Source organism: Phocoena sinus, chromosome 9, assembly GCF_008692025.1.
Source record: "Phocoena sinus isolate mPhoSin1 chromosome 9, mPhoSin1.pri, whole genome shotgun sequence".
NCBI classification, from domain to species: domain Eukaryota; kingdom Metazoa; phylum Chordata; class Mammalia; order Artiodactyla; family Phocoenidae; genus Phocoena; species Phocoena sinus.
Window position 1 is genome coordinate 57,916,394 of NC_045771.1, and position 72,089 is coordinate 57,988,482.

Genomic DNA, 72,089 nt, shown 5'->3' on the forward strand with positions numbered 1-72,089 from the left:
CCTCTTGTCTGTACAGCTATGAAACTGGTACAGGATCTGATGTTAAAAGTGAGTGAAACAAGTCTTCTTAAACTACCATAATCCTATGTGTTTTTCCTAGATTTGACTTTCCAACGGTGTTTATTACTGTTTTTAATGATCTTATTCCTTGTAGTAGTGGGTACAAGGCTTTGAAAAGGAGCAGCACACTTGAGGCCATACTATCTCCTTGTACAAGAACAGGTGTGACATAATTACCTGAATTCGAGGTATAAATTTAAGCTTAGTTCCTCTCTGATCTCTGTTCCCATTAATCCTCACCTATGTGTCTGAAGTGGTGCTACTTTAGTCTCCATTATGGAATTCCATAGATTGGAGTGGTTTTATTTCACAAGCCATTTTCTCCCATTTTTCTTAGTCTATAAGGTATGAGAATAGGGCAAAGAACGGTTCACATTTGCAAGAATATGGCCTGAAAAATTAGGTACTTTTTTTTTTTTTTTTTTTTGCATTACGCGGGCCTCTCACTGTTGTGGCCTCTCCCGTTGTGGAGCACAGGCTCTGGACGCGCAGGTTCTGCGGCCATGGCTCACGGGCCCAGCCGCTCCACGGCATGTGGGATCTTCCCGGACCAGGGCACGAACCCGTGTCCCCTGCGTTGGCAGGCGGACTCTCAACCACTGCGCCACCAGGGAAGCCCTCAAGGTACTGTTTTTCTTTAAAATGTTCTCCTCATGTTCATCTTCTTCATTCTATGTACAATTGTCCTCTTACTAAAGAAATACATTTAAGACTTCTTCATCTTTAATGTTTGCACTGTTAATATGTTGTGCCTAGCTGTGGGGCTTTGCTTCTTTTCTTTCCTTTATAACCTGTTTGCATCGTAGTGTGGCATATCGATCTGAGAACTCAGTAATTTTTTTCAATTTCTGGAGAATTTTCATTCATTATCTCTTTCAAAACTTGCCTCATTTCCATTTTCTCAGTTTTCACTTTGGGAATATTAGATATATGTTGGAATTCTCATTTTACAAATCACTATAAATTCTATAATCCTGTGAACAGACCAGAAATTTTTAGCTCTGAAAATTCAAGGTAGACTTAAAGAGAAGAGTTACTAAGTTGTTAATATTTATCACTTGCCTTTCATGGATGAAAATGGACTGCCTGTTCTGAAAGATAAAAAATGAAGCTTCCATTTCCTCTGATTTACTTTTTCAGCAGATATCAAGATAACAGATGTGAAGAAAGTAATGACTATATTGTCAGTGGTAGCAAAGTGTGGGCCACCCAAGAATGCTGTGCTCACTGGATGTGCATGTCTCCACTAGTATGGAACATCCCATTCTCTGACCTTGATCTGGGTGCCAGTGAAGTTCTCTGGTAAATGAGAAGCCACCACTTACATTAATGACTAGGTGGGTTGCACATCTTGTTGTAGCGCTTTGAGTTACATGCAAACATCTTGGCTAAGGACAGTAGTCAAGTCTAGTTAGTCAGAAACAAAAAAAAAAATTCTTAAAACAACCTAGGTTTTCTGGAGTAGAATGCTCTACCCATCTGATCACCTTGGGTCAGAGATGTTGATAAACCTCTTCTGTTTTGAAATGTGATTGGTGGTGGAAGATGAGGAATATTAAATGGCTTTCCTCAACTCCTCTGACACTTGTACCTGATTAAGTGGTGTCCGTCCTTGACCTCTTAGGCAGAGCGTTCAATTTAGCCCATCTTCCTTCAGCTTTAAAAAGTCAAAAACATAAGAATTTTAAATTAGCAATAATTTTTGGTCCCTAATTAGCCTAACGGCTACCGTACTGTGCCTCGGATATTCAGAGAAACTCAGCTCACAACTGAACTTGGAATGTTATTTATCATGCCACACATTTTTATTAAGGGCTTTCTATGGTCTCAGCACTGGAATTTTAATGAGAGGTAGTAAAAACGACATGTTCTCTAGTAGGAAACATCAACTTATTCACCAGACACTTCTGGAGACCTACTACAGTCTAATATTGGTAGACACCCTGTCCTCGGCATTCAGTTTTTCACCAAGCCTTCGGAAGAGGTCATTTCGTGGGAATTTTGAGGGTGAAACAGTATGTAATCAGTAAAAAGAACGTATACTCACTGCTCTCCTTTAAAAAGCTCTCTGTGTGAATAGAACTATTTTAGTACTAACTTTAAATTGTTCAGTCACGAGAAGTAAATGCAAAGTAAAGATAGTTTAAGGGAGCAGAATAGCATACCCCATTCAGAAATTTGCTTGTCTTTCAAGCAATAACATAGAAGAGAATCCATTAATATTGAAGGAATTTTAATCTAATAGTATGGAATTGGTGTGTGTGTGTGTGTGCACATACAAACAAAACAAATTCAACTTAACCTTTAAAGATGTTTAAATAATGTTCAAATAATTTAAACATAAATATACATTAATGTGAGATTAAAATATTTTAAAAGACCTTTTGAAGACACTAAGCATTAAATCTGTACGTAAGCAGACTAAAGCATTCCAGTCCAATAAATTTTCTGAAATACAGGTTATCTCACATAACAATTACACTCCAGTTTTCTTGAAAGTAAGAGAGCTTAGCTTATATGCTTTAAAGCCAATGGATTATTCAATAATGCAGAAAGCTTCATAAATTATCAACTTACAGGATGATTTATTCATTAATGAGATAAAGTTGAGGAGGAATAATTATAAATACTTATAAATTAATGACAGCAAAGTTTTTCATTATACAATATCTGTTTTATCTGGACTTTTACTTCAGCTATGCTATGATTTTTCTGCTCATTTCCAAATTCATTGTAGGCATGAAAGAAGTCATAAATACTGATACAAGCAGATTCAGCTGTCTGCTTTCATGTGACTCACACCACGATTATGGATCTTTGAAAAAGCACAGTAAGAACAATTTTTATACAATTTTGTATATAAAATTGATCCTTGTTAAAGTTGCAAAGTTGACCTATTAGTAAAAAGAAACCATTAAACATTAATTTTTCTTTTGAAGCGTTGTAAACACTTTGTAGAATACTAACATTTACAATGGATAATGTGGTTATATTTTGCATTATCCTTTACTATTAAAGTTACAGATGATTAATTAAGCTTTTGTGAATTTTCAAGTCTCACACCTAATATATGGATGATTTTTTTGGTCAAAAACATTTTATGTGTATTTCAATCATTCTGTTCATTTTGAAGATTAGGAAAGATTATTTTAAGACCTGGACTTGGCCCTTTGCAGAGCTCTTCAGTGCATATGGTAGTCCTTTAAAGGCTCATGAAAAACTCTTCTCAAAGGGCGAGCAGGCGAGACCTGAACACCTCAGCTAAGATAACATTTGTCTATAAAGAGGAAAGCTTTATAAAATATCCAGAACAATTCCTGCACTGTTTGAACATTTAACTGGAGGGAAAAGCATAGAGAACAACAATAATCAGCTACCTTTTAAAATATATAATTTGTACACAGTATTTGAACTACCAGAAAATGGGAGATCAATAAATGTAGCATGAGTTTACCCGTAAATATTGAGAAAAGAAGTTGACATATGACATTGAAAAAAAATATTATTCTGGTTAATTTATCAATTTAAGTTCATGTTGCCTGAGTTTTTTCCTATTAAAATATAAGTGTGAGATTCTCATTTAGGAAACAAATAACTTCTACATTTTTAAAAAGAATATTTATCATCAGTGTAACCAGTGGTGTACTAGAGCCAGCTTGTACCACATTATTAGATCCAGTTGTCCGTCTGTTTTCATAACTCTGTGTTCAGTGCTGTTACATTTGGTAGCTTGAAATCAAGTGTGGTGGAAATATTTATACCACAGAAATTAAAAATTACTATGAATCAATCCCCCCACCCCCAAGAGAGCTGGTTTACCACTATATATCATTGAATATAAATGAAAAAAATGTGAAATTTGCTTGGAGTCAAAATCTAACATTCCAGTAGGGGAATGTTTTCGTTTTTTGTTTTCAGTGAAGGTTATAAAAGATTAATGTGATTCTTATCAAAATTCACTATGCTTTATTAAAATACTATCAAAGTACGTTGAAGTTCATCAGAAAGAATAAATTGAATAGATATGTGCTGGCTATTAATATGCTATGAAACTACAATAATTAAAATAGTGTGGTATTGGTGCAAGGATAAAGAAAGTGAATGGAACAAAATACATATACAAGAAAATGACCCTGTCATGTACCGTAACAACATATAAGGAGAAAAAAAAGGTGTTAATATTTACTATGGGAATAACTGGTTGGCACTTTGTAAATTAAAAATAAAATCATTTGTGTCCCTCACCTCATACCATTAATCAATATTTCAAAATAGAAGAAAGTTAAGAATTTAACTATAGAAAAAGTAAAAAGGAAATGGAGTGTTTATAGCTTTTTAGCAAGTAGAAAACTAAGCTCTCTCCCTCCAAAATTCTGCTTCCAGAAAGTTGAAAAATCTGTTGTTCTCACTCCAATAATTCAAGCCAGATACACTCAAAAGTCATAGGTTTAAAAAAAAAAAAACCATCAGATTGCCAAGGATACAAAGAAACATAAATGAACTAAATTCCAGAAAATGATGACTCTTCCCAGAAAAGACCAACAGCTGCTTTTATCCTTGGCAGGATTTTGAGAGCGGGAGAAAGCAGCCAAAATTCTGTCTGGCTGGTGTGATTAAAATTCCCAAGTGCCCATCCACAGACCCACAAAAGCAACAGCCACCATTGAGTGCCAGGAACCCATTTGAAGTTCTTTATAAGGAATATCATTTTTTTAATCATAATAACCCTATGAGTGTATCACTGCTACCTATATACAATTTTTAATTCCTGTTTTACAAATAAAGTAACTGAGGTGGAGAGATCATCAGCCCAAAGTTATGATGTGAATGGTGGAGCCAGGATTTATGCTCAGGCAGTGTGACTGCACAGCTTTCAGTCTTAGCTACGATGCTATTCCACTTCCCAGTAAATATTGAGTCAAAGTTTATCCATCAATATGGCCTGATAAACATATTTGCTAACTGAATAAACCCAAATTATCAAGCACTTTTCCCGCTTTTTCTACAAGGAAGCAAATTCAATACATATAATTAGAAATTTAAGAGCACTGAAAAATTAGGAAAACTAGTTTGGTAGAAACAGAAGCTTTTTATGGGTGCAGGTGCTAGGGTTTTCTGCTCCAGAATTCTGGTGCTTCAAATGTTGCCCATTTGTTTTAGATTTGACAACGATTCTCTGGTCAAGAATTTACATGCTGATTTAAATTCTATCACTATTATGTATAATCCTCCCTTTCCTCATTATGGAAACCTATGCCTGGCATCTGTAAGGGATGGAGCAGGTAAGTCAAACTTTCTATTATTTGCAAATGTGTCAGCACACTTCCAAAGACCAACTCCTAGTGAAATGAAGTGACCAGGTATTTTGCGGAAAAAACTTTGGACACTTGAGATTTTTCTAAAGCTGCTTTCCCATTTAAAATATAGGATTTATAGTGTGTTACCCACCACCCAACCACCTGCAAATCTTACGCTGACTAAAAATTCAAAATAATGTGAATATTTTGTTCAGTTATTACAATCAACCTCCCCAACACCAATAGCAATAAAGTCCTTTTCAGATTTAGCAATGAGTTTGTAAAGGATTATGAAGAATTAGAACTTGTCCATATTTGATGTTTTCCCAAAATTTTATTTCTCGAAGTACTTTTTCCTAGGGGTCCCTAAGCAGAAGGAAGAAAGAGGTGCTGGCAGAAGGATCCCTGATAGGGCAGAGACAGACCTTTCTAGAGTTCCCTGCCTGCCAGGAATCTCAGCAAAGGCAGTAATGGGGAGGGGTGATATAAAATGCTGGTTAGGGACCTATTTTAGGCAGCTCTTAAAAAAGAATTGTAAAATATGAAATGCTGGATAATGCAGTGATAAGAATCACTTTTACATCACCCCAAACCCCTTTTCCTGAAATCCTCCCGTCCTTGATAACAGCCAACATTGAAATAGTGTTTTAATAGTTTACAAAGTACTTTCTTATAATAGCCAAACCTTAATCTTGAAATCCATCCTTCTCTTGCCATCACTGCTTTTCCTGAGGCTTTGATCTCACCTATTTCCATTGTTGATTCTCTTGTTTCCATCTTCCGGTCATTTTTTTTAGCCTTCTGTTCTTCCCTTTTCTGCAATTTTAATTATTGACAATGATTTTCGAGTTTTCTCTGAGCTCTGATGTTACATAGTTGGCAGAGGACACAGTTAAATAATTCTTGAAAAACAATCTCTAATTGTCTGATACAAATTTCCACTTGAAGGTCATATCCTCACCTCAAACTTACTGTCTTGCCCTTAAATTTACTCACTTTTCTGACATGTCTGTTCATGATATGGAGAACTAACATTTATTGAGTCATTATCATGTGTCAAGCACTTTCCAATATATTATCTTCCTCTCACAATAATCCTATGAAATAGATGATTAAATGAAGAAACAGGCCCCCAAACACTGAGCAAGTGAAGGAATAGAGATTTGAACCCAGGTCATCTAACCCAAACCAGTGTCCCTCACCTCACACCTCAGGCCTGTCTCTTACATGCTGTCACTTAACCCCTCTCAGCTCTAGAGTTTTAACCTGTCAGGTGGAGGCCCAAATGACAAGTGGAGCAAGAAAAGATAGGCCTAAATTGATAGGTAAGTAGGGATGAGCAAAAAAGGATTGCAAACTCAGCAAAATCAAAGATAATAGATTTTTAAATAAAAATTTAAAGAATTAAAGAGAATTTTGAAATCAGTCATGATTTATCTCATTTGTTTGCAGCAAGTTCTGAAATAATACAAATATGTTGAGCTTTCCTGAGTTTGTTCTGTTTTCAGACCACTTCTCAGTCTATGGAGGAAAAAAAAAGAGAGACTTGAACAAAGAAGCAACAAAGTCAATTAATATAGTTCATTAAAAATTTTATTTTTGGAGCCCATAAATGGGCAAATTCCCAAATAGTAGCAATACGGAGTATTTCACATTTTAATATCTCTTTCTATTCAACAGTCCACTTTTGTATTTTGTTTTCTATAGACAGATACACTGGATTAAAGTAACAGTGCCCTTAGTTGCAAGGTCAATGCCTGAGTATTTCCAATATTTATTTTGAGCACATAATAAAGCAGAGGCAATTACTCTTCTTGAACATTTTATTTCCATTCAGAACTTAGCAATTACTTTAGCTTCACATTATTCTGTCATAAATGATAACCAAATGGCCTAAGTAGCTGAAATCATAAAACTATTATAAGCCAAGTCAATGGTATATATATAAAGTTAATAGAAAATGACAACTATACGGGTACACATTTGTTTTGAACCTTACTAGAAATAGGCCAAAATAACAAGTTTTATTAAAGAATGAGGTCCTTGGGCAGAAGCAGAAGAACAGTCATATCATCAAAAATTATTAGGAAACCTGTAGGTAAAAAATCAGCCTATAATTTTAACCAAATGAAGGAGGAAAGGAGAGTACATCATCAGGGGTGATGACAGTTCAGGAAAATATATTTACCATCCATCACAAACTTTCTCACCACCTCAAGAGCTCAGCACAAGGCTCTCCAGGCACTGTTATTTTCCCACTAAGTAATAAGTTTCTTTATGTGGAACATAAACCTACATTTATGGTAACAACAGGATATTATACTGCTATTTAACCTGACAGCAAAAAAAAAACAGGAAAAAAACTTATTAGGGCCAGGCTGACCCCGGACCATCTCAATACCCCTGAAAATAGGGGCAAAAAATGAATCATTAAGAAACAGTATTCAAAGAGCACTGTATTATCTAATGTGATTTATAAAACAAGTAAAATTCAGTAACGTTCGATGGAAAATGCCATAGTGTCATTTGAAATTTAGGAATGTTTTGATGCTGATTTTTTACTGAAGTGGTACTCCAAGCCGTTAAGTTGGAACAAATTCCAAACTCAGTGACTTGCATCACCTCAGTTTAATAATCCAATAAATGACAAAAAAGACAAACAATGAAAACAGCATCATATAGCACAGCAGCTTTGTTTGGCTCCCTCTGGATAAAATCTTCAGTTTCCCCATGGTTTTACCTAGAAATCCAGTTGTAGAATCAAACTGTGAATCCTGTGAGGAGAAAAGGAAAACAAAATATACTAGTTGAATTCTAATATTCTACACATGCATATTTAAGTAATTTAATATACTGTTATTAGAATACATTTTTAATGATATTTTCTATGTTTAATCAATTCAGGACTCTGTTTATAACTTAATCAGCTTGATTACTCCATGCAAAATAATTTTCTCAATAAATAAAAAGCTCTTTCATTATCCAATAAACATTCAGCTCCAGAGCAATTCAAAACCCCAAAGTATTTAGGTCTTATTCCAATTATGTGGATTAAAAAATATTAACAATAAAGTAAGTAGTTTATCTACTATCACAAGGGTTTTTTCCCACTTTTTGTTGGGGCATTGCTCTCCAAGGTCAAATGGTGGGTTGCTTCCCAGTACAGAATTCATCCAAAATTTAATATGGTTAGCAGTTAAATGTACCTTTACTTTTAAGATCCTTTTATTTACGTAGTTGACTTAGAAGGTCAGCAGAGTCGAGTAAAAGTTAAGAGAATATCATGTAGAGGTGGTAAAATGTGGTACAGACTACAAATATGGATGGGGAAAAACGACCACATTAAAACACAGGTGGAGAGGGTGTGGAAGACACGGAACCCTCTTGCACTGTTGTCGGGAATGTAAATTGATACAGCCCTATGGAGAACAGTATGGAGGTTCCTTAAACTAAAAGTTGAAACTACCCTATGAATCAGCAATCACACTACTGGGCATACAGCCTGAGAAAACCATAATTCAAAAAGAGTCATGTACCACAATGTTCATTGCAGCTCTATTTACAATAGCCCGGAGACAGAAACAACCTAAGCATCCATCGACAGATGAATGGATAAAGAAGATGTGGCACATATATACAATGGAATATTACTCAGCCATAAAAAGAAACAAAATTGAACTATTTGTAATGAGATGGATGGACCTAGAGTCTGTCATACAGAGTGAAGTAAGTCAGAAAGAGAAAGGCAAATACTGTATGCTAACACATATATACGGGATTTAAGGGGAAAAAATATCATGAAGAACCTAGGGGTAAGACAGGAATAAAGACACACACCTACTAGGGAATGGACTTGAGGATATGCGGAGGGGGAAGGGTAAGCTGTGACAAAGTGAGAGAGTGGCATGGACATATATACACTACCAAACATAAAATAGATAGCTAGTGGGAAGCAGCCACATAGCACAGGGAGATCAGCTTGGTGCTTTGTGACCACCTAGAGGGGTGGGATAGGGAGGGTGGGAGGGAGGGAGACGCAAGAGGGAAGAGATATGGGAACATATGTATAACTGATTCACTTTGTTATAAAGCAGAAACTAACACACCATTGTAAAGCAATTATACTCGAATAAAGGTGTAAACACAAAATATGCGGCACATATATACAATGGAATACTACTCAGCCAGAAAAAGAAACAAAACTGAGTTATTTGTAGTGAGATGGATGCACCTAGGGTCTGTCATACAGAGTGAAGTAAGTCAGAAAAACAAATACCCTATGCTAACACATATATATGGAATCTAAAAAAAGAAACGGTTCTGAGGAACCTAGGGGCAGGACAGGAATAAAGACATAGACATAGAGAATGGACTTGAGGACACAGGCAGGGGGAAGGGTAAGCTGGGACGAAGTGAGAGAGTGGCCTGGACATATATACACTACCAAATGTAAAATAGATAGCTAATGGGAAGCAGCCACATAGCACAGGGAGGTCAGATCGATGCTTTGTGACCACCTAGAGGTGTTGGATAGGGAGGGTGGAAGGGAGATGCAAGAGTGAGGGGATACGGGGATATATATATACGTATAGCTGATTCACTTTTTTATACAGCAAAAACTAACACACCACTGTAAAGCAATTATACTCCGATAAAGATGTTAAAAAAAAAAAGCTAGAAAAGAAGTCCTTAAGATGAGAGAACTAGGATTGACGGGAAGATAGCGGAAGAGTAACACGCAGAGATCACCTTCCACCCCACAGATACACCAGAAATACATCTACACGTGGAACAACTCCTACAGAACACCTACTGAACGCTGGCAGAAGACCTCAGACCTCCCAAAAGGAAACAAACCCCCCACGTACCTTGGTAGGGAAAAAGAAAAAAGAATAAACAGAGACAAAAGGATAGGGACAGGACCTGCACCAGTGGGAGGGAGATGTGAAGGAGGAAAGGTTTCCACACACTAGGAAGCCCCTTCGCGGGTGGAGACTGTGGGGGGCAGAGGAGGAAAGCTTTGGAGCAGCGGAGGAGAGCACAGCAACAGGGGTGCGGGGGGCAAAGCAGAGAAATTCCCACACAGAGGATTGGTGCCGACCAGCAATCACCAGCCCGAGAGGCTTGTCTGCTTCCCCTGCCAGAGTGGGCGGGGGTGGGAGCAGAGGCTCGCACTTCAGTCAGAGTGCAGTGAGAGGACTAGGGTTAGCGGCGTGAACACAGCCTGCAGGGGGTTAGTGCACCACGGCTGGCCAGTAGGGAGTCAAGGGAAAAGTCTGGACCTGCCAAAGAGGCAAGAGACTTTTTCTTCCCTCTTTGTTTCCTGGTGCACGAGGAGAGGGGATTAAGAACGCTGCTTAAAGGAGTTCTAGAGACGGGCGCGAGATGCGGCTAAAAGCGCGAACCCCAGAGACGGGCATGAGACGCTAAGGCTGCTGCTGCCACCACCAAGAAGCCTGTGTGCGAGCACAGGTCACTATCCACACCCCTCTTCTGGGGAGCCTGTGCAGCCAGCCACCGCCAGGTTCCCGAGATCCAGGGACAACTTCCCCGGGAGAACGCACGGCGCGCCTCAGGCTGCTGCAACGTCACACCGGCCTCTGCAGCCGCAGGCTCACCCCACACTCCGTGCCCCTCCCTACCCCTGGCCTGAGTGAGCCGGAGACCCCTAATCAGCGGCTCCTTGAACCCCGTCCTGTCTGGGCGAAGAACAGACGCCATCCAGCGACCTACACACAGAGGCGGGGCCAAATCCAAAGCTGATCCCTGGGAGCTGTGAGAACAAAGAAGAGAAAGGGAAATCTCTCCCAACAGCCTCAGAAGCAGAGGATTAAAGCTCCACAATCAACTTGATGTACCCTGCATCTGTGGAATACATGAATAGACAACAAATTATCCCAAATTAACCATGTGGATGAAAGGCTCTTGGTGCTGCAGCCAGGAGTTAGTGCTGTGCCTCTGAGGTGGGAGAGCCAACTTCAGGACACTGGTCCACAAGAGACCTCCCAGCTCCACATAATATCAAATGGCGAAAATCTCCGAGAGATCTCCATCTCAACACCAGCACCCAGCTTCACACATTGACCAGCAAGCTACAGTGCTGGACATCCTATGCCAAACAACTAGCAAGGCAGGAACACAAACCCACCCATTAGCAGAGAGGCTGCCCAAATTCATAGTAAGTGCACAGACACCCCAAAACACACCACCAGATGTGGACCTGCCCACCAGAAACACAAGATCCAGCCTCATCCACCAGAACACAGGCACTAGTCCCCTCCACCAGGAAGCCGACACAACCCACTGAACCAACCTTAGCCACTGGGGACAGACACCAAAAACAACGGGAACTACAAACCTGCAGCCTGCAAAAAGGAGACCCCAAACACAGTAAGATAAGCAAAATGAGAAGACAGAGAAACACAGCAGATGAAGGAGTAAGATAAAAACCCACCAGACCTAACAAATGAAGAAATAGGCAGTCTACCTGAAAAAGAATTCAGAATAATGATAGTAAAGATGATCCAAAATCTTGGAAATAAAATAGACAAAATGCAACAAACATTTAACAAGGACCTAGAAGAACTAAAGATGAAACAAACAATGATGAACAACACAATAAATGAAATGAAAAATACTCTAGATGGGATCAATAACAGAATAACTGAGGCTGAAGAACGGATAAGTGACCTGGAAGATAAAAGAGTGGAAATAACTACTGCAGAGCAGAATAAAGAAAAAAGATGAAAAGAACTGCGGACAGTCTCAGAGACCTCTGGGACAACATTAAACACACCAACATTCGAATTGTAGGAGTTGCAGAAGAAGAAGAGAAAAAGAAAGGGACTGAGAAAATATTTGAAGAGATTATAGTTGAAAACTTCCCTAATATGGGAAAGGAAATAGTTAATCAAGTCCAGGAAGCACAGAGAGTCCCATACAGGATAAATCTAAGGAGAAATACGCCAAGACACATATTAATCAAACTGTCAAAAATTAAATACAAAGAAAACATATTAAAAGCAGCAAGGGAAAAACAACAAATAACACACAAGGGAATCCCCATAAGGTTAACAGGTGATCTTTCAGCAGGAACTCTGCAAGCCAGAAGGGACTGGCAGGACATATTTAAAGTGATGAAGGAGAAAAACCTGCAACCAATATTACTCTACGCAGCAAGGATCTCATTGAGATTTGATGGAGAAATTAAAACCTTTACAAACAAGCAAAAGCTGAGAGAGTTCAGCACCACCAAACCAGCTCTACAACAACTGCTAAAGGAACTTCTCTAAGCAAGAAACACAAGAGAAGGAGAAGACCTACAATAACAAACCCAAAACAATGTAGAATATGGGAATAGGAATATAAATATCGATAATTACCTTAAATGTAAATCAACTAAATACGCCCAACAACAGACACAAATTGGCTGAATGGATACAAAAACAAGACCCATACATTTGCTGTCTACAAGAGACCCGCTTCAGACCTAGAGACAGATACAGACAGAAAGTAAGGGGATGGAAAAAGATATTCCATGCAAATGGAAACCAAAAGAAAGCTGGAGCAGCAATTCTCATATCAGACAAAATAGACTTTAAAATAAAGACTATTAGAAGAGACAAAGAAGGACACTACATAACGATCAAGGGATCGATCCAAGAAGAAGATACAACAATTGTAAATACTTATGCACCCAACATAGCAGCACATCAATACATAAGGCAAATAAATACTAACAGCCATAAAAGGGGAAATCGACAGTAACACATACATAGTAGGGGACTTTAACACCCCACTTTCACCAATGGACAGATCATCCAAACTGAAAATAAATAAGGAAACACAAGTTTTAAATGATACATTAAACAAGATGGACTTAATTGATATTTATAGGACATTGCATCCAAAAACAACAGAATACACATTTTTCTCTAGTGCTCATGGAACATTCTCCAGGATAGATCATATCTTGGGTCACAAATCAAGCCTTGGTAAATTTAAGAAAATTGAAATTGTATCAAGTATCTTTTCCGACCACAAAGCCATGAGACCAGATATCAATTACAGGAAAAGATCTGTAAAAAATACAAACACATGAAGGCTAAACAATACACAACTTAATAACGAAGTGATCACTGAAGAAATCAAAGAGGAAATAAAAAAATACCTAGAAACAAATGACAATGGAGACACGATGACCCAAAATCTATGGGATGCAGCAAAAGCAGTTCTAAGAGGGAAGTTTATAGCTATACAATCCTACCTTAGGAAACAGGAAACATCTCGAATAAACAACCTAACCTTGCACGTAAAGCAATCAGATAAAGAAGAACAAGAACACCCCCAAAATTAGCAGAAGGAAAGAAATCATAAAAACCAGATCAGAAATAAATGAAAAAGAAATGAAGGAAACCATAGCAAAGATCAATAAAACTAAAAGGTGGTTCTTTGAGAAGATAAACAAAATTGGTAAGCCATTAGCCAGACTCATCAAGAAAAAAAGGGAGAAGACTCAAATCAATAGAATTAGAAATGACAAAGGAGAAGTAGCAACTGACACTGCAGAAATACAAAAGATCATGTAGAGATTACTACAAGCAACTCTATGCCAATAAAATGGACAACCTGGAAGAAATGGACAAATTCTTAGAAAGGCACAACCTGCCAAGACTGAATCAGGAAGAAATAGAAAATGTGAACAGACCAATCACAAGCACTGAAATTGAAACTGTGATTAAAAATCTTCCAACAAGGGGGGCACAGTTTCTGAGGCACTAGCCTGCTGTGTTTCCTCTTTGCCTGGCAAAGAAATAAAGCTACCCTTTCTCTTTCCTCCAGAACTCTGCCTCTGTATTTCTATTTGGCAATGGTGCACAGAGGGCCAATATTTTGGCAACATTAATATTCCCAGAAGGGAGGATCTTGAAGATGGTGGAAGAGTAAGACGCAGAGATCGCCTTCCTCCCCACGGACACACCAGAAATACATCTACACGTGGAACAATTCCTAAGGAACACCTACTGAAGGCTGGCAGAAGACCTCAGACCTCCCAAAAGGCAAGAAACTCCACACGTACCTGGGTAGGGCAAAAGAAAAAAACAAAAACAGAGACAAAAGAATAGGGACGGCACCTGCACCAGTGGGAGGGAGCTGTGAAGGAGGAAAAGTTTCCACACACTAGGAAGCCACTCCGCGGGCGGAGACTGCGGGAGGCGGAGGGGGGAGCTTCGGGACCGCGGAGTAGTGCATAGCGACGGGCGCGGAGGGCAAAGCGGGGAGATTCCCGCACAGAGGATCGGTGCTGACCGGCACTCACCAGCCCAAGAGGCTTGTCTGCTCACACGCCGGGGCGGGCGGAGCTGCGAGCTGAGGCTCGGGTTTCGGTTTTGGACGGAGCTCAGGGAGAGGACTGGGGTTGGCGGCTTGAACATAGCCTGAAGGGGTTAGTGCACCACGACTAGCCGGGAGGGAGTTCGGGGAAAAGCCTGCACCGGCCGAACAGGCAAGAGACTTTTTCTTCCCTCTTTGTTTCCTGGTACGCGAGGAGAGGGGTTTAAGAGCGCTGCTTAAAGGAGCTCCAGAGACGGGCGCGAGCCACGGCTAAAAGCGCGAACCCCAGAGACGGGCGCAAGCCGCGGCTAGAAGCGCGGACCCCAGAGACGGGCGGGAGACACTAAGGCTGCTGCTGCCGCCACCAAGGGGCCTGTGTGCGAGCACAGGTCACTCTCCACACCCCTCTTCCGCGGAGCCTGTGCAGCCCGCCACTGCCAGGTTCCCGGGATCCACGGACAACTTCTCCGGGAGTATGCACGGCAGGCCTCAGGCTGGTGCACCGTCACGCCGGCCTCTGCCGCAACGTCATGCTACCTCTGCCGCCGCAGGCCCGCCCAGCACGCAGTGCCCCTCCTTCCCCCATGCCCCAACCCCCGGCCTCAGTGAGCCGGAGCCCCCGAATCAGTGGTTCCTTTAACCCCGTCCTGTCTGAGCAAAAAACAGATGCCCTCCAGCGACCTACACTCAGAGGCAGGGCCAAATCCAAAGCTGAGCTCCTGTGAGCTGTGAGAACAAAGAAGAGAAAGGGAAATATCTCCCAGCAGCCACAGAAGCAGCAGATTAAAGCTCCACAATCAACTTGATATACCCTGCATCTGTGGACTACCTGAATAGACAAGGAATGATCCCAAATTGAAGAGGTGGAATTTAGGAGCGAGATCTATGATTTTTTTCCCTTTTCCTCTTTTTGTGAATGTGTACGTGTATGCTTCTGTGTGAGATCTTGTCTGTATGCTCTTGCTTCCACCATTTGCCCTAGGGCTCTATCCGTCCATGGTTTTTTTAAAAAATTTTTTTTCTTAATAATTAATTTTAATTGTAGTAACTTTATTATACTTTACCTTCGTTCTCTTTCTTTCTTTCCTTCCTTCCTTCCCTCCTTTAGACAACGAATCACCCCAAATTGAGGATGTGGTCTCTGAGAGCAAGACTTATGATTTTCCCCCCTTTACCTCTTTTTGTGAACGTGTGTGTGTATGCTTCTGTGTAAGATTTTCTCTGTATAGCTTTGCTTCCAACATTTGTCCTAAGGTTCTATCCGTCACTTTTTTTTTTTTCTAAATATTTTTTTAATTCAATAACTATATTATACTTCATTTTATTTTTACTGTATCTTCTTTCTTTCTGTCTTTTTTCCTTCTTTCCCTCCTTCCTTCCTTCCTCCCTCCTTCCTTTCTTTCCTTCTTTGCTTCTTTCTTCCTTCCTTCCTTTCCTTCTTTCTTTCCTCATACTTCTACTAATTTTCTCTACTTTTTCTCCCTTTTATTCTGAGCCGTGTGGATGAAAGACTCTTGGTGCTCCAGCCCAGGAGTCAGGGCTCTGCCTCTGAGGTTGGAGAGCCAACTTCAGGACACTGGTCAACAAGAGACCTCCCAGCTCCACATAATATTAAACGGTGGAAATATCCCAGAGACCTCCATCTTAACACCAGCACCCAGCTTCACTCAACGACCAGCAAGCCACAGTGCTGGACAACCTATGCCAAACAACTAGCAAAACAGGAACACAACCCCACCCATTAGCAGAGAGCCTGCCTAAAATCATAAGGCCACAGACACCCCAAAACACACCACCAGACGTGAACCTGCCCACTAGAGAGACAAGATCCAGCCTCATGCAGCACAACACAGGCACTAGTCCCCTCCACCAGGAAGCCTACATAACCCACTGAAACAACCTTAGCCACTGGAGACAGACATCAAAAACAACGGGAACTACAAACCTGCAGCCTGCAAAAAGGAGACCCCAAACACAGTAAGATAAGCAAAATGAGAAGACAGAAAAACACACAGCAGATGAAGGAGCAAGATAAAAACCCACCAGACCTAACAAATGAAGAGGAAATAGGCAATCTACCTGAAAAAGAATTCAGAATAATGATAGTAAGGATGATCCGAAATCTTGGAAGCAGAATGGACAAAATGCAAGAAACAGTTAACAAGGACCTAGAAGAAATAAAGATGAACAACGGAATAAATGAAATTAAAATTACTCTAGATAGGATCAATAGCAGAATAACTGAGACAGAAGAACGGATAAGTGACCTGGAAGATAAAGTAGTGGAAATAACTACTGCAGAGCAGAATAAAGAAAAAAGAATGAAAAGAACTGAGGACAGTCTCAGAGACCTGTGGGACAACATTAAATGCACCAACATTCGAATTATAGGGGTTCCAGAAGAAGAAGAAAAAAAGAAAGGGACTGAGAAAATATTTGAAGAGATTATAGTTGAAAACTTCCCTAATATGGGAAAGGAAATAGTTAATCAAGTCCAGGAAGCACAGAGAGTCCCATACAGGATAAATACAAGGAGAAATACGCCAAGACACATATTAATCAAACTGTCAAAAATTAAATACAAAGAAAGCATATTAAAAGCAGCAAGGGAAAACCAACAAATAACACACAAGGGAATCCCCATAAGGTTAACAGCTGATCTCTCAGCAGAAACCCTACAAGCCAGAAGGGAGTGGCAGGACATACTGAAAGTGATGAAGGAGAAAAACCTGCAACCAAGACTACTCTACCCAGCAAGGATCACATTCAGATTTGATGGAGAAATTAAAACCTTTACAGACAAGCAAAAGCTGAGAGAGTTCAGCACCACCAAACCAGCTTTACAACAAATGCTAAAGGAACTTCTCTAGATAAGAAATGCAAGAGAAGGAAACGACCTATAATAACGAACCCAAAACAATATAGAAAATGGGAATAGGAACATACATATCGATAATTACCTTAAATGTAAATGGACTAAATGCTCCCACCAAAAGACACAGATTGGCTGAATGGATACAAAAACAAGACCCTTATATATGCTGTCTACAAGAGACCCACCTCAGACCTAGAGACACATACAGACTGAAAGTAAGGGGATGGAAAAAGATATTCCATGCAAATGGAAACCAAAAGAAAGCTGGAGTAGCAATTCTCGTATCAGACAAAATAGACTTTAAAATAAGGACTATTAAAAGGGACAAAGAAGGACACTACATAATGATCAAGGGATCGATCCAAGAAGAAGATATAACAATTGTAAATATTTATGCACCCAACATAGGAGCACCTCAATACATAAGGCAAATACTAACAGCCATAAAAGGGGAGATCAACAGTAACACATTCATAGTAGGGGACTTTAACACCCCACTTTCACCCATGGACAGATCATCCAAAATGAAAATAAATAAGGAAACACAAGCTTTAATTGATACATTACACAAGATGGACTTAATTGATATTTATAGGACACTCCATCCAAAAACAACAGAATACACATTTTTCTCAAGTACTCATGGAACATTCTCCAGGATAGATCATATCTTGGGTCACAAAGCAAGCCTTGGTAAATTTAAGAAAACTGAAATTGTATCAAGTATCTTTTCTAACCACAACGCCATGAGACTAGATATCAATTACAGGAAAATATCTGTAAAAAATACAAACACATGGAGGCTAAACAATACACTACTTAATAATGAAGTGATCACTGAAGATATCAAAGAGGAAATAAAAAAATACCTAGAAACAAATGACAATGGAGACACAACGACCCAAAACCTATGGGATGCAGCAAAAGCAGTTCTAAGGGGGAAGTTTATAGCAATACAAGCCCACCTTAAGAAGCAGGAAACATCTCGAATAATCAACCTAACCTTGCACCTCAAGCAATTAGAGAAAGAAGAACAAAAAAACCCCAAAGCTAGCAGAAGGAAAGAAATCATAAAAATCAGATCAGAAATAAATGAAAAAGAAATGAAGGAAACCATAGCAAAGATCAATAAAACTATAAGGTGGTTCTTTGAGAAGATAAACAAAATAGATAAACCGCTAGCCAGACTCATCAAGAAAAAAAGGGAGAAGACTCAAATCAGAATTAGAAATGAAAAAGGAGAAGTAACAACTGACACTGCAGAAATAAAAAAAATCATGAGAGATTACTACAAGCAACTCTATGCCAATAAAATGGACAATCTGGAAGAAATGGACAAATTCTTAGAAATGCACAACCTGCCAAGACTGAATCAGGAAGAAATAGAAAATATGAACAGACCAATCACAAGCACTGAAATTGAAACTGTGATTAAAAATCTTCCAACAAACAAAAGCCCAGGACCAGATGGCTTCACAGGTGAATTCTATCAAATGTTTAGAGAAGAGCTAACACCTATCCTTCTTGAACTCTTCCAAAATATAGCAGAGGGAGGAACACTCCCAAATTCCTTCTACGAGGCCACCATCACCTTGATACCAAAACCAGACAAGGATGTCACAAAGAAAGAAAACTACAGGCCAATATCACTGATGAACATAGATGCAAAAATCCTCAACAAAATACTAGCAAACAGAATCCAACAGCACATTAAAAGGATCATACACCATGATCAAGTGGGGCTTATTCCAGGAATGCAAGGATTCTTCAATATACGCAAATCTATCAATGTGATAAACCATATTAACAAATTGAAGGAGAAAAACCATATGATCATCTCAATAGATGCAGAGAAAGCTTTAGACAAAATTCAACACCCATTTATGATAAAAACCCTCCAGAAAGTAGGCATAGAGGGAACTTTCCTCCACATAATAAAGGCCATATATGACAAGCCCACAGCAAACATCATCCTCAATGGTGAATAACTGAAAGCATTTCCACTAAGATCAGGAACAAGACAAGGTTGCCCACTCTCACCACTCTTATTCAACATAGTTTTGGAAGTTTTAGCCACAGCAATCAGAGAAGAAAAGGAAATAAAAGGAATCCAAATCGGAAAAGAAGAAGTAAAGCTGTCACTGTTTGCAGAAGACATAATACTATACATAGAGAATCCTAAAGATGCTACCAGAAAACTACTAGAGCTAATCAATGAATTTGGTAAAGTAGCAGGATACAAAATTAATGCACAGAAATCTCTGGCATTCCTATATACTAATGATGAAAAATCTGAAAGTGAAATCAAGAAAACACTCCCATTTACCATTGCAACAAAAAGAATAAAATATCTAGGAATAAACCTACCTAAGGAGACGAAAGACCTGTATGCAGAAAATTATAAGACACTGATGAAAGAAATTAAAGATGATACAAATAGATGGAGAGATATACCATGTTCTTGGATTGGAAGAATCAACGTTGTGAAAATGACTCTACTACCCAAAGCAATCTACAGATTCAATGCAATCCCTATCAAACTACCACTGGCATTTTTCACAGAACTAGAACAAAAAATTTCGCAATTTGTATGGAAACACAAAAGACCCCGAATAGCCAAAGCAATCTTGAGAACGAAAAATGGAGCTGGAGGAATCAGGCTCCCTGACTTCAGACTATACTACAAAGCAACAGTAATCAAGACAGTATGGTACTGGCACAAAAACAGAAAGATAGATCAGTGGAACAGGATAGAAAGCCCAGAGATAAACCCACGCACATATGGACACCTTATCTTTGATAAAGGAGGCAGGAATGTACAGTGGAGAAAGGACAGCCTCTTCAATAAATGGTGCTGGGAAAACTGGACAGGTACATGTAAAAGTATGAGATAAGATCACTCCCTAACACCATAAACAAAAATAAGCTCAAAATGGATTAAAGACCTAAATGTAAGGCCAGAAACTATCAAACTCTTAGAGGAAAACATAGGAAGAACACCCTATAACATAAATCACAGCAAGATCCTTTCTGACCCACCTCCTAGAGTAATGGAAATAAAAACAAAAATAAACAAATGGGACCTAATGAAACTTCAAAGCTTTTGCACAGCAAAGGAAACCATAACCAAGACCAAAAGACAACCCTCAGAATGGGAGAAAACATTTGCAAATGAAGCAACTGACAAAGGATTAATCTCCAAAATTTACAAGCAGCTCATGCAGCTCAATAACAAAAAAACAAACAACCCCATCCAAAAATGGGCAGAAGACCTAAATAGACATTTCTCCAAAGAAGATATACAGAATGCCAACAAACACATGAAAGAATGCTCAACATCATTAATCATTAGAGAAATGCAAATCAAAACTACAATGAGATATCATCTCACACCCGTCAGAATGGCCATCATCAAAATATCTAGAAACAATAAATGCTGGAGAGGGTGTGGAGAAAAGGGAACACTCTTGCACTGCTGGTGGGAATGTGAATTGGTTCAGCCAGTATGGAGGTTCCTTAAAAACTACAAATAGAATTACCATATGACCCAAGAATCCCACTACTGGGCATATACCCTGAGAAAACCGAAATTCAAAAAGAGTCATGTACCAAAATGTTCATTGCAGCTCTATTTACAATAGCCCAGAGATGGAAACAACCTAAGCGCCCATCATCGGATGAATGGATAAAGAAGATGTGGCACATATACACAATGGAATATTACTCAGCCTTAAAAAGAAATGAAATTGAGCTATTTGTAATGAGATGGATAGACCTAGAGTCTGTCATACAGAGTGAAGTAAGTAAGAAAGAAAAAGACAAATACTGTATGCTAACACATATATATGGAATTTAAGGGAAAAAAAATGTCATGAAGAACCTAGGGGTAAGACAGGAATAAAGACACAGACCTGGAGAACGTACTTGAGGATATGGGGAGGGGGAAGGGTGAGTTTTGACAAGGCGAGAGAGAGTCATGGACATATACACACTAACAAACGTAGTAAGGTAGATAGCTAGGGGGAAGCAGCCGCAAGGCACAGGGATATTAGCTCGGTGCTTTGTGACAGCCTGGAGGGGTGTGATGGGGAGAGTGGGAGGGAGGGAGATGCAAGAGGGAAGACATACAGGAACATATGTATATGTATAGCTGATTCACTTTGTTATAAAGCAGAAACTAACAAACCATTGTAAAGCAATTATACCCCAATAAAGATGTTTAAAGGAAAAAAAAATATTCCCAGAAGGAAGGCGGGGAATTAAAAAAAAAAAAATCTTCCAACAAACAAAAGCCCAGGACCAGATGGCTTCACAGGCGAATTCTATCAAACATTTAGTGAAGAGCTAACACCTATCCTTCTCAAACTGTTCCAAAATATAACAGAGGGAGGAACACTCCCAAATTCCTTCTACAAGGCCACCATCACCTTGATACCAAAACCAGACAAGGACGTCACAAAGAAAGAAAACTACAGGCCGATATCACTGATGAACACAGATGCAAAAATCCTCAACAAAATACTAGCAAACAGAATCCAACAGCACATTAAAAGGATCACACACCATGATCAAGTGGGGTTTATTCCGGGAATGCAAGGATTCTTCCATATACGTAAATCTATCAATGAGATACACCACATTAACAAACTGAAGGAGAAAAACCATATGATCATCTCAATAGATGCAGAGAAAGCTTCTGACAAAATTCAACACCCATTTATGATAAAAACCCTCCAGAAAGTAGGCATAGAGGGAACTTTCCTCCACATAATAAAGGCATTATATGACAAACCCACAGCCAACATCACCCTCAATGGTGAAAAACTGAAAGCATTTCCACTAAGATCAGGAACAAGACAAGGTTGCCCACTCTCACCACTCTTATTCAACATAGTTTTGGAAGTTTTAGCCACAGCAATCAGAGAAGAAAAGGAAATAAAAGGAATCCAAATCGGAAAAGAAGAAGTAAAGCTGTCACTGTTTGCAGATGACATGATACTATACATAGAGAATCCTAAAGATGCTACCAGAAAACTACCAGAGATAATCAACGAATTTGGTAAAGTTGCAGGATAGAAAATTAATGCACAGAAATCTCTTGCATTCCTATACACTAATGATGAAAAATCTGAAAGTGAAATCAAGAAAACACTCCCATTTACCATTGCAACAAAAAGAATAAAATATCTAGGAATAAACCTACCTAAGGAGACAAAAGACGTGTATGCAGAAAATTGTAAGACACTGATGAAAGAAATTAAAGATGATACAAATAGATGGAGAGATATACCAAGTTCTTGGATTGGAAGAATCAACATTGTGAAAATGACTCTACTACCCAAAGCAATCTATAGAGTCAATGCAATCCCTATCAAACTACCACTGGCATTTTTCACAGAACTAGAACAAAAAATTTCACAATTTGTATGCAAACACAAAAGACCCCGAATAGCCAAAGCAATCTTGAGAACGAAAAACGGAGCTGCAGGAAGCTGGCGCCCTGACTTCAGACTATACTACAAAGCTACAGTAATCAAGACAGTGTGGTACTGGCACAAAAACAGAAAGATAGATCAATGGAACAGGATAGAAAGCCCAGAGATAAACCCACGCACATATGGTCACCTTATCTTTGATAAAGGAGGCAGGAATGTACAGTGGAGAAAGGACAGCCTCTTCAATAAGTGGTGCTGGGAAAACTGGATAGGTACATGGAAAAGTATCAGATTAGATCACTCCCTAACACCATACACAAAAATAAGCTCAAAATGGATTAAAGACCTAAATGTAAGGCCAGAAACTATCAAACTCTTAGAGGAAAACATAGGCAGAACACTCTATGACATAAATCACAGCAAGATCCTTTTTGACCCACCTCCTAGAGAAATGGAAATAAAAATAAACAAATGGGACCTAATGAAACTTCAAAGCTTTTGCACAGCAAAGGAAACCATAAACAAGACCAAAAGACAACCCTCAGAATGGGAGAAAATATTTCCAAATGAAGCACCTGACAAAGGATTAATCTCCAAAATTTACAAGCAGCTCATGCAGCTCAATAACAAAAAAACAAAAAACCCAATCCAAAAATGGGCAGAAGCCCTAAACAGACATTTCTCCAAAGAAGATATACGGACTGCCAACACACACATGAAAGAATGCTCAACATCACTAATCATTAGGGAAATGCAAATCAAAACTACAATGAGATATCATCTCACACCAGTCAGAATGGCCATCATCAAAAAAATCTAGAAACAATAAATGCTGGAGAGGGTGTGGAGAAAAGGGAACACTCTTGCACTGCTGGTGGGAATGAGAATTGGTTCAGCCACTATGGAGAACAGTATGGAGGTTCCTCAAAAAACTACAGATAGGACTACCATATGACCCAGCAATCCCACTACTGGGCATATACCCTGAGAAAACCAAAATTCAAAAAGAGTCATGTACCAAAATGTTCATTGCAGCTCTATTTGCAATAGCCCGGAGATGGAAACAACCTAAGTGCCCATCATCGAATGAATGGATAAAGAAGATGTGGTACATATATACAATGGAATATTACTCAGCCATAAAAAGAAATGAAATTGAGCTATTTGTAATGAGGTGGATAGACCTAGAGTCTGTCATACAGAGTGAAGTAAGTCAGAAAGAGAGAGACAAATACCGTATGCTAACACATATATATGGAATTTAAGAAAAAAAAAATGTCATCAAGAACCTAGGGGTAAGACAGGAATAAAGACACAGACCTACTAGAGAATGAACTTGAGGATATGGGGAGGCGGAAGTGTAAGGTGTCACAAAGCGACAGAGGCATGGACATATATACACTACCAATGGTAAGGTAGATAGCTAGTGGGAAGCAGCCGCATAGCACAGGGATATCAGCTGGGTGCTCTGTGACCGCCAGGAGGGGTGGGATAGGGAGGGTGGGAGGGAGGGAGATGCAAGTGGGAAGAGATATGGGAACATATGTATATGTATAACTGATTCATTTTGTTGGGAAGCAAAACTAACACACCATTGGAAAGCAATTATATTCCAATAAAGATGTTAAAAAAAAGAAAAAAAAAAAAGATGAGAGAACTAGGTATGGATTAGAAACACCGCATTTCCATAGAAATCTAAATATCCTGAGATGTAAGGCCCTGGCACAATGACAGCCTTTGCACATTTCAGGCTCTATGCAGTTCATGAACTTTACATCTATAGTATTCAGTGGGGTTATGCATCAGAATCACCTGGGATCCTTTTTTCAAAATACATATACCTAGGCCCCTCCCCCTAAAATTCTGAATCAGTATATTTAGAGTGAGGACCAGGCATAAATATTTTCAAAGTTCCGCAAGTGATTCTAACGTACAACTTTCACAAGGCGATTGCTTTCAGTGCAATATTCATTTTTGAACAGTATAATTTTAAAAGCATTTGAAGAAACTAGGGAAGGCCCAGAGGAATTTGACATACAAAATAAACATTGTAGAATGAAAAAAGCCTCTAACAAGAACAGGCATATATTACTGAGTTTGTTTAGACCAGAGATAAAAGGCTTGGGGATGTTACTATGTTCAAATCTTATTGAGTTGTTCACAGTGATCTTTAGAAGATCAAGCAAAAGAAATAGGTTTACCTTAAGTAAAAGACATTTGGTCGGTTGGACATAAAGTGCTTTTGATTACTTGGCAGTCTATAGCCAGAGATCTTTAAGAAGACTCAAAATAGTCATTTGTCCTGTGTTTTTAATGGTGTTTCTAAGCACCGGATTAAAGATAAATTGGCTTCCACCTCCTCCTCCTACTTGTATGTGTTAGGCAAGATAAAAAATGTAAAACGATGGCAAAAACGAATCTTAGAGGTATTCCAAACCAGATTTGAGAATATCAGATCAAGTTTCTTAAAGTTAAAATCATATTCACTTACCATTTCAGCTAATAATTTATTTTGATGTTTAACTTCATGGCCTATTTCAATGGAAAGCTATAAAGTAGAAAGCGTAAACATTATTACTTACATAAATGTTTTTAAGTGTTATAAAGTAAAAACAATAATGACATTCTAAGCATAAACATTTTCTCAAATAAAACTGTATTCTAAAAATATAAAATATACTCTCTTCTTTTGTTACTTTTCTCACTGAAATTAATGAAAAATAAACTTAGAATTTCTATTGCTTCCCAACTATGGACATTGTCTCCCTGTTCTTCATTTTGATTTCATCTTAATATTCAATTCCATCTTTTAATTTTGGTACATATTTCTCTCCGGTTCTCTTATCCTTGCATTCTTTTTTCTCTATACTGTTTACACAATAGCATTTGTTTGTATATTTCTTCATTTACCTTTTAAAAATGTATACAAGTTCCCATATTATCAATTCAAATCCAGATATAAGCAATATTTTCCTAATGAATGTAGCATTACTTTGAATAAACATCTAAATTAATTATTTCTTTAGATTCTAAAGGTGTTTTTCTTTAAAATATGATAATAAATTGGAAAAAAACCTCACAAGTTAGTGTCACCCACATCCTCAAGCTATGCACAAAAGAGGCTGAGTCTGAATGAAATACCATAAGTGAGTACAGCTGCTATTCAAACCAAAACCTATCTAATACTTTATACAACAAATTCATCAAAGGCTTCATTTCTAAGATATTTGAATAAACACGCTACTACTAAATCTTGGAAACTACTAAAAATCTTGGCAAACCACTGCAAAATATTGTTCTCAACTTATTTTGTGTAGAAAGCATCTGGGGTAATAGTGATGCAAAACCATGCTAGAATTCTATAGATCAGAATGTGAGCTTTTTCCCCAAATTTAACAATTCAGAGATAATAAAGCACCTATGAAACTAGATAGCCCAAATCACCTGTTTCTACAACTGTCATTCATGCCAGGGGAAGAAATTTACAGGAGGAAAAAGCTTTCTTCTAACAAGAAGCCTAAATTATCAATATTGGAATTAAAAAAAAATCATTTAATTCTTAATTTCCTCTGAATGTTGTATTTTTTATTTATTTTTATTTTTTTACATCTTTATTGGAGTATAATTGCTTTACAATGTTGTGTTAGTTTCTGCTTTATAACAAAGTGAATCAGTTATACATATATATATGTTCCCATATCTCTTCCCTCTTGCGTCTCCCTCCCTCCCACCCTCCCTATCCCACCCCTCCAAGCGGTCACAAAGCACCGAGCTGATATCCCTGTGCTGTGCGGCTGCTTCCCACTAGCTATCTATTTTACGTTAAGTAGTGTATATATGTCCATGCCTCTCTCTCGCTTTGTCACAGCTTACCCTTCCCCCTCCCCATATCCTCATGTCCATTCTCTAGTAGGTCTGTGTCTTTATTCCTGTCTTACCCCTAGGTTCTTCATGACATTTTCTTTTTTCTTAAATTCCATATATGTGTTAGCATACAGTATTTGTCTCTCTCTTTCTGACTTACTTCACTCTGTATGACAGACTCTAGGTCTATCCACCTCATTACAAATAGCTCAATTTCGTTTCTTTTTATGGCTGAGTAATATTCCATTGTATATATGTGCCACATCTTCTTTATCCATTCATCCGATGATGGACACTTAGGTTGCTTCCATGTCCTGGCTATTGTAAACAGAGCTGCAATGAACATTTTGGTACATGACTCTTTTTGAATTTTGGTTTTCTCAGGGTATATGCCCAGTAGTGGGATTGCTGGGTCATATGGTAGTTCTATTTGTAGTTTGTTAAGGAACCTCCAGACTGTTCTCCATAGTGGCTGTACCAATTCACATTGCCACCAGCAGTGCAAGAGTGTTCCCTTTTCTCCACACCCTCTCCAGCGTTTATTGTTTCTAGATTTTTTGATGATGGCCTGAATGTTGTATTTTTTAAATTATTAACATTATACAATATTGCTTAGTTTATAGATCAACTCCTTTTGATTTAATATGACCTTGAAAACAATACTCATTTCAGAATGTAACAGTCTCCAGGCTGAATATAATTCTATTTTCCAAAGACTAATGAAATAGCAATTAGGTTTTGGCAGCATAAGCTTCCAGTGAATGCTCTATAAGTGTACTGCATGTTTATTTTAATGCGGAATCAATCACATACACTGGTAAAACCATCTTCTGGTTATCCTTTATTTAATACATATTAAGTCAATACCACTATAAGGAATTATGGTAAGTGCTATGTAGAATATAAAACTAAGTACAATAGAAAACCCTATTTCTGGTAAATTTCTTTTACATACAGATAATTCCAATGCAGATCATTATGCAATAAGCGCTACAGAAATGGTACAAATGGTCTTATGTTCATAAGGAAAAGGTTACTTTTATGTGGTGATCAGGAATGGCCTGGAGGAGAGAAGATGCAATGAGGTGGAGCCTTTCAGAAGGGCAAGACTTCAGCCAATGTCAGGAGAGAGAGGCAGTCTAAGGCAAAGTGATAGCATGCCCAAAGATACAGGAGTGGGAGAGTGACAGCATGCGTAGGACACAAGGAGTACTTGAATTTGTCTGGCAGAAAGCATGTATACATTCTGGAGGTACAGGAGGTAAGGTCTGAAAAGCTGTGGACAATATTTGCAGAACCTATTTGATGGAACTATAGAGTGTGAACTTCATTTCTTACATCATGGGAGGCCACTGAAGACTTCTGGGAGCAAGGATGCAAGTTAAAAAATACTCTAAAAAGATGACTGGTGACAGGGTGTAGCTCAGACCAAAACATGGGAAAAATTAGGAACAGATAGGTTAAAAGACTTTCCCAACAGTTCACCTAAGAAAACCGGGGGATAGTATTAGAAAGAGAAAGGTGGAAATAGGAACAGTAGAAAAAAAAGCACAGGACTTGGTGACTGACGTGAGGTACAAAGACAGAAACATGAAAGACAGATTTGTAGCTTTTGAGACTAGAAGAAGAAAAGTCAGAAGATGAGCTGCTTGGGGGTGGAAGGTGGATTACTTTGAGACATTAGTACAGACAACATACAGTATTTTAGATTTAACTACAAAAAAAAAATTCTGAAGTTAAAAACAAAACAAATATACCATATGTTTTGATTGGCCACATTTTCTAAACTTGTACTTAAATCATGTCTAAATTTTGAGTCATGTTGCTAAAACTTAATTGCTATTTCATTAGCCTTTGGAAAGTAGAATTGTAAAAGCCTGGAGACTGTTATATTTTGAAATGAGTATTGTTTTCAAGGTCATATTAAATCAAAAGTAGTTGATCTATGAACTAAGCAATTTTGTATAATGTGAATAATTTAGAAAATACAACATTTCGAGGAAATTAAGAATTAAATGATTTTTTTTTTAATTCAATATTGATAATTTAGGCTTGTTAGAAGAAAGCTTTTTTCTCCTGGAAATTTCTTTCCCTGGCGTGAATGACAGTTGTAGAAAGTAGTTAGGTGATTTGGGCTATCTAGTTTCATAGGTGCTTTATTATCTCTGAATTGTTAAATTTGGGGAAAAAAAGCTCATATCACCAAACTACACTATTTTGTAACTGAATTCCTTAGTATGATACCAATAAAAGTGTATATTTTATAAGTATAAAATATACATGTGAGGGGACCTTGAAGATGGCGGAAGAGTAAGACGCGGAGATCGCCTTCCTCCCCACGGATACACCAGAAATACATCCACACGTGGAACAACTCCTACAGAACTCCTACTGAAGGCTGGCAGAAGACCTCAGACCTCCCAAAAGGCAAGAAACTCCCCACGTAACTGGGTAGGGCAAAAGAAAAAACAGAGACAAAAGAATAAGGACGGCACCTGCACCAGTGGGAGGGAGCTGTGAAGGAGGAAAAGTTTCCACACACTAGGAAGCCCCTCCGCGGGCGGAGACGGCGGGAGGCAGAGGGGGGAGTTTCGGGACCGCGGAGTAGTGCACAGCGACGGGTGCGGAGGGCAAAGCGGGGAGATTCCTGCACAGACGATCGGTGCTGACCGGCACTCACCAGCCCGAGAGGCTTGCTGCTCACCCACCGGGGCGGGCGGGGCTGCGAGCTGAGGCTCGGGTTTTGGTTTTGGACCGAGCTCAGGGAGAGGACTGGGGTTGGCGGCTTGAACATAGCCTGAAGGGGTTAGTGCACCACGACTAGCCGGGAGGGAGTTCGGGGAAAAGCCTGCACCGGCCGAAGAGGCAAGAGACTTTTTCTTCCCTCTTTGTTTCCTGGTGCGCGAGGAGAAGGGTTTAAGAGCGCTGCTTAAAGGAGCTCCAGAGACGGGCGCGAGCCGCGGCTGAGGGCGCGAGCCCCCGAGACGGGCGCGAGCCGCGGCTGAAAGCGCAAACCCCAGAGACGGGCGCGAGCCGCGGCTAAAACCGTGGACCCCAGAGACGGGCGGGAGACGCTAAGGCTGCTGCTGCCGCCACCAAGGGGCCTGTGTGCGAGCACAGGTCACTCTCCACACCCCTCTTCCGCGGAGCCTGTGCAGCCCGCAACTGCCAGGTTCCCGGGATCCAGGGACAACTTCCCCGGGACAACGCACGGCGGGCCTCAGGCTGGTGCAACGTCACGCCGGCCTCTGCCGCAACGTGACGCTGCCTCTGCCGCCGCAGGCCCGCCCCGCACGCAGTGCCCCTCCTTCCCCCATCCCCCAACCCCCGGCCTGAGTGAGCCGGAGGCCCCGAATCAGCGGCTCCTTTAACCCCGTCCTGTCTGAGTGAAAAAACAGACGCCCTCCAGCGACCTACACGCAGAGGCAGGGCCAAATCCAAAGCTGAGCTCCTGTGAGCTGTGAGAACAAAGAGAAAGGGAAATCTCTCCCAGCAGCCACAGAAGCAGCGGATTAAAGCTCCACAATCAACTAGATATACCCTGCATCTGTGGAATACCTGAATAGACAAGGAATGATCCCAAATTGAAGAGGTGGAATTTAGGAGCGAGATTTATGATTTTTTCCCCTTTTCCTCTTTTTGTGAATGTGTACATGTATGCTTCTGTGTGAGATCTTGTCTGTATACTCTTGCTTCCACCATTTGCCCTAGGGCTCTATCCGTCCATGACTTTTTTTTAAAAATTCTTTTTCTTAATAATTAAGTTTAATTGTAATAACTTTATTATACTTTACCTTCGTTCTTTCTTTCTTTCCTTCCTTCCTTCCCTCCTTTAGACAACGAATCACCCCAAATTGAGGAGGTGGTCTCAGGGAGCAGGATTTATGATTTTTCCCCCTTTACCTCTTTTTGTGAAGGTGTATGTGTATGCTTCTGTGTAAGATTTTCTCTGTATAGCTTTGCTTCCAACATGTCCTAAGGTTCTATCCGTCCCTTTTTTTTTTTCTTCTAAATATTTTTTAATTCAATAACTATATTATACTTTATTTTTACTGTATCATCTTTCTTTCTGTCTTTTTTTCCTTCTTTCCCTCCTTCCTTCCTTCCTCCCTCCCTCCCTCCCTCCCTCCTTTCTTTCCTTCTTTCTTCCTTCCTTCCTTTCCTCCTTTCCTTCTTTCTTTGCTCATACTTCTACTAATTCTCCCTACTTTTTCTCCCTTTTATTCTGAGCTGTGTGGATGAAAGGCTCTTGGTGCTCCAGCCAGGAGTCAGGGCTCTGCCTCTGAGGTAGGAGAGCCAACTTCAGGACACTGGTCAACAAGAGACCTCCCAGCTCCACATAATATTAAACGGTGGAAATATCCCAGAGACCTCCATCTTAACACCAGCACCCAGCTTCACTCAACGACCAGCAAGCCACAGTGCTGGACAACCTATGCCAAACAACTAGCAAAACAGGAACACAACCCCACCCATTAACAGAGAGGCTGCCTAAAATCATAATAAGGCCACAGACACCCCAAAACACACCACCAGACGTGAACCTGCCCACTAGAGAGACAAGATCCAGCCTCATCCAGCACAACACAGGCACTAGTCCCCTCCACCAGGAAGCCTACACAACCCACTGAAACAACCTTAGCCACTGGAGACAGACATCAAAAACAACGGGAACTACGAACCTGCAGCCTGCAAAAAGGAGACCCCAAACACAGTAAGATAAGCAAAATGAGAAGACAGAAAAACACACAGCAGATGAAGGAGCAAGATAAAAACCCACCAGACCTAACAAATGAAGAGGAAATAGGCAATCTACCTGAAAAAGAATTCAGAATAATGATAGTAAGGATGATCCGAAATCTTGGAAGTAGAATGGACAAAATGCAAGAAACAGTTAACAAGGACCTACAAGAACTAAAGATGAAACAAGCAACGATGAACAATGCAATAACTGAAATTAAAATCACTCTAGATAGGATCAATAGCAGAATAACTGAGGCAGAAGAACGGATAAGTGACCTGGAAGATAAAGTAGTGGAAATAACTACTGCAGAGCAGAATAAAGAAAAAAGAATGAAAAGAACTGAGGACAGTCTCAGAGACCTCTGGGACAACATGAAACGCACCAACATTCGAATTATAGGGGTTCCAGAAGAAGAAGAAAGAAAGAAAGGGACTGAGAAAATATTTGAAGAGATTATAGTTGAAAACTTCCCTAATATGGGAAAGGAAATAGTTAATCAAGTCCAGGAAGCACAGAGGGTCCCATACAGGATAAATACAAGGAGAAACACGCCAAGACACATATTAATCAAACTGTCAAAAATTAAATACAAAGAAAGCATATTAAAAGCAGCAAGGGAAAAACAACAAATAACACACAAGGGAATCCCCATAAGGTTAACAGCTGATCTCTCAGCAGAAACCCTACAAGCCAGAAGGGAGTGGCAGGACATACTGAAAGTGATGAAGGAGAATAGCCTGCAACCAAGACTACTCTACCCAGCAAGGATCTCATTCACATTTGATGGAGAAATTAAAACCTTTACAGACAAGCAAAAGCTGAGAGAGTTCAGCACCACCAAACCAGCTTTACAACAAATGCTAAAGGAACTTCTCTAGACACGAAACACAAGAGAAGGAAATGACCTATAGTAGCGAACCCAAAACAATATAGAAAATGGAAATAGGAACATACATATCGATAATTACCTTAAATGTAAATGGACTAAATGCTCCCACCAAAAGACACAGATTGGCTGAATGGATACAAAAACAAGACCCTTATATATGCTGTCTACAAGAGACCCACTTCAGAACTAGAGACACATACAGACTGAAAGTAAGGGGATGGAAAAAGATATTCCATGCAAATGGAAACCAAAAGAAAGCTGGAGTAGCAATTCTCATATCAGACAAAATAGACTTTAAAATAAGGACTATTAAAAGGGACAAAGAAGGACACTACATAATGATCAAGGGATCGATCCAAGAAGAAGATATAACAATTGTAAATATTTATGCACCCAACATAGGAGCACCTCAATACATAAGGCAAATACTAACAACCATAAAAGGGGAGATCAACAGTAACACATTCATAGTAGGGGACTTTAACACCCCACTTTCACCCATGGACAGATCATCCAAAATGAAAATAAATAAGGAAACACAAGCTTTAAATGATACATTAAACAAGATGGACTTAATTGATATTTATAGGACACTCCATCCAAAAACAACAGAATACACATTTTTCTCAAGTGCTCATGGAACATTCTCCAGGATAGATCATATCTTGGGTCACAAATCAAGCCTTGGTAAATTTAAGAAAACTGAAATTGTTTCAAGTATCTTTTCCGACCACAACGCCATGAGACTAGATATCAATTACAGGAAAATATCTGTAAAAAATACAAACACATGGAGGCTAAACAATACACTACTTAATAATGAAGTGATCACTGAAGAAATCAAAGAGGAAATAAAAAAATACCTAGAAACAAATGACAATGGAGACACAACGACCCAAAACCTATGGGATGCAGCAAAAGCAGTTCTAAGGGGGAAGTTTATAGCAATACAAGCCCACCTTAAGAAGCAGGAAACATCTCGAATAATCAACCTAACCTTGCACCTCAAGCAATTAGAGAAAGAAGAACAAAAAAACCCCAAAGCTAGCAGAAGGAAAGAAATCATAAAAATCAGATCAGAAATAAATGAAAAAGAAATGAAGGAAACAATAGCAAAGATCAATAAAACTAAAAGCTGGTTCTTTGAGAAGATAAACAAAATAGATAAACGACTAGCCAGACTCATCAAGAAAAAAAGGGAGAAGACTCAAATCAATAGAATTAGAAATGAAAAAGGAGAAGTAACAACTGACACTGCAGAAATAAAAAAAATCATGAGAGATTACTACAAGCAACTCTATGCCAATAAAATGGACAATCTGGAAGAAATGGACAAATTCTTAGAAATGCACAACCTGCCAAGGAAGAATCAGGAAGAAATAGAAAATATGAACAGACCAATCACAAGCACTGAAATTGAAACTGTGATTAAAAACCTTCCAACAAACAAAAGCCCAGGACCAGATGGCTTCACAGGTGAATTCTATCAAACGTTTAGAGAAGAGCTAACACCTATCCTTCTCAAACTCTTCCAAAATATAGCAGAGGGAGGAACACTCCCAAATTCCTTCTACGAAGCCACCATCACCTTGATACCAAAACCAGACAAGGATGTCACAAAGAAAGAAAACTACAGGCCAATATCACTGATGAACATAGATGCAAAAATCCTCAACAAAATACTAGCAAACAGAATCCAACAGCACATTAAAAGGATCATACACCATGATCAAGTGGGGTTTATTCCAGGAATGCAAGGATTCTTCAATATACGCAAATCTATCAATGTGATAAACCATATTAACAAATTGAAGGAGAAAAACCATATGATCATCTCAATAGATGCAGAGAAAGCTTTCGACAAAATTCAACACCCACTTATGATAAAAACCCTCCAGAAAGTAGGCATAGAGGGAACTTTCCTAAACATAATAAAAGCCATATATGACAAGCCCACAGCAAACATCATCCTCAATGGTGAAAAACTGAAAGCATTTCCACTAAGATCAGGAACAAGACAAGGTTGCCCACTCTCACCACTCTTATTCAACATAGTTTTGGAAGTTTTAGCCACAGCAATCAGAGAAGAAAAGGAAATAAAAGGAATCCAAATCGGAAAAAAAGAAGTAAAGCTGTCACTGTTTGCAGATGACATGATACTATACATAGAGAATCCTAAAGATGCTACCAGAAAACTACTAGAGCTAATCAATGAATTTGGTAAAGTAGCAGGATACAAAATTAATGCACAGAAATCTCTGGCATTCCTATATACTAATGATGAAAAATCTGAAAGTGAAATCAAGAAAACACTCCCATTTACCATTGCAACAAAAAGAATAAAATATCTAGGAATAAACCTACCTAAGGAGACGAAAGACCTGTATGCAGAAAATTATAAGACACTGATGAAAGAAATTAAAGATGATACAAATAGATGGAGAGATATACCATGTTCTTGGATGGGAAGAATCAACATTGTGAAAATGACTCTACTACCCAAAGCAATCTACAGATTCAATGCAATCCCTATCAAACTACCACTGGCATTTTTCACAGAACTAGAACAAAAAATTTCGCAATTTGTATGGAAACACAAAAGACCCCGAATAGCCAAAGCAATCTTGAGAACGAAAAATGGAGCTGGAGGAATCAGGCTCCCTGACTTCAGACTATACTACAAAGCAACAGTAATCAAGACAGTATGGTACTGGCACAAAAACAGAAAGATAGATCAGTGGAACAGGATAGAAAGCCCAGAGATAAACCCACGCACATATGGACACCTTATCTTTGATAAAGGAGGCAGGAATGTACAGTGGAGAAAGGACAGCCTCTTCAATAAATGGTGCTGGGAAAACTGGACAGGTACATGTAAAAGTATGAGATTAGATCACTCCCTAACACCATACACAAAAATAAGCTCAAAATGGATTAAAGACCTAAATGTAAGGCCAGAAACTATCAAACTCTTAGAAGAAAACATAGGAAGAACACTCTATGACATAAATCACAGCAAGATCCTTTCTGACCCACCTCCTAGAGTAATGGAAATAAAAACAAAAATAAACAAATGGGACCTAATGAAACTTCAAAGCTTTTGCACAGCAAAGGAAACCATAACCAAGACCAAAAGACAACCCTCAGAATGGGAGAAAACATTTGCAAATGAAGCAACTGACAAAGGATTAATCTCCAAAATTTACAAGCAGCTCATGCAGCTCAATAACAAAAAAACAAACAACCCCATCCAAAAATGGGCAGAAGACCTAAATAGACATTTCTCCAAAGAAGATAAACAGAATGCCAACAAACACATGAAAGAATGCTCAACATCATTAATCATTAGAGAAATGCAAATCAAAACTACAATGAGATATCATCTCACACCCGTCAGAATGGCCATCATCAAAAAATCTAGAAACAATAAATGCTGGAGAGGGTGTGGAGAAAAGGGGACACTCTTGCACTGCTGGTGGGAATGTGAATTGGTTCAGCCACTGTGGAGAACAGTATGGAGGTTCCTTAAAAAACTACAAATAGAATTACCATATGACCCAGCAATCCCACTACTTGGCATATACCCTGAGAAAACCAAAATTCAAAAAGAGTCATGTACCAAAATGTTCATTGCAGCTCTATTTACAATAGCCAGGACATGGAAACAACCTAAGCGCCCATCATCGGATGAAGAAGATGTGGCACATATACACAATGGAATATTACTCAGCCTTAAAAAGAAATGAAATTGAGCTATTTGTAATGAGATGGATAGACCTAGAGTCTGTCATACAGAGTGAAGTAAGTCAGAAAGAAAAAGACAAATACCGTATGCTAACACATATATATGGAATTTAAGGGAAATAAATGTCATGAAGAACCTAGGGGTAAGATAGGAATAAAGACGCAGACCTACTGGAGAACGGACTTAAGGATATGGGGAGGGGGAAGGGTGAGTTTTGACAGGGCGAGAGAGAGTCATGGACATATACACACTAACAAACGTAGTAAGGTAGATAGCTGGGGGGAAGCAGCCGCAAGGCACAGGGATATTAGCTCGGTGCTTTGTGACAGCCTGGAAGGGTGGGATGGGGAGAGTGGGAGGGAGGGAGACGCAAGAGGGAAGACATATGGGAACATATGTATATGTATAGCTGATTCACTTTGTTATAAAGCAGAAACTAACACACCATTGTAAAGCAATTATACCCCAATAAAGATGTTTAAAAAAAAATAAATAAAATATACATGTATATATAAATACACAAATTAAAAAGTATATAATATGTGCTTTATACTTACAGATTTTATAGCAGTTACTTTGTTTCTCAGACTTTCCGTGAGTCTCTCATTTTCTTCTTCACAGGCACTATACCCACTATTAGGATAGCCATAGTTCCCATAGTTGCCAGGAGGTACTCCTTCACCTGCAAGGATTAGAGTCACAAGCAGAGTTGCAGCAAAAACTTTTGAAACCTTGACAAGAAAGAACTGAAAAAGACCCCTGGAGGGCGTTGCAGACCATGTATGTCTATTATTCACACTCCAAATGAACTTTAAAAATTAATAACCAAATAGAGATTAGAACAATTCTAATACCCTCTCTTAAGCAAAGAATACTGAATTCAGTTCAAAACACATTTGTTGACTGCATATTGATTGCCCACAAGACACTGAAATAGGCACTGATATATAAAGAGATTCTGGACACATTTCCTGCTCCCTAGAACTACACAGTTTAAAAAAAAATCTAAAAGTATCATAACATCAACTACCTATGGAAGAAGCTTGGCTATGAAGAGAAAGGCAGAAAGAGGATAATACAGCAGGATGAAGTTCATGGCAGAGGGAGGGTCCTTTACTAGCATCTCTTTCTTTTAAATAGAAAAGAGCTGGAATAACTTGGAGAATATTAGCTGAGATTTAAGAGAGGGACTCATTCATTCTTCAACAAATACTTGAGAAACTCCATGTATCAGATTCATTGTTCTTTCTAGGTGCCACTTTTTGGAGCTCATCTGACTAGGGAATAGCGTTGGGATACAGGACTATAGTCCCAGCCACTGCCTAATATAGTACTTGATATTCATCAGGCCATCAAACAGGTAGAGTGAGCCTTGAACAGTGAATACATATACTAACATGTTGGAGGATTGAGAGAGGAAAGCATAGCTGACAGTGTTATCTAACCGCATTTTTTTTTAAACTATTGACAATTTTCTCAGTAAAAAAGAGAAAAGCCTGTCTTTGAAGAATGGTGATCATTTGGGGGAATAAACAGTAAAGAGAATAATGGAGGAAAGTGACTAGGGTTATACAGGATTACTACAGGGATAAAGCAATCCTGGCTGAGGCAATATATTGTAGTGTGATTTTTCTCCAGAAGAACTCATCAGCCTAAGTTAGCCCATGAAACGCTGGATGGTTGGACTGATCAAGAGTTGGAGGTTTACAGTGTTGGGGCTGCTGAAGAACAGAGCCCCAAGAGGATGAGATTCCTTGCAAAAAGACTGGGTGAATATATGGATTATGGGGATTCAACTGGACAAGGACTGAAGTAGTGTTAACAGAAGCCTGAGAATATGGAGGAAAGGGATGATACAGAAACTAAAGGTCTCCATAAACTCAAAGAGTGGATGGAGTGGCAGTGACAGTAACATATGGAAGGGCCGGAAGTAGCAGGCAGCACTGGTTGTTGAAGAAAGGTCAAAGCGTGAACAGAAAGCTCTTTCAAGGCACAGCACAAAGCTCACTTTCTCTAAAAAGCAAAACTCTCTCCTTTGAATTCTTACAGCTCTGACTATATGTAACACTAATATCACACTCTAGACTGCACTCCAAGGGCAGAAAGTAAATTTGTTCTGCTCGTGGCTATAGATCCCCCCCACAAATATACACACACCCAGTAAGGCACACCCAGTAAATACTTGTAAATTAACTAATTAATGAACAGAATCTGAATTCACTGTTATTCAACTTTGAATGTGCCTGCCTTTGTCAGCAGTGGGGTCACAGGCTTCTTTGAGGACAGAGGCAGTGAGGCAGTGTCTCAACCTTCTTCTATATCCCCTGTACCTAATAAGTACTTTACATGCAGCAGACACACAATCTCCACCACCACAAAAACCACAACAAAATGCTAAATGAGTATGTTCCTGAGGAGAAGGAGTCGCTTTCCCCAAATTTTCCCTCAACTGCTGACACACTATCCACAAAGCTAAGTGTGCCATTATAAAATTTAAGGACTCAGGTGACTAGACATAATATTTTCCTCCACTCAGTGATTAAAATAATTATTTAAACAATGCATTCTCACCCTATTCATCAATGATACTCTGTACAAACTCTAATAAGGACCAAAATCCTTACAGAAAAGAAAAATGTCTTCATATTTTATGTGACTAAGGTCCTAGATATATAACGTTTGTCCAATAAGTCATTACTGACTGGATGAATTTAACCACTTGACAACCAAGGAATTCATTTCTAAATTAATGGCTATTTGTCTCACTTCCTTTATTGTTATTTTTCCCTATCTTAATTTTATTTTTAGAGTTCTTCAATACTGTCGCATTTATTAAAAGTGAAATTCTCAGAAGTATTTCAAGGCACATTTCTTTTTTTTTTTTTTTTTTCTTTGCGGTACGCGGGCCTCTCTGTTGTGGCCTCTCCCGTCGCGGAGCACAGGCTCCGGACGCGCAGGCTCAGCGGCCATGGCTCACGGGCCCAGCCGCTCCGCGGCACGTGGGATCCTCCCGGACCAGGGCACGAAACCGTGTCCCCTGCATCGGCAGGCGGACTCTCAACCACTGCGCCACCAGGGAAGCCCTCAAGGCACATTTCTTCTATTAAAGAGTTAATCTTCCCTCACACCATCATTCACTACCAATATTAATAAATAAATAAATAAAATAAAATGTTAGGAGTTGTTATTCTTTGTGTGACTTAACTGCTATAAAAAGTTGTTGGAAAGCTAATGGGTGCCAAAGATGATCCTCAGACTTTGTCCATTAGACAAATGCTACTTTTGGATAGTTTCTGTCAATAACTGAACCAAATCACCGAGAGGGACATGTGAAGTGTGGAAGCTTCTCCACATGAATATCTACTGATTCACGATCCCAGGTTTAAAGTTCCAGGTCAATACAGACTGATCCTTTAAAAAAAAAAAAAAAAAAAAAGCTCCTGTCACATCATACCAATGTAAATTACAGCAATTGATACATCACCTTTCCTCCTCTCAACTACAGGGGAGCTTAAAAACAAACAAACAAAAAACCACTCTATTCTAGAGATTGTAATTTCATTAGTCTGGGCTGGGGTCCGGGTATCAAAGCCCTAAAAGCTCTCCAGGTGATTCTAATGTACAGTCAGGGCTCAGAACCATCATTTCTCTAGTCCCTTTCCTGCAATTTATCATGGCACACTGCTGCACAAAAACATTCAAAGGGGCCAAAAGACCTACCAATGAGATCCAAATTCCTTGGCCTAGCACTCAAAGGTCTACACAATGTGGTTGGTTCTGGTTCTATGTCTCCTACTTCAACCAAATAGGCTTAATCATAATCCTTTAAAACACATCATTCATAATTCTAGATTCCAGCCCTACAACTATTTCTGGGGGGAAAGGGTCATCCTTCCAACTGGAAATTACCTCTCCTACACTTCATTATTTAAGCTTTAGTTCAAGTTCCTATGTCTCCACAGAGTACCAAGTGCTCTATCTGTGAAATCCCCGAGACATTCACTACCTGTAGAACTTATTTGGTATTTGGTTGTATAGCTACCGCCTTGTACTATAATTTATCTTTGTACATATTTCTACTCCTCAACTAGATTGGAAGCTTTGGGGAACACAAGCAGAGCTACAAACGACTGTATACCTACAGCTTACTCAAGTACACAATAAATGTTTGCTGTCATTAGTAATGATAAAAAGGAAAAACATTTAGGCATATAAAACTAACCTTGTTCAAAATGAGTTATATTTTTTCTCTACAATTTATTTGGCCAACTTTCCTTCTATGATCCAAGTATTCACAAAAACTACATTTTTCAAAAGCTGTTTCTCATACTACAATTTACTAATGAATGTACATGCCTAGAGTTACTGGCAACTTTCACTAACTTTAAATACCTGACAGTTGAAAACTTTTTTTTTCTTTTTCCATCTTATAAGAACTAAAAAAGGTAACATTATCTTTTTTCAATATTTCATATATTTTCTCAGGTATATTGTACACTGATTTGGCAGGTTTTTTCTTTTTCCCAATTATCACTTAATAGTTTCAGAACCAGAAAATGCTCTGTGTTATAATAGCCCATTATAAGTCCTTGTGCCTAATTTGTTCCTGTTGCTTGGTGAACCTGCTTCCTAAGCTAAAAGGTCAAGAACAAATGCTAAGTCACCAAGAATTACTACATTCTACCGTCTTACCAGTGGAACAAGGCTCAGATAAGAACTGTTCTGGGTAAAACGGCCTTTAACAGTAATGATACGTACGTTTACCTTTGTAACTCACTGTAACCAGGCTAATATGATTATTATTAGTGTGCTCTGCATGCAACACTCACTCTTCAAACTTTGCTTCTGAAGAAACTAACATCGGGTCCAATAAAAAGAAACCGAAGACAGCAATTTCCATAATCACGCTCCGACCGTCAATAACACTAAAGACTCATCACTGAGTTGGCACCTGTACATACCTCACCTCCAGTCCTCCACTACTCTCTGTAAACCTACCATCCATACCTGGGACTGAACTAAACTTAAGGCACGCCCCAGGATCTCGGACAAATGGTGTGTTTCCACTTGGTATCGCCTCCAAAGACCCCTCCATACACCCTGCTCTCTGGTTCAGATTCCAGAGACATGAAACAGATCCGATTTCCTTCCGCGTCCCCGCGCCCAGCACGGCCAGTTCTAGGGCCCCCGAACTTAGAATCTCAGCCCTCTTCTTACCCAGGCCTGCACGCCTCATCCTGCCAGAGGAGCGGGGGAAAAGGCGGGCGGAGGGGTGGGAAGAGGCCAGGGGTCACCCGGACTGCGTCCTCAGTACCGGGGCCCGGCGAAACACCAACTTCTTCCCCTAAAGCGCCACGACATCAGGGTAGTCTAAACGTGGCGCTGGCTGATGGCGTCACCCAAGGCGCTTCTCGGCGCCCTGCGAGGCGGCCGCATGACCGAACTACATTCTGGGAAATGTAGTTCGCCGCCGAGGCCGGGAATATGGTAGGGGCGTGGGGGTGAACCAGGCTGGAGGAGCGGGCGGGGCTTCCGGAAAAGGGACGCGCGCTTACCCGGTTGTGACTGCGGGCCTGGGACTATGGATCTCAGCTGCGGCCTGGCTCTTTCTCTCAGCTGTCGGCCCCCGAGTTTAACGCTATACATCTGTTCCTCCCAGACCATGAGAGGATGGTTGACTTCTCTTTCCAGGTGCCGCCTTTCACTTCCTCTCACCTCGAGTTAGTTCAGGTAAAGTCAAAGAAAACTTTATCCAAGTTTCTGATCTCACACATAAGTAATCTGAGACCCATAGACGGGAAGGAAGAGTATAGCCCATCGGTGCCGGGTCACCAGTGGTGTAGGGAAAACCAGGCCCCTTGCACTAGGGCTGCTGCTCGGATTAAAACAGTCGATAAAATTAACAGGGTCTCCTCAGAAGCACTGAAGACTTCGTTCCCTGTTTCCGAGTTTGTTGCATTTCTGGAAAGAACCGCGGCCATTAGCTGTTAAGGGCTCGAGGGACCCCTCAACTTCCTCCCACTTAGACCTTTTTAACTTACACAAAGGATACTGAAATACAGTTTACACAGGGTAATGTGCCAACTTAAACGGGGTGCTGGCTGGGGTGGAGTGGTACTGGAATCGGGATTAGTCCTAGAATTTCATTTTATCTCACAGGATTATCGTGAGGATTAAATGAGATAACTTTTTATAAAAAGAAGTCTGATACATATTAGATGCTCAAAAACCACTGGATGCTTGCTGTTTTGTCGTCGCTGCTGTATGACAGTGGGATAATCTCCATACTATAGACTTCTGAGAATGCAATGTCTGATCATTTAGTGTTCCCTCATAGTGTCTCAGTATGAACATTGACTATAGTAGTGTCAGAGTAAGTTTCTGCTCTAAGGTCGTTTTTGTAAAATACACACACCCAAAAAAACAATTTTTAATAAAAGTTATTAATCTGGGAAATAAGCTTAATCCAATAGCGTTTTGAGAGGAAAACAGTATTCATAAAAATAAACAATCATTCTCTAAAAACATGAGAATTAAATGAAGATTTTATCAGAAATAATTATTGCAAATAAACACTGACGTTTCAATAAGAGAGATGATGGCATTTTATCTTACAATCTGTGACAGTTCTTTTGTAAGAAGTACACGTGTTCTATAAGCAAAACATGTCAGAAAAATCATCTTGCTTAAAGAAGGCTTTCTCATATTAATGTAATTTTTTAAATCTAATGTTGAGTTTACCAAAACATCATTTAAATTACATATGTACTTATCCTTTTATAAACTACTTCCCCTACATAGTAGGGAGATATAATAATAAAATATAAAAGGGATAAAAAATAAAGTAATAAAGGGTACCAAGAATATAACTCAAGACAGGCAAAGTTGGTTTGTATTGAGCTTGTGACCCAAAAATCCAAATAGTTGCTTATCGCTTCTGTTGCCAGTCTCAAGTTAGGATAATCCCATCTGAGAAGATTTTGCATGCAAAAAATGAAGTGGAAAAGATGCATTTAATACACAGAAAAATAGTTCTTCAGTGGGACCACAGTTGACATAGAGACTAGAGGGAGTTCTCTTCACTTTTATCATTTTCTATTTTTCTTTTCCTTTTTAATAAAATCCCTAATCTTCTTACTGAATGAAGACCAATAAAATTCTTAGAGATGAAGAGTATTTAGAACTTTTTTTCAATTCTCATAGGATAATTTCATAGAAAACATCTAATCTTTGGGGTCTCTAGGAAATGAATGACGAAAAATGACAATTAGTCTTTACTACTATTTCTTGTAGTAATTACAGAAACAAGAATATGAGCAGGAAATGTCTGAATCGTGGTGCAAAATTTGAAACTTTTCTTTTTCAAAACTGGCTAAATCAGCATTAACAAAATTTCCAATCATGAAACAAATTCAGTGTATCAAGCATAATATTTGAAGGACATTTTATGTCCTTCTAAGTAAAGAAAAATAAAATTTTAAATTATTGGCATGAATTTTACCCTTTAGATTGTTCAGTTTTAAATGCAAGCATGAGAGCATTTAACTCATATGTGAAATCACCAAAATCACACAGTTCGAATTTCATAGCTCATACGTGAGCATGTATAATATTTTGTAGAAACACTGCACAAAACTAACTCAACTGTTTTTATTCCAATCTTGATGTGTGCCAGGTCTTGATAGTCTACCAAAACTTGGTCTTCATCTTATTGGTGAGTTAGGAGGGACTGAAAAGTAAAGTAATTACGGTTGCCCTATCTTTTCCTTTCCTTCGATGTCATCATTTTAAATATAACTGCCTAATACAAGGAAGTAAGATGAGTAAGGAAGAATATAAGTTTCCTTGGATGTTTTCTTCTTTGTGCAGAAGAACTTCTGGTTCATGTGGTCTTTCAGGGCTGTCAGTGCCCACACTTATTCAGTCACAGACTTAAAACACTTACTTTGTACTCACTTTCAGTTTTGCAGAACTTCCATGCATTATGTGTCCACTGGAATTCTGTGCTTGTGGAACATCACAAGTGTTACATGTGAATGGGGTGGCAATGAACAATAAACATGCATATTGCCATCTCCTCTGCTCATATGCATGCTCCATGGTTCCATTAGTTCAAAACAGTGAGTGCAGAGCATTAAACCAGGCAGGATGTTCTTCTAGCCAAGAGACCTATGCAACAGCAAAGATTGCAAACTGGTGAACTTGGCCCTGGGCTGCAGAGAGAAATCTTCCAAGGTAATGGGGACATAGTTGGTAGAGAAAAAGGAAGAAAGTGAGTGAATACAGAGGATATATATATCGACAGGGAGAGACTGATCAAGGTGAAATAACTGCGAGGTGAGATTCTCAGGGAAACAAGAAAATAGAGCATGCAGGTGCTGCCCCAAGCAGAAGGAAAGAAGAAGGAAGGGAAGAGGTTGTTAGTTGCACCGTTTTCCCAAACCACCCACCAAGCTGGTCTCAGTAAGTGGTTAATGAACCATAGATGAGTGAAATTCTTGTGACTTGGCATGTATAAGCAGTAGAAAAATTTTTCTCAAGGCAGGCATGATCCCAGAAAACCTGAATGATAGGGTGTGATTGCAGGGATAAGGCTTTTTCTTGTGTTTAACTCCAAGACGTTTCACTCTTCCAGAAATTCGGATGTATTACTTAGACCTCATTCTGGGAAATGACTCCTTCCTTAATGTCAGTGAATCAGTAGCTTTGATTTTTTTTTTTTCTGAATATCTGGACCCATAGCAGAGCTAAATTTCAAACTGCACTTTGCATAGGCTGCCCTTTTAATATTCCAATTTTAGAGAGATTTTTGACATTTATAAAACATTGTTTTAGGTTAAAGATGATACGTTTAATTTCCATTGCTTAGAAAATATTGGTGTTGTATGTTTTAAAAGGCTCTGCATTATGACTCAATGTTAGAAACCAGAATATCTAACTTACAAACTGTTTTAAAAGGTATTTTTAAATGAACAGTAAAGTTAACAATGAGTAAAGTTGGCATGATGTTATAGTTCTTGCAGGGCTTTTTGTTTTTTTGCATTTTGGGACAAATAGGAAGACAGAATTTCAAGGTGGACATCGTGGATTACAATTGCACAAAGTAGAGCCTGGCTTCTTTGTGGAGAGTCCAGATGCAGCTGATTTTGTCCCTCTGGGGCTACGTGGTATCTTCTCGCAGCACCTCTCACCTACTTTACTCTTCTCTTTGAACACTGGATTCCTATAACTGTTCCAGAATGAAAGTCTCGGCCCCATGTCTCTTTGACCTTCCAGTTTGATCCGTGTAGCAAACCGTTTCCCAGTACGAGTTTTCTGGAAGAGAATTCCGATTGGTCAAACATGGGTAAGGGGTCCATCCCTGGTTGATCCAAGCAGCTGATGTTGAGTGATAGGGATTCCAGAACTTTGGGCAGAGCAGAGTCTCTAAGTGGACTCAGGGGTAGGGGAAAAGGTTATTTCTTAGTACATTAAAGCATGTATGTGGTTTGAGTCCTTGCATAAAAGCTCTTGACCTCTGCTCTGAGCCATAAACAGATTTCATGCAATAGCTTAGGGCTCTGTGCTCACTCCCATCACTGAGGCCTTTATCACTATCATAAACCAGCCGTGAAAGTTATGGTTAGTTGGTTAGGGCAATGATTTGTATTCCTAACCCAGGTGTGTTTGGCCACGTGCCTTTACTCTTGTTTATTTTATTTTATTGAATTATCTTCTTTGGGGTTAGAAAACCATTTTCTCTTGGGAGGCAAGGATAAAGACCTGATCTTGCTTGAAGCAGGTCTTTATGGGAGATGCTAGGAATTTGATTTCTTCTCTTGCCCAAGTATTTCCCCCCTGTTAAAAATTCTCTATAAATAGGGCCTCAAGGTCAAAAACATAATTTGAGCAATAACTGTTATCAAGGAGTTATGTGGAAATAAGAACTCTTACAGAGAAAATTAGAAAAATTGATTTCATAGGAGCAGGGGAGAGAGAATTTGCCTTCACAGCCTCAGCACTCAAACTGTAGTAGAGGGTTGATACAGCACTTCTGGGCACTTAGCATGCATGCCTATTCTAGGCCAGGGTGAATTTTTATAGCTCAATTAGAAAGCTTTGAAAAGATTTTAAAAAGTGTTTTTAAATGATAACGTGTTACATAAATATTCATGGTTATGCAGTCCTCTGAAATCTGGACCACTTAGAACTTTTTTCCATTAAATAATGACTTTCTTTTTTTTTTTGCATACAGGTGCCATTCATTAGAGGGACAGTGACCAATGACATCCATTATGCATGGCCATGAATATTTATCTAGTGCCTTATCCCTGTACCAGAGAGAATAGGAAAAGAGTTATGAAGAGGCTTTTCTTCCACACCAGATGACCAGTGTCCTTCCTCAGCTCAACTGAAAAAATTAAGTGGACTGGTCTTCAGGTGAGGCTTCATACCCCACTAATATTCTGCTGGGTGAGGGTTAACTTAACTGATGAAAGAAAGTACGTGACAGATTCTAATGCTAGTGGAATAATAGAGTAGTTTGCCAGGGTCTATTGATACAACTCTTTATCTAGAAGGCCGTAAGACAAGCTTAGTTCACGATTTTGCTTAGTATCTGTGTGACTTAAAAGTTACTCACAGGCAGCCCTCTGAAGAATTGTCAGTCTCTATACCAGCAGTGTCCTTTCCCCTCTACTCCAAAACCAGCCGAACTTACGCAGATGACACCACAATTGTAACTCAGTGAATAGATGTGAGAGAATTGGGACAGACAGTGAGTAGCCAGCCATGTGTCATTTACCCGCAGACGTTACTGATATCCTACTCTGTCACTCTAGGCCTGGCCCCTTTATTTCCAGTAACTTATTTCTACCATTCTTTTGAGCATTTCTGTTTGGATATCCTGCCATTATCTCAAACTCAGTCATTATCTTCCCCAAAGCAGTTTGCCTGTCTGATTTTCTACCCTTGTTAATGATATGATTAAGCCTCAAAACCTCTGAGTCACTATGACCTTTCCCCACTTTGCCAACACCATCAACCCAATGGCCAAGTCCTCTTGAAGTGTCTTTTTGATTTGCTCCTTTCTTTCCATTTCAAAACTAATGATATTATTAAAAGTTTCAAACACACCAAATCTTGCTGGGGCTTCTTAATTTCCTCGCTTTCAGGTCCACTCCCCTCAAACACACCAGATTAAAATTTCCAGAACTCTAATCTTGCCTTATCACTATTTAATTAAATTTATTTATTTATTTTCTGGTCGCACCACGCAGCTTGTGGGATCTTAGTTCCCCAACCAGGGATTGAACTTGGGCCCCCTGCAGTGGAAGCACGGAGTCATAACCACTGGACCACCTGGGGATTCCCATCTTACCACTATCTAATGGCATTTGATGAATTCTGCAGGATTTATTGTGGGGGGGTGGCGGTGAAGAGTTATATTTTCGTTTCCCTGAAGTCATCTGGAGACGCCCCGAAGATGGTGTTTGTGTATGATCTTCAGTAGTCACAGTTTTGAGGAAAAATTTAGTGGACATCTGAATCTTTCTTGTACTCTAAATTATTAGTGTTTTGTCATTCACATTTATATCTATACTTTAACTATAATTAGTTTCGTGTATGGTATGAGATAGTAATCAAGTTGCATTTTTTTTCCTGTATGGATACCCAATTTTTCCATTATCATTATTATTAAAAATACTGTTCTTTTCCCATCTCCCCCAGTTCTTTCTCATGAACCAAGTACTTCTACATCTGTTGCCTTTTTATAAGCTCTCTGTTTATTCCATTGGTCTATTCTTTTATCCTTGCTTCAGCAACTCACTCTCTTAAATAGCTTTATAATGACTTAGTAAAACAAGTCCTCCTACAATGCTCTTCTTTGTCGAGAATGTCTTATCTAAGACCCTTTTGTGTTTCCATGTAAGTTTTAGAAAAAGCTTGTCAAGTTTTACTTTTAAAAAAATCCTATTGCTGTTTTGACTGGGCTTGCACTGCAGTAGGGGAACAATGATGTCTTTACAACATGGAGTTTTCCAATTCTTAAGCACAATGTATTTCTCTAATTCTATTGGGTTTCCTCAATTTCTCACAATAATGTTCTATAGTTTTCTGTGTAGAGGTCTTGTATCCCTATGTATTGATATTTTTGATGTTATTATGAATAGTATATTTCTTAAGGATTTCTTCTAACTGTTGCTAGTATATAAAAATGAAATAAAAGTAAATTCTGATAGATTATCCACTGATTCAAGCAAGTTGTCTATAAAAAGTGGATAATTTTATTTCTTCATTTACAATCCCTAATCCTTTTTCTTTTTCTATTTTTTTCTTTATTGCACTGGTTAGGATCTCCAGCACAGTGTTGAATTTATGTCTAAAGTCAAGGTGATAACTTTCAGTATTATAACATTACATATAAATGTTTTCATAGATACTTTTTATAAATACTTTGTCAGATTCAAGAAGTTTATGTTCCTAGTTTGCCGAGACGTTTTTTTTAAGAATCATTAATGGTTATAGGATTTTATCATATTCTTTTTCTGAATCTTTTGAGATGATCAGCTTTTAAATTCTTCTTTTAATGTGGTGAATTAAATTAATTTTAAAATGTTAAACCAACTTTGCATTCCCAGAATGAACTCAATTTGATCATGATATAGTATTCTTTTTTCATATAAGATTTACTTCAATTTGACAATATTTGTTAAAAATTTATATATCTTTATTCATGAGAGAAACTTGCCTGTAATTTTCCTTTCTTGTAATGGCTTGTCAGGTTTTAGAGTCAAGGTTATGCTAGCTTAATTCCTTACATAATTGGAAGAATTCATTGGTGAAGTCATTGGGATCTGATGATTTTTCACCTATTTTCTTGAAAATACTCTTTAGGGGTTACTAATGTATGGGTTCAATACCTGAATCACCTGTGGGTCTGTTTATATTGTCTTTTTTCTCTTTGTTTTTAGTCATAGGTCTTGTTTCTTAGCATCTCTATTAACTCTTAATTGAATTGTAGAAAATATGTAATGTCACTTGATAAAATTTTAAATGTGTTTTACTGGGAAAAAAGCACACAAATTCAGCATTTTCCATCTCATTATATGGTATGATGCATTTTCTGGTTTGTTCAATGCTTTTAAAGAACAAAATGAATTCTGCTTTGACAAATGGGGCCTAAAGCATCAAAGATTTAGGTAAACAGATGAGAGTCTCAGTAAAAATTATAATGGAATGAGTTAGTATAAAGATAGAGCATATCTATATATTATACATTTGAAAAGTAAAAGACCCATAAAATTGAAATCTGTACAGGTAAAATAAAACTGTTCCCAAACTGATGCACCACAAGTTTGTGAACTGGTTCTGTTACAAAAAGAATGGAGTGAAATTAGCAAGCTTTGCTTAAACTTTTAAAATCTAAATATAATAGAAATCCAGACCTTAAAAATGTATTTATTTTCTCTACCTTATGGTGAGTCTAACAGTTCTTTTAGGGACTAATTATGAAATGTTTCAAATAAATACAAAATAAAAAAACCTCTTTCATGAATATCCTTAAGGCAAAAGCATAGAGCAAAAGTAGTTATTTTTTTTCCTACATGCCCCACAGGATTTAATTCACTTTTATAGAACATAGTTTTTATGTTTATCTAAACGCCCAGCTATTTTAAGCTGTATTTGACATGCATGGATACTCTTAATTTCTGTGTGTGTCAGAGAAGGGGGCAGGATTCTATTTCAGACCAGAAGATTTGTATTGATGCCACTAATGAACTTAAATTTTAAATTGGACCCTTACTTTTTGCACACACACTCACACAATTTAATTTTAATATGCTGTCCACAAGCTGAAATACAATAGGATGGCAATACCATGATAGAAAGGGTGTATGCTCTTTTTGCTGCACCCTCCATTTCCAGAATCTCACATTATATTTCTTAAAAACCCATTTTGCTCAAGAAATAAAGTTTATTTACCAAGATATAATTAGAAACTAATTTTTTTTCAAAAACACCTTCTACAAGCAGACTTATTCTCTTCTTATTTGTTGGAAGTAGGAAAAGTTTTAGTTTCTATGGCTTTTTCCCTCTAGATTTTTTTCTAAAAAATTTAAATGGAAGGTGTTTGTAGAACGTAACAAAAATAAGTTTTTCAAAACTAAAAATGTGATTTAAAAACAAGGAAGTTAGCACATTTAGTGTTAAGGACAGAGAGCAAGTATGGAGCATGGAAAATTGAGAAGTAGAATGTATTTTTGCCCCAGTTCTATAGCAACATTAAAATAAAGGAATGGGACTATATTTTCATATCAAATACCTAAACCAATTGCTTGTTTTACAATTTGTTTTTAAATGGCAATAATAAATTCTTGGTTTGTAAAAATTCTAGTTTATAACCGGAGCCAAGTCAAACGTGAACCACCAACTATTCCAGAATTGTAGGATCTCCATGGCCCACAGGAGATAAAAAGGAAGAAAGAAAACCTTTTTTCTAACAATCCACAGAGGCTGCTTAACTCATGGCAGGACAAGCAAATCATGTCCTCTGAATGAATGAATGAATGAATAAATAAATAAATAAATAAATAAATAAATAAATAAATAAATAAAAGTAACCTTACATCTCCAAAGCAGTTAGCCAGCATTTTTCAGTGAAACCAAAAGATAAGGGAGGAGAAGGGAAAGTAGTGAATCATTCCGGGTTCCCTGTAACCAGTTTATCACTCTGGTCATAAACAGGTGCAGAGAGCTATCAAGTGGAATTACCAGATATTATTTTTTTAGGAGATTTAATTTCATTCTGGTAGGCAGTAATATCTGGTTAAGCTATTTTATTTTTGATCTGCCCTTACTTTTGGAGCACAGCTCCTTCAGGCTCTCATTCCTCCTGGGCCTGACCCATTCCTCCCTGGTAAACTCAAAATTCAGTCTTCCTGGAACCATCCAATCACTGCATCCTTTGCTTAAAGGTTTAGCCTTTTGGAAGCTGCTTTCCGCATGGTTTCTCAAAGCCTCTCACAAGACTTGCACTGGTTCGGGGTCAGCAAATGCATTGAGGGTAGGTTATGTATAGAAGGGCAGGCTTCCTTTTCTGCAGTCCCCTCTTTTTCTGGGATCTCGATCCTTCAAGTCCTGGTTGTCTCGGAGGCTCTGGACTTCATTTCTATGTCCCCAGCTCAACGAGAAGAGTGTTGCGAGCTCTGGGTTACCACATTCTGCTCAGTCTCCATGCTCCTATGCAATGAATCAGAAAGCAATTGGCAAAGAAAAAGAATGTTTGATTTAATTTCATAAAACTTAAAAACTTCTGCTTGTCAAAACGGTCCAAGTTGTATCAGAAATTGTATCTGTTTCCTAAATTTTGTTCATCCTTCCTAGAGTATACAGTTGTAGATGGGAAGTAACAGCCCAGCCAGGGACTAAATTTCCCCATCCCATTTGCCACTAAGTGTAGCCAGTGAAATATAAGTGAAACTAATGCGTGCTAACTTATGGGCCAAGATTTACAAAAGGCCAGTGTACCTCCTCCATATTCTCTCCCCACCTCAGCTGGATGTAGATGATGATAAGGCAGGAGCTGACAGTAAAGTCACAAGATCAAAGCACCTGGATCCCAAAACCACTTCATTGAATGAGCCATTATAAATGTAGGGGCCTAGTTGTTAAATAATTTAGTCTCCACTAGCTAATACATAAGGTTAAAATTATAAACTGAAAATACATATTGTCAAAATGTATAAATTATTATAATCTGAAATGAGTTTTAAAATTCAATTAATAAAAGAGAAATATGTCAATCAATATGAGAATAAAGGCAATTCTCAAAAGAAGGTATTACCTTCTGAATACTACCCATCGGTCCAAGGCTGATTGATGAGAGAAATATGCTGTTGATGTTGAAATATGATGTTGATTAAGTTATTTTATACTTTGAAGCAGAAATAACACCCTGACACTTTTCCCAAGGAGAAAATGAGTGTAAAAGGATGTAGCCACCATAATGTTCATTTTATCATTATTAAAAAATGCCAACAGAAAATAACATCAGTGAGACTAACCATATATAAATTGTGCTAGTATCATAAAATCATGTTCGTAACATACTTTGAGTATTCTTTCTATGAAGAATTATTCATATGTAAATATATACATTTAACTTGTGTGTGTGTGTATGTGCACGTGTGAATGTGTGTGGAGATAGAAAGAGGGACAGAAGAATCTGGAGAGATGTTTACCAACATGTGAACAGTGGTTATCAGTTGTGATGGTGCTCCTGCTTTCATGCTTATACCTTTTGAACCTACATCAACACATCATTATCACCCAAAGTCTGTAACATACATTAGAGTTCACTCTTGGTGGTGTACATTCTGTGGGTTTGGACAAATGTTTAATGTTATGTATCTACCACTGTACCATCACAGTTTTACTGCCCTAAAAATTTTATGCTTTTTAAAGTCGGAGAATCCTTTGATTAAAGCCACGATCTCCTTCCCTCAAAACAATGGACAGGGAAAATAGACCTATGTGGATAACTTTGCAGGTAATGTCAGGAGTTTCAGGCTGCCTAAGAGCCCCTGCTCTAGCACAGAGAACTGCATTTAGACTCAGAACAGTAGTCCCTTCTAGGGTCTTCCCAAGGGCAAAATAGACTAATTATCTTATGTACCAATGATCTTCCTGGGTGTCTCTCAGAACATTTTAGATACCAGAAAGGAAATATTTCTACATTGCAATTTCCGTGTAACATTTGCTCATAATGATAAATTATCCTTTAAAAATTATTATCGTATCAAATAGATAAAAACTAGTTTGCCTGGGTAAGAAAGATAACATGGAAACTTTTCTTTCTCCTAATTTCTTCACCTATCACGTAGCTCTCAAGAACAGTGACCTTTCTTCTATTGATATTTCTGGCAGAAATCTTGGAAAACTGAGTCTAACTTTAAGCATTCCCAGCAATAGATAAACCATTATTACAAAGTGAAATAGTCACTTTGAAATTGAGAGTTGGATATGTCTGCTCATTACATGGATAAAAGTTTTGGGGTATGTTTGCTTTAATAAGATTTCAGCATATTCTGGTGGCTTATTTTTTGTTTCCATTCATCTCCTCTGCAAAAATTTTAATTTTAATTAATTTGTTTGCAAATTTATGTCTTCTGGAGACCCTGTCTCTTAAACACCATCCTCCTCTTTCACCATATTCTCCTTCACTTTCTTACTCAGGTCACAGTGTAGTTCGCTCACCTTTTTAAATGTCACGCTCCTGTCATTCCCTGGGTCTCCACCCACATATGTTGGTTTTAGAGCAACATGTGTTTCAAATGTTCTTTCTCTTCTTTTAACTCTGCTAAATTCATGTCACCTGTAGTAAGCGGAATGTTAGTCATTAAAAATGGCAGTATCCTGACCTCCAGAACCTGTGTGTACATGCTAATGTGTAATTAAGTTGCAGATAGAATTACAGTTGCTAATCAGCCGACCTTAATGAGCCTGGATTATCCAGGTGGGCCCAGTGTAATCAGAAGGGTTCTTAAAAGTGGACAAGAGAGGAGAAAGAGGAGAGTCAGAGGATAATGTGGCTCTTAAAGAAAGGTGCCTGAAGAGAGATACAGTGTTGCCGGTGTTAACTACAGAGGGAGGGGACCATGAGCCAAGGATAAGAGCAGCCTCTAGGGGCTGGAAAGGGTGAGGAAACAGATTCTCTCTTAGAGCCTCCAGGAAAGAATAGAGTCCTGCTGATGCTTTGATTTTTATCTAGTGAGATCTGTGTCTAAATTCTATCCTACCGAACTGTAGGATAAAACATTATGTAAGATAAAACACTATGTTTGTGTAATTTGTTACAGCAGCAATAGAAAACTAATACATCATCCTTCAGATTGCAAGCTGAAAAATCACTTCTTGATTTCCCCCAGATACTCAGGTTCCCCTCTTAGGCACTTTATTAGCACAGCACTTATTCTTTTTAGCACTTTAAAGCATGTAAAATAGCCATAACAAAATGTTTTGTTTTCTTATTTGTTTATTGTTGTTTTCCCCTGCTGGGGTGTGAACTCCAGGATGTGGTCCTTGTCTTTCTCTTGCCTGCCACAGAGTAGGTGTCATAAGTGTGTGTTAAAGGATGGACTCTCCCTTTTCTTCCCTACATGTGCATACATCCAAAGGAAATCAGGTAAGTTCCCTCGAACAAAATCATGGGATACAGAGAGTCACCTTCCGTTTAGTAACATGGTAACATTCACATGGTGTTTCATTTGCCTAGGTCATCAGTTCAAAAAGTGTAGTCCCCTGACTAGCAGCATCAGCATTGCCTGGGAACTAGTGAATTAGAGTCAATCCCAGCAATGGGTGTCCAGGTGATTCTGATACACTAACTAACGTTTGAGAACTACTGCTTTAGGCCCGAGTGCTGTAGGAACTGCTCATAGGATTTCTGACTTAAGAGGTCTGAAGTGGGGCCCAAGAATTTTCCTACCAAATTCTGATGCTGCCAGTGCTGTGACCTCACTGTGAGTGTAACTGACCTAGCCAGTGAGTAGGCCAGGGAACTTCTGTCGGTGGAATTTGACCAGCAGAGATCTCACAACTTAAAGAGGCTTTATCACTTACTGCAAAGTGTGGTCTGTGTGCCGTCCTTAACCAGAGACTCTCTTTAGAGCAAAATAATATGGCCCCTTATAAAGTCCAGCTTAGACCCAAATTACAGTGATTGGCAGTTAGATTGAACAATCCAATTGAAATATGTAACAGTATCTAGTTTTCAATTGTACATAGTTAAAGTTGCATGATTTTTCTAAAATAACAATAGTCCTTGCAAAAATAAATGAATAGTGACTGTAAACCAGTTTACTTTTCTCTAAAACTTACTGCATAATTACTTTCCTAAGAATGAATGTAAAATTCCCTGATGTTGTTATATTTCTGACATAGTGACAGCAATCACTTATAAAATATTTAACAATGTGCTTTAACAACTAGGAAAAACAACTTACTAATGTAAGTTACACTTTAAGGAATGATTTGGTTTAATGAAAGATTAATAGAGTTTATAGATTGTTTTGAAGTCAGCCTTCACTTGAATGTTTCTATTACTAAGAATGACTATGGCGCCAGTCTTGTGGAGGGAGGGTCCTTGTGGAAGGTTATTGTCTTAAATCAACATGCCAGTACTGTGAGGCTGATGAGACAACACTCCAACACCCACAGTGACGCATCATGGCCTTTTAGACTGGTTTCAAGGTGCCAGTAGGATCCCTCTGTCCTTTATTCACCTGCCTTCTACAGGGAACAAGTCCTTACATTTCACAGTTGAGGGATCCAATGCTCAAAATGTCAATGACCTGGGACAGGTATCAGATTGCTTTCCACCCTCTGTTAATAGATTCCATTTGAAAGAGAATGGAGTGAGAGCCTAAGAGAAGAGCACACCTCCAGGGAAAGTTGGGAGACAGAAAGTAAGCAGGAGAATAAAAACATAACTAGGGGGGGCTTCCCTGGTGGCGCAGTGGTTGAGAGTCCGCCTGCCGATGCAGGGGACACGGGTTCACGCCCCGGTCCGGGAGGATCCCACATGCCGTGGAGCGGCTGGGCCCGTGAGCCATGGACGCTGACCCTGCGCGTCCAAAAAGACAGAAAGAAAAAAAAACATAACTAGGCATGAAAATGCTGGGAAATGGAAGGGCTTAGCTGACAAACTTGAGCATTTTGAAACAGCTTGTGATTGGCTTATGGTGACACTAAGGATATGTCACCTTAGGGTGGGAAGTTAAGAATAGGTTTATTAAAAAGCATGCGAGTTAAAATGAAGCAATTATTAACTCAAGAGAAAATATAAACACGATACATCTGTCTCTAATGAACAATATTTACAAAGTTATGCCAATATATAACATGGTTTTCTATAACTGAAATCATGATATAATTGTATTGGCTAGGAAGAGAAGGCAGAGTGGGCATGTGTAATTGGGCTATATCCACCGCATATCATTTAGAAATATGAAAACAAATTCAGCAGCATAACCAAGAGCAACCACACAGGTGAAAGTGTTCAAAGTGATTGCTCTGCAGAGTGGAAATAGGGAGAGCAAGGGGCAGGGTGCAGATGCTTTTATAAATATGTTTTAAAAATATGTTCATGTATTCATAAAATGAGAAGGAACACCCTAAAATAAAGACTATCATGTTTTATTTCTTTGATTTGAATATTTCAGAGGTGACTTGCAAACTTATTCCGCTTTCATTTTTAGAAAGAGTATTTCATCATTAATTAAAAAAAAAAGATAATCAACAACAAAACTCAATCAGATATCTTTAACCTTGGGTGTTGAGCTCTAGCGCTGCTGCCTCACAGAGCTGTGTGAGCTTGGGCAGGTCATCTTGTCTCACTTGTCTGAACAGTTAGTATCCTTATCTGTAAGAGTTACTGTGAGGATTAAATACGATTATGCCTGTAAAGCACTTGGAAGTTGCCTGGCATGTGCTTACTTCAGCCACTCCACTCTTCATCCATCCCTTCCAGTTTTCTGAAACTTATATCACACACACAGAAACAGCTTTTAAGTCCGTGTCCATAAGTACAAAAAGCTCTTATGTGACTTTGTAGTATCATTAGCCATATTTTCATTGAGTTTATATTTACAGCATCTGTTTTATTATCTGTTTTATTGCAGTCTCCCTCAATGCCTTCTAGTTCTATGGCCCTAGCTTCTTCGTCTCTTTTGATAGTTTCTCCTTCTGGAAGCACTTTCCTAGGGACTCTTATCGTTCTACAACTTCACGCCAGATGGCCATATCTATTTTCATGGTGTTAACAGCCACACACTGACAACTTCCAAGTTTGTATTTCCAGCACAGACCACTCATCTGACTTCCAGACGTGTATATCCAACTACCTATCTGATATCTCCTTTGGGATGAATTCAGGTGTATCTCAAACTCAACCTCTCTAAAACCAAACTTCTAATCTACTTCCCCTAAGTGTTCTCTCCCACTGCTTCCTAATTTCATGAACGGTACTTTAACCATCCAGTTAACACATCCAGAAACCTAGCAGTTCCTTGACACATCACACTTTGGAAATTATATCCTGCCCAAACCCAAAATCCAGTCCGTCAACATAGACTATTGATTTTACACCCTAAATCTCTCTCAAATCCCTCTCCCCTCGTTCTCCACCACCACTACCAATCCCACTCTAATCCATGCCACTCCACACCTATACCATACCAACTTTCTAACTAACTTACACATATCCCCTCTTGCACCATAGAATCCATTTTCCACAGAACATCCCAAATTGTTGGCCTTTTGTCACTGTCCCTTCCTCTGGCATCAGGAGCTTTCAAAGCATATTTTGTTGAATAAATGAGTATTTATCTGGGACCTACTTAAGTACTTATGAATCATATGCATATATTAAATACAATATATACAAGTATATAAACTGTGAAGCAGGACTTACAATGTTTGGTAATGTTAACGTTAATACTTTAGAAGTAAATTCCACTAAGTGTGAAAAGCTTCTTCCACCTTTTGAGGGAAAACAAATTAGATTCAAATGTATGGGAAAACAGAGAGAAAGATAAGTTTCAATAGGAGAGGGTCAGCCTTTGACCCTTGCTTTGCTATTTGTAACAGTGTTTCTGGGGTTTTTTTTGTGGGGGGAGATGTGATTTTGGTGGGTTTTTTGGCTTAGGTTTCTACCTTTATCCCTTTGGGTTTCTGAAGTAGCTATTTAAGGCATTTGGTGTTAAGGCAAAAATAATTGATTTTCTGTGGTAAAAGAGGGAACACGTTCATTAGTTTAACTCTGGAGAGGATTAGAGTTCAACCACACATGATGAGCTGGCAAATGATCAAGACACATAGCATAACGAACAATGGGAAAGTCTAAGAAAAGAGAAAGAGGAGCCATAAATGGCAGGGGTCAGGGTCTAGGCACCCGACCATGTGAGAGGAGGGGAGGAAGAATCTGAGTCTAGTTGGATCACAGGAGACTGCAACATACTATGTGGTTGAAGGGCAGAGCCTGGAAGACCCACTTGAAAGCAGAGTTTATGGGAACTGTGAAACAATTATTCCATTATGCTCCACTCTGAGCAAACCTAGAATATTCCACTTTTCAAGAGAAGCAGGATGTGGGAAATGTGTGTGGGAGTTGGAAGGAAGTCCACAAACATGAATAAATGCTGAGAACATTAAATCTGTATGGATCATTTCCACATGAAAATTGTGAAGTTTACAAAAAGGAAGGTGAGCTCTTTTGGAGCTAAACCCTCCTGTTTTTAGAAGGAACCTCTCCTAAAATCACTTGCAGTAAATCCTTAAAGAAACATTCCTTCAAAGTCCTAGTCTGCTAGACTATATGAGTTTTGCTGAGGGACCTCACTGGAGGGAGTGAATGCCAGAGCTCTATGCTATGGAAGAGCTGCTGGGATAAGGCTATTGTTCAACATGGCATCTCTCTGTGTACAGGGGGTTTGGCTGTAATGAATGGATAGAGCGTGGGATGATTATTGCTCATTTTGCTGGTACCGTTCAAAAGACATGGCTGAGAGATTAGTGTTTTGGTTATTCTGTGGATCCAGAGGATCTGAGAAAATATGTGAGTCAAGAAAAAAACAATGTTGGCCCAAATCTGACTTTTAATGATGTTGCTTTTTTTATGTCAATATATTATACTGACTAGGATTTGGATTTGGTAAAAGATGGAAAAGCTTTGACTTCCTTAGTCTGGCTACACAGGGACCTTCTAGGCAGAGACATGGAATAAACTTGAAAAAGATGAGAGAGGGAAAAATCTGAAATGAGAGGTTGGTCATTCCATAAAATGAGGCTCCTCATTTTCCTTTACTTTTAGTATCTATCTTGAGAATATTTTTCAGTTTTTATACTATGACAGAATAGAATGACTCCCTCCCCCACCGCCCCCTACTCCAGATGATACAATGATTTCTATGTCTTTTCTGGTTGTATTAAATTTCTGACAGCACAATCCAACCAATCCACCATCTGCAGGACACTGTATTGTGTGACTGATGTTATATTAGGACATTGAGAAACGTGTGCTATAGTGTGCTATAGTGGAAGGCCATGCTGTGATGCAGAGTATGTGGGGAAGGGGGCCAAAAGGCAAGAGACAGTGACCCATCTCTGGGACCCAGATGCCATTCTATGCCTTTTGGAACCCTTCTTTTTTTAGCAAAAGTATTTTAATTAGCAGAAGAACTATCATATCAGTTTTGCTTACTAAACATGAAGTTTCAGCCCTTGTGGAGTATATAGTTATGAAATCAGACGTTGGCCAATTTCTCAGAGGTTGGTGGAGATCTAAATTCATAAGGGCTCTCAACAGAGCCCTTGAGTTTGTTTGCTTCTAAAGACATTTTGCATTTTATCTTTCATGACACTTTGCAGAGGAATCCATAGTTTGTATTAACCAGGGTTCTCTTGGTCACAATTCAAATGAACTTAAAACAAAAAATTATGTCACTTAAGCAGAAAGTCCAGGAATGATGCCTTCAGGGCCAACTATATCGAGAGTTTCAAATCTTTAACAGTCTGTCTTCCCCTCCATATCATGTTTCTGTTTGTCTCTTCTCTCTGCATGATGGTCTCTTTACTTTTTGTTACAGTTTCCTCCATGTGGCCAGAGAAGATGGCCACTTGAAACCACAACTTCACACCATCCTGGTTTGAAAACCAGTAGAAAGAAAGCAGCATTCTTCTCTACAGCTGTATATGAATCCCAGGCAGGGCTCTCCTTGGCCCTGCTTGCAAAATATGCTTCTCTTTCTATTCAGTGTGTCCAGGGGAATAGAGTACTGGGACTGACCATTACTAAAGCATAACTGATATCTCATCAGAAACATATAGAATGGAGAAAGTATTTTCCAAGGAATCAGAGGATGGGAGGAGGTTAAGTCTGCTAAACAGTAGAAATTACAGATGCTGCAGTTTGAGGCATAAGTTGTCTCTCATTAGAACTCTTCTGAGGCTAAATATCTAGGTAGCTTATAAGCTCTCTGACGTTCTACCATGATTTAATTTGTATGATGGCTAATTTTAAATGTCAACTTGACTGGGCCATGGGGTGCACAGATATTTTCTTAAACACATTCACTGAGTGAAGCAGGTTGCCCTCTCCGGTGTTGGTGGGCCTCATCCAATTTGTTGAAGGCCTGAATAGAACAAAAAACAGAGTAAGGGAAAATTCATTCTCTCTGCTTGACCGTCTTTGAGCTGGGACATCCACTTCTTCTGCCTTCAGTGCTCCTGAGTTCATTGGAGCTCCTAGGTCTCCAGATTGCCAAATGCAGACCCTGGGACTTCTTAGACTCTATAATCCCATGAGCACCCCTCCACCCTGTATAAATATGTGTTATATATATGTTAACTATATATATATTATATATATACAATTAGGGATATTTGGGTGGCAGAGGGGAGAAGGGGTATCTGGATTACAAAATCAAGTTTTATGTCTTATGGCTTAGCTTCATTTGGGGGGATATTTTTTCCTATCTTCAGATTCCAGAAGGTTCACTGCTGTCTTTGGTGGGGTGACTATTAAAAACTAAGTGAGAGATTTTTGTTTTGAGTTTATGCTTCAAAATGCAATTTTAGATATTATACCAGGCAAAAGAATAAACTCTACCAAATAGCATAAAGTGTTGAAAATTTTTCATACCTCCTATATGATGTGATATGATTAAAATTCACATTGCTTTTCCTACGAACTCAAGAGAAACACAGAGGAGAAATCCAATGCATTAATATTCCATGAATACTGGGGATAGGTAAATCTAGCAATTTCCTTTCAACTCTGTGCTAGGATTAGAATAATATCATATAGAAAAGACAATTATGCTTTAAACTTATAACCCATGAAAATGAGTAAATTATAAACTTGGCAAATACATTTTCCAATTTTTAAAAGATGTTTAAAAGTGAATTCAGAAGGGCATCAGTGGAAAAATAGAGGAAACAACCCTTACCTTGTGACAAAATAGGAGATAATTTTAAAATGTTGCAGCGCCATATTACCAATACCTCTTTCATGACTTTTATTAACATGCCCATCTTGAATGTGTCTGTATAAAGTTTCTTGTAAGTTTGATCTGAAGATCAGATTTGGTGTCACTTCTAGAATTACACAGGAATGGGTAGAGTTGGCTGATTTGATTTTTCCAGACAGGCTGACTTGTTTTTTGGGGTTTTTTTGTTCTCCCTAATAAGAAAAGAAAAATAAAACATACTTTTTGGTTACAAAAGTTAACCATATACCAGAAACATAGGGTGTTATATTTCCTGTTGCAATTTTTAGAACATGGATATGCAATTTAATATTTAAGATTCTTAGTTCATCAGGCTAATTGCAATTTATATCCATGTACATTGTACTGCAGTTCTAATTAATTGATAGAATACTAGGTAGAACAGCTCTTACCATACTAATTTTGGTCATCAACTGAAATTAAAGATAAAAACAAGCAAACATTGAACTTCCTGAGCAATTACGGAAATGGTATCTGAGTAATAAATCTCAGGTCAAGTGATTAAGCCAATCCAATCCATAAATTGGGGGATTATCTAAATAATTCAAACTGACCTGCCTTTAATTATATAAATGGAATATAGGGACTGATTTTCTCAAATCAGAGTTGCACTCTAATCTTTACTGCCTAAAGTCATACAATTGAATTTGCTTCCCCTTGTACTCTATAGACCTGACTAATGAAGTAGGACTCTGGAGGGCACCTATTTTCTTGCAGTGTTTCAGACTCCATAACAATGGTCTTGTCAGTGTAACAAGCTGAAAGAAAAGCATCTTTAAATGCATGCCAGTCCCCTGGATTGCTAAATTGACTGAATTTGATATACTGAAAAATGTCCTCCCTTTTTCCATGTGGGGAAAAGATGGCAGATGACAAACAAAAAGGGCAGGGAACATAAAAAGGGAAGGTTCCTCTCGAACTATCTGGGATGAAAGCTTCCTTGACTGAAGGATTCTGTGGTTAGAAAAGTGAGAGTGAGGCATCCCACATGCCAAGACCCACGTGCACACCCACAAGGAGTTGTTGGTCTTCACTCAGGTGGTACAGGTCTTGAGCAAATTGCATGAACTCTATTAGGCCAGGAACTCTAGGCTTCTCAAATTATAGTACATCCCTCTTCCCACTCTCACCCCTCAGCAAATTTTACATACATCTAAGATTAAATGACATCCTTAGATCAACAAGATACAATCAGCTAATTTTTTTTTTAACATATAAGAGCTTCGGTTTTTGCTTTGGTTTGTTTAGTTTGGTCATCAATTTTATAAGAACTTCAAGAGAACAGTTAAATAGATAAGTAATATAAAACATAATGTATTGAATGAATTTTTAAAGTTAAACCTGAGATGATGAAGATAGTTTGTATCCGTAGGTGCGTCATCTCTGGCAAACCTTTATACCCTCTGAAGTGCACATTAACTCTCTGGCCATAAGGAATGTATTGACGGATAAACTGACAAGCACTGGAATAAACTGAAAGATCCCTCTAGTTCTAACCTCAAAGAGAATTATAGGGTTTTGTCTCTAAATCTCACAGCAGAGTGGTACATTTTACATTTGAAAGAGCCACTGGAAGCCTATACTTCCATGCTCTTACTTTAAAAAAAAGTCCTGATAATGCCTATCTATCTGGCCAATTTCGGGTGCTCCTGTTTGCGTTCTCTCACGTCTACACTAAGATATGAGAAAAACTAAATAGCTTTGAACAATAACTTGGTACTATTCTTTAGTCGTTTTGTTTTAAAATAATTTCAGATCTACCGAGGAGTTGCAAAAATAGAATGGAGTTCCCATACACTCTGTCATCCAGTTTTCCCTAATGTCAACATTTTACGTAATTATGATACATTTATCAAAACTAAGAAACTAACATTAGTACAATACTATTAAATTATAGACTTCATTCAGATTTCCCTAGTTATTTCACCAATGGCCTTTTTCTATTCCAGGATCCAATTACATTTAGAGGCTATGAATTTTTGCTTTCCCTTTTTTATAAATAACACAATGGACACAACATTACTATTAAAATTTTTGATCTTTCATGATTATCAAAGGCTATTAATAGCTTCCTATTCTTTTAAAAAATAGTGTTAAATTCTTGCATTAAATAGGCTGAACTGCTTGAAGTCAGTAAGAAATTTATTGAGAGAAATTTTAAAACTTGAGTATCGCAAGAAGGTGGGTTTAAAAACAAACTATAGCCATTTCAAGACAGTATACAATCTCTATCCATCTAGCAAAATCCTTTTCACCAAAGAAATGATTTTCTAATCAGCTAGTCTGATTCACTACAGAAAAGCTCTGAATTTTTGTTAGGAATTTTTCAGCCCACTTACAGCTCACACTAGCCCTCTCTTATGAAACAAATAGATTTTGAGGTGCTTGGAGGCAAGGATCTGTTCTTATCCATTTTTGTATCCTTAACATTGCCTTAAACTTGATAAATATTTGTAGAATTAATGAACATATGAAATTTCCTAGGATCTTCAGGCTGGAGAGAATTTGAAAACTTGACACTTTCAGGTTAATTAGACTCCAGAGCCTTCGCCTCTGACTGCCTTTGGGATGTTTTGGTGTAGATAGTGTCAAAGAGGTTGATAGGTGATGTATTATAGACAGCTTCATGGAAATGTCATGAACCCTTGTAGAATACTTACTGCCAGAAAACTTGCCAAGTTTAAAATGCCTGTTTCTTTTTTCTGAAAGAACAAGAGCCCTTATCTTCTTATGAATGTGCAATCAAAATATTATAGAGAAGCCAAGATATTACATGAAGCTCTGGGCATATCCTGCTTAGTTGTAAGCAGTTTCCTGGTAATGAAGGCATCATTCGCAAAGCAATCGCTCTGGGGCTCTAAATGCTGATGCGTACACTGCAGTAGGACCTAATAGGCCCAGCGATCACTCTATGATCTCAAAGAACCTGGGTTTTTTGGTCATCTTTCCCTCTCAGTTCTGGAAAATGTATTGATAGACTAAATATGTTTGTATATTCTCTTGATATTACATACAAATAGCTGTTTATATATTTTGTATATAAAATATTAATAACCTGCAATACCAAAAGAATTTAAGTAGGAATGCCTTCATATAACTGTAAACAAAGAATGCCTGCGAAGCCAAAGAGAATTAATGATTTTTGTTTTGTTTTGTTTTGTTTCTCTTTAAGCCTAAGACACTTGAAAGTCAGAATAGGTTGTTGTCAAGGCTAATTCCAAAATTTAAATCTTGTGGGCATCAGTTTCTTATAAGTCTATCTTGTCCAGGCCGAGTGTCAGCTGTGTTATAGTGTGATCTGGGCCTCATATGTCATATATTGCCCAAAACACTGAGAAGACAGCCGTGGGAGAGGGACCATGGGTCCATACTGCTGCTTGAAAGATTGTGGTGTTGGCCGTGACCCTGAAACTCTGGGCTGTGCAAGCAGCCAGTCCCATCATTTCTACTCTGTTAGAGGCTGTTCCCAGGGAAGAGTCTACCTGGGATGACTCAGTAGGAGGTGAACATACCAGTTTGCCCATACAGGATCTTAATAAGCATTGTTGGTTTGATTGGTTTTATGTGGTAGAATTCAAAGGAGAACTGGGCATGGTTTAGATCAGGAGCAGACAAACTTTTTCCATGAAGCACTAGATAGTAAATACATTCAGCACTGCAGACATCTCTCAGTACTACTCAACTCTGCCCTTGTAGCCTGAAAGCAGACAGATAATACATAAACAAATGTGTCATTGTGTTCCAGTAAAACTATATTTATAAAAATAGGTGAAAGGGGGGTGCATTTGGCCTTGGGCTATACTTTGCCAACTTGGTTTAAAATAAAAATACGTTCTGGGTCTTTCCTAGGGCAAACCCACATTTGGAACAAACTTAAATGGATTCAGACTCCTTAGAAGGACACCTATGCTAATCACACCTTGCTGTTTTGCTCTGCATTAACTGCCTCCAGGATCTTATGTCTCAGAAGGAGATTCAGGTTGGATATTTGCAGATGGTCTCCTAACATACAGCTAGCATACTGCATATGAAGGAAGAGTTTATTTTGACTCTTGACATATGTAACTCTGTGCCAATTATTTTAATTATAGGCAGATGATTGATGGTAATGGCTCACTCAAAAATGTTTTTATTTTATTTATGCAGAAACAATGCAAAAAATCAAACCTCAACTTAGCAAGAAATATTTGAGGAATGGGTTTCTACCTTGCCAAATTTTTGGTGAACGTTGGGTTAGTCAGGCTCCCATTTATGTCTCCCATTTATGTTTATGTATAAACCTTATTGGTAAAAATGTTTCTCTCCTGACTTAATGAAATGGCTTCAGCTGGCCTTAAGAAGCAGCATACCGTGACCCTGTTGTACAATCTTTGCTTATTTGCATTTCATTCTGTCCTTGCTTCAACAGCTATTACATACCTTGGTGGGAGGAGAGGAGGAAAAGACTAGGAAGCATATGTAAATCAACCACCCTTAAGTGCAATAATTAAAAATGGTCATTACATATATTTAATATAGTCACAAAATCTGTTCTTTCATTTCCAGTGTTAGGAAATGCTTGGGCTGGGTGGAATTGAGACTTCCTTACAAACATTGCAGTGCCTTCCAGGCCGCTGCTATTAGTAGGCAATTACTTGATGGTTTCTATTAATCAATTGGTCAGGTTTAACTTGAAGTCACTTGCTCTTGTGTTCTGTCTCATAACAGTTGGCATTTGGAATCAATTGCTGAAATGTCTTTTTCCCCCCCTCTGGCAGCAATGGAAATTAATTTGGTTTTCTTTCTGCTGTGCTTATCCTTGTGGAACATTATTTCTTCTTAGGTCTTGACATATTGGTTGCTTGATGCATGACTCGTGCTCAGTCTTCCTCCAGGAGGGCACCTGATCCCGATGAAGAAACAGCCCAGCAAGGTGGCCCAGCAGGTGGCCTAGCAGGTACTGAACCCAAATCCTGGTCTGCTGGCCCTTTGCCCTCCTTGTACTACTTCACCGTAGTTTGGGATGAGACTCTCAAAGGGGCTGTTGTGCAAATCGTAATTTATATTAAGAGACTCTACATTCTGGTAGGAGGAGGAGAGACTCTGAGATTAGATAGACTTGATTTTGAATTTTGACTCCTCTTATTTGTAGGACTTGGGGCAAGTCATTGGTCTTTCTTTACCTCGGTGACTTGTTCTGTAAGACAAGAAACTCTCATCTACCTCATAAATTATTGTCGGTATTAAGAGAACATCCACATGCCAGCATATTTACATCACCCAGCATGCCGGACACATAGTAGGTTAGTAGGTGCTTCATGATTTTTTACTTCAAAGGAAATGTCTTTCCTGCAACCTCAACCCAAAACGAATGGCTGTGACTTTCTGGAGGGATGTCCCCTTCAAGGTCCCCTGACTCAAGTAACCTGGGCTGAGTGAAAGGATAGCCTTCTCAGGGCCCTGTGTGCCTGTCACTAGCAGTGACCTAGGGCTTGTGACATCAAGTGTTCACATTTGGAAGCTTCCTGATACTGGGCGAGTTTCTGAGGCTTTTGTCTAATGGGCTTTGTGAAATGCTAATAAACACAAAAACTTCTCTACAAACATGTTCCGTGTGGACCCCTGAGGCTACAGTGCTGATGAGCTTATTTTTTTAATGACAAATAAGATGAACTGCAGGCACCCAATTAGAGAGGCTCAGTCAGATCCCTAGACGCTTTCAAGCCTGGACACAAGAGGCTGGAGCAAGATAAACCATAAGGAGAGAAACACTGAACTTGCCTTTATTCTTAGCAGTGGCTTTGTTTGTCCTTCCTCCAGGCTTAGAGCTGTGCTGCTGGGACTGAACTCATTTCCCAACAAGCTGTTTTTGTTTCTCACTTGCAGTGCTCTGTGAATGGACTTTCTGAAAGGCAGGCCTCTTAGTCCCCATGAGTGCAAAGGGTTTGACAACACAATGAGTAGCAGTGGACGTTTTCCAACTCTCACCTAGATGTCTCTTCCTATTGCAAAAGACATCCCAAAACCTAGAATGGTTCTAATCCAGGAATCTCACCCTTGTCATGTTAACAAAGAGGATGAGACTGGGGAAGTGATGCTTTTTGGGCGCCTTTCTTGCCCACAGTTTACAGCTCAGAGACTACCACCATGTGTGCATATTTTCAGATCAGTTTGTGAGTGATGGAGTGGCAAGCAGATGGGGCAAAACATCAGAATAAAAGTTCTAAGAATAATGATTCTCCTACCTGCAAAGTCACCTTGAAGTGCAGATATATTCATGCATTTCTGAACCAAGGCTGTACCGGTTTAGTGCAGAGCCAAAGATTAAGATTAGGGCTGTATCTCTTTAATGACCTAACCAGATCTGTGACGCAGCAGCAGAGTCCTGATTACATGTGTGCCTTCCTTGTCTTCCTGTAATTGTGCTTCCCCTGCTGGCGTCTCCATCGTTGGTATATCCCACTTTATGCACATTTATGGTATGTTTTTCTTTTGGTCTTTACTTAAGCTTAGAGATAAAGATGTATTTGCTTACCTCTTCTAACTTGGGTCCCAAAGCAGAAGTCTCTGTTCTATCAATTCATCTTCCTTTCCTAATAAACTATTCAGTACAGATACTTACTGTGCACTAATACCAGCCAAACCCTGTACCAAACACTAGGATTCAATGGTGAACAAATCAGACAGACTTTTTACAGCCATAACAAAGTAGTCTGATGAATAAGCAGTCATAAACTGTGATCAGCCCCACAGATGAAAAGTACAGGCTATAACAAGAACTGTAGCTGAGTAGCTAATAAAGGCTAATGAGTCAGAGAAGCTCTCCTCAGGAAGTATCCTTTGGACCAAGAACTGAATGATGAATAAGTGCAGCAAGATGATGATCATTCTGGGTTCCAGGAACAGCATGTGCAAAGGCCCTGAATCAAAAGGAATTTGGCATATTAGAGGAACTGAAAGCAAGAGAATGTGGCCAGTAGACAGAGAACTGGGAAAAAATAGGAGGCAACATTGGAGGAGTTTGTAGGGGGAGAGCACTGGCCACATCAAGTAGCACCAAAGACATTGTGTTTTTATCTTCAAATCAGTGAGATACCATTGAAAGGCTAATAAGAAGAGAGATGTAAACAGATTTGTTAGTAAAAGATTGTGACTGCAGTATATATACTCTATCAAAGAGGGGAGTGTAGTGGTTTTAAAGTATGTCTACAAATTCTTTGATACTCCTTGCTTCAGGAAATGGAGCCTAATTCTCCCTCCCTTGAGTGTGGATGGATTTAGTGACTCACTCCTAATGAATAGGACATGATGGAGGTGACAGTGCTTAACTTCTAAGGCCAGGTCAAGAAAGACAGTGTGGCCCCCACCACCCTCTTTAATCATTTGCTCTGGTGGAAGCCAGCTGCCATGTCATAAGGAACTAAGACCTTTAGCCAAGAAACTGGGAACTCCTGCCAACAGCCATGTGAGAAGCCAAAGTCTGCAGCAAATCCTTCAGCCTCACTCAAGCCTTCAGATGATTATAGCCCCTGCCAACATCCTGATAACTCAAAGCCAGACCAAGCCAGCTTAGTGACTCCCAGACTCCTGACCCTCAGAAACTGTGTGAGATAATATTTGTCATTTTAAGCAGCTAAAAGTTGGGGTAATTTGTTATGTAGCAATAGATACTTACTACTAAGGTAAAAACAGAAATAGTAGTAGAAAGTTCCTTCGGTAGTCCAGGCAAATGATGATTATGTCTTGACTTAAAGTCATTGCTACTCAAGTCCAACTTCACTTCCTTTTTGTAGGAATACACTGTGGAGACTAGAGAAGAATATATAGGAGCTGAAGCTTATGGCTCTTGAAATATCTCAGTCCAAGTCAGTACCACCATGATGGAGGTGCTACCTGTTATCATAGTTCTGAGCAATTTTCTCACCTAAATGCTTCAACAGTACAACCCAGGGTCATTTGTTGAAATGTTTGCATTTCTTTACAAATATATTCTACCAGTGATGTTTCTAAAAAGTGGTTGCTCTCTAATTCATATGTAAATGATTCTCTTGCATATGTTCCTTTATTTCAAGATGCCTAAGATTGTTTGGGGAAGTAGGCAAGATACAGAAGGGAGTAGGATTCCTCTATAAATTGCCAAGGTGAAGGGGCCAATTCCTCTATTTCTGGGTGGATAGGAAGCTATATGAATTAGGCAGTAGGAGAATTCTTCCCAGAAACTTAATCTAGTTGGGGTGTAGTGATCAGAAATGTTTTATGGAAGTCCTTAATTTCCAGTTGGCACATGGGGCATTACTGACTCAAAAAAAAATTATGATTATATATCCTAAAAGTGGTCTATTAAATCTAATTTTCGGTAAAATAAACTTGCCAAGGTCAACATTGTTTATATAAGACAATGACTCTGAATTTCTAAAAACTCAATTAGATGGAAGCTTTCGAGAATAATGATCACCTAGGCTTATTTAGGTGTGTTAGTCTTTATTTTATAATCATTCACTGTGATGATTGAAGTCAGTTGCCTGTTCTCAAGTAAGATTTTAATTAAATTGATAAATCCTCAGGAAGAAATCTATGAAATGCTTATAGTTACCCCTGAGGTTTTCCTCTGTCAAAAGCCTAGCAATAAATGGTAATTTTAAAATAACTCAAGTTTTTGTGTGTGTTGCTCTAAGACCATATAAGCAAATTTATGGTCTCAGCCATGATGAGTAGTTGGTATCGGACCTACCTTCCCACTTTATATAACTATAAAACCTGTAGAAATCTTATAAAATCACTGTTTGCAGTGATAGGACTGGAGCCAAAGCAGAACCCCAATCCTTGATTCACCTCACAAGGTGAGTCCCACATATATTAAGGCTTTTTTCCTAGAGACAATTTCCAGGTTGTGGTGCAGGGAAATGGAGCCCAAACAATGAGTGTTAGATGAAAGGCCAAGTACTTTGAAAACATATTCTATAAAAGTATATGCCTTTCAACTCATTTAACTCAATACCAAAAAACAAAACAATCCTATTAAAAGTGAGCAGAGGATCTGAATATTTTTTTTCAAAGAAGATATACACATGGCCAACAGGTACATGGAAATGTGCTCAACCTCACTAATCATCAGGGAAATGCAAATCAAAACCTCAATGAGATATCACCTCATACCTGTTAGAATGGCTATCATCAAAAAGACAAGAAATAACAAGTGTTGGTGAGGATATACGGAAAAGAGAACCCTATCATACTGTTGGTGGGAATGTAAATTGATAAAGCCACTGTGGAAAACAGTATGGAGGTTCCTCAAAAAATTTAAAATAGAACTACTGTATGATCCAGCAATTCCACTTTGGGGTATTTATCCAAAGGAAATGAAAACACTAACTCAAAAAAATATCTGCATCCCCATGTTCATTGCAGAAAAAAAATATGCAAAAAAATATGCCCTTCATTTAAAGTAGTGTTCTGTTGGACTTAGAAATTGAGACCTGACAATTCACAGGCAAAAGGAAACATTTGCTTCTCCTATTGTGGTATAATATCTTACCAAGCATTTTGTAACCTAAACCTCTTCCTCTTTCACTTTCTACCTTTGACTTCAAGAAGTCTAGAGCTGGTGAGTGGGTGGAAACATCGTAGTATATACCATTCATATCTAATAAAATCAACCTTTTTCTAGTCTCTAAGAATAATTTATTGCATTGAACTTTGAATTAAGGAGTAACTTAATGTATAATATCTGAATGTAATAGTAGACAAGGCACATCCAAAGGTAACTGGATGAATCAACCTGTCGAATTGGATGCTGAGTATGTCTACCAAGGCGAAGATTTTATACTGACGTACTGAGGAGGAGTTATTCTTCCAGATACTTATCAGCCCAAAGTTTCTGTTTCAACTTGAGATCACTTTTAGGTTGGGATAGTAAGGATAAATCAGTAGCACTGGAGATAGGCTTCACCCTTGAGTGACGTTCACCCCTAGTCTGCTGGAGGTATTAAAAGTGTGGTTCATCTTCTTGGAAGTTTTGAGGAAATAATCATTTCTTTTACCTTCAACCTCACACATCTATATTGTGAAAATGCAAAATATACATGAACTTAAAACACAAGACTTAAGAAAGGGAGCCTGTTTGGTGCATACTCCCAACATCCCATAGGCATCTGTGTTTGTTCTTTGCTGCCACTGGGGAGGAAGTGTTTGGGAATGGAGAGCACCTGCTGTCCTATTAGGCTGGGATTCAATCTTGCCTCAGCTTCTCACTAACAGTGTCATTTGGGGAAAGTTGTCTAAAGGCTCTGAGATTTAGTTTACTCATATTTAAAAAGAAGACACTATTATTTACCTCCAGTGTTGCCACAAATTGGAGGGGTACCGTTCCTACCTAGATGGTTCTCCTTCCTCTCTGTTCTTACCCCCTAAATTATGTGAAGTCATTTAGGTATGAGTTAAAAAGGACAAAGAATAGGAGACCAGAGTGTTTCATCACAGACTTGCACTCAGGTTTGCTTCTCAGGGGTTAATTCCTTCACCGCTTCTTTCATCGTGGTGCTGTCATAAAGGCTGGGAAGGAGTCAACCCTAAGAACAAGGCGTGTGTCCCGTGTCTGGCTGCTGCCTAGGGAACCAGGCCTAGAAAGAGTCTTCAGTTGCCTCTGTCTTCTCAATTTGGTAAAGCTGAGTCAGAGCAATGTGAAGTAGGAAGGCTATCCTGAAGTGCTCACCTGAGTGACTCTACAAGGAGTAGGACCCGAGGGTACAATGGGGGCCCGGCCAGGGCTGCCCAGGGGTTCTAGTGGAGTAAAGCGAAGAAGGTTAGGGGAGGGGGATTC

At 38.8% G+C, this 72,089-nt stretch overlaps 1 protein-coding gene across 2 annotated transcripts; it reads right to left on the bottom strand.

The window, feature by feature from the left end:
• Positions 1-6,932: 6,932 nt before the first annotated feature.
• BET1 (Bet1 golgi vesicular membrane trafficking protein) lies at positions 6,933-41,623 on the bottom strand. 2 transcript variants are annotated; one of them, XM_032642164.1, is made up of 4 exons: positions 41,460-41,623; positions 36,800-36,924; positions 25,492-25,548; positions 6,933-8,131 (listed from the first exon to the last, which is right to left on the bottom strand). In XM_032642164.1, the coding sequence occupies exons 1-4, from the start codon at positions 41,476-41,478 to the stop codon at positions 7,976-7,978; spliced, it is 357 nt and encodes a 118-aa protein (XP_032498055.1). In that variant the 5' UTR covers positions 41,479-41,623; the 3' UTR covers positions 6,933-7,975. The 2 variants fall into 2 exon arrangements, with proteins under 2 accessions (XP_032498055.1, XP_032498056.1); XM_032642165.1 differs by lacking the exon at positions 25,492-25,548.
• Positions 41,624-72,089: the final 30,466 nt, after the last annotated feature.

Excerpts from the sequence above, each read along its gene's own strand:
- BET1 (XM_032642164.1), bottom strand. Across the intron at positions 25,549-36,799 it reads AAGTAACTGCTATAAAATCT|CTTTCCATTGAAATAGGCCA; the intron begins GTAAGTATAAAG and ends TCTACTTTATAG. Across the intron at positions 8,132-25,491 it reads ATAAATTATTAGCTGAAATG|GATTCACAGTTTGATTCTAC; the intron begins GTAAGTGAATAT and ends TTCTCCTCACAG.